Source organism: Paramisgurnus dabryanus, chromosome 15, assembly GCF_030506205.2.
Source record: "Paramisgurnus dabryanus chromosome 15, PD_genome_1.1, whole genome shotgun sequence".
Classification (NCBI taxonomy): Eukaryota; Metazoa; Chordata; class Actinopteri; order Cypriniformes; family Cobitidae; genus Paramisgurnus; species Paramisgurnus dabryanus.
In genome coordinates, this window is record NC_133351.1 from 20,690,188 (window position 1) to 20,744,376 (window position 54,189).

At 37.8% G+C, this 54,189-nt stretch overlaps 2 protein-coding genes across 2 annotated transcripts; both read right to left on the reverse strand.

The window, feature by feature from the left end:
* Positions 1-2,200: 2,200 nt before the first annotated feature.
* Positions 2,201-36,901, reverse strand: itgb5 (integrin, beta 5). The gene is made up of 15 exons (XM_065251466.2): positions 36,310-36,901; positions 35,957-36,042; positions 35,541-35,748; positions 35,079-35,328; positions 34,188-34,356; positions 33,293-33,454; positions 32,119-32,214; positions 31,897-31,986; positions 30,822-30,956; positions 25,142-25,571; positions 6,803-7,025; positions 5,986-6,086; positions 3,752-3,871; positions 3,437-3,603; positions 2,201-3,016 (listed from the first exon to the last, which is right to left on the reverse strand). Exons 1-15 carry the CDS (start codon positions 36,389-36,391, stop codon positions 2,921-2,923), a joined length of 2,415 nt encoding a protein of 804 aa, XP_065107538.1. The 5' UTR covers positions 36,392-36,901; the 3' UTR covers positions 2,201-2,920.
* A 4,247-nt stretch (positions 36,902-41,148) lies between these two features.
* rbm44 (RNA binding motif protein 44) lies at positions 41,149-51,137 on the reverse strand. The gene is made up of 18 exons (XM_065251428.2): positions 51,005-51,137; positions 50,741-50,828; positions 50,155-50,261; positions 49,902-49,976; positions 49,730-49,793; positions 48,853-48,971; positions 47,859-48,772; positions 47,724-47,785; positions 47,418-47,582; positions 47,119-47,287; positions 47,011-47,051; positions 46,841-46,922; positions 45,546-45,618; positions 45,328-45,462; positions 45,181-45,251; positions 45,017-45,087; positions 41,795-42,020; positions 41,149-41,690 (listed from the first exon to the last, which is right to left on the reverse strand). Exons 1-18 carry the CDS (start codon positions 51,123-51,125, stop codon positions 41,412-41,414), a joined length of 2,862 nt encoding a protein of 953 aa, XP_065107500.1. The 5' UTR covers positions 51,126-51,137; the 3' UTR covers positions 41,149-41,411.
* Between the last annotated feature and the right edge of the window lie 3,052 nt (positions 51,138-54,189).

Sequence of the window (54,189 nt, forward strand, 5' to 3'; positions counted from 1 at the left end):
CACAACAGACACAGCTGTTGACGTTTTAATTCAAACCTTACAGTGAACACCTAACACGCAACTCTACTTAGTCTGTGTTAAAAACATTGCCCTCTCCCTTGTGTACGTGACTTCAACCGTCTAAATAATCTGGCGGTTGAAACAGGCTCTTCAGGAAGAGTATTTTAGTTTATTAAACTCTGAGAACAAATTTGATTTATGAGCCAACCACAGTGCGGACATAAACAAGGTCTTTAGTTTTGGAAGTGTTGTGTGGGTAAAGAGAAGGGAAACATTGACGTTGTGATCTGAAGTATTCGTATATATAGTGTGTAAGCTTTATTTTTGTAGAAATAATGAGGAATTGATATGCATAGTGCAATTTCTTCAAGACCTGTTTTATATATTTTTTATTTGGATTCAAATTAAGACCAGCAAATCTGGCAAACAATTCTTAAGACACAGTTTACTGTGCTTTCACAGCAAAGCAGAAATGAAATTGGAGAAATGAAATACAGTTTATTTTCCTATTCCCCAAATTCCTTTTGTTTAAAAAAAAACTTTTTTGCGGCTTGTTAAACAGCAGTGCTGTAGTGCCTACGTAGTAAACACAGATGGTTGTAAGTTGAACCATACATCTGGGCACCTCAGGACATATACAGTCCCTACACAACACTTGATTTATGTTCCCAGCTGAGACTCCTTCCTTTCCTCTTTTTTCACTTCAGGTATATCTCATGTGCACAAAGAAACCTCTGTCGAATCACTTAAAAAGGTGCGCATTGCATATTTTAGCTTATGAATTAGTCACTGGAGATTATGATGAACAGTAAAGCACACATTAACCTGTTTAGACCCTCACAGCCTCTAGGGACACAGCTGTCACAGATGCTTCTGATGCTTGGCTTCAGTATGATGTCAGGTTTTCCCATTAGGGGTGGTTGTGGCAGTTCCTGGTTGTTTAGCTTCAAATGAATATTTACATGCTCTATGAACTTAAAACACTGCAAGTAATGTACCTTTTGTATTTCTAGGTTGGTGCAGGTATGGCTTCAGTTTTATTTTTAACTCAGTCCAAGTCATGATGCAATGCGTGCTAAACTTTCATTGAAACTCCACCAACACCCTCACAACCCAGACACGGCCCACAATGACTCCAGGCCAGGGGCCTTTTTTGTAAAGCGTACGTATGCACAAAACAGGACTAGAAACATGCATACGCCAGTTCCCACGCAAAGGTTGTGATCTATAAAAAACAAACCTGATGGGAGAATGGGCTTACAGGGTGGGATCTGAGGATGATTCATGATCTGTGATTTATAAAGGGAACATTGCTTTGTTTTAGAAGTCGTAATTTTTTTGGCGTATGCCATTTTTGGCTTTTGTGCGTACGTAGACCCAGTGCTTTAAGTGGCCCAAAAAAGTGTTTTTTTTTTTTTTTTGCTGACTCGACTCCTATATTGAAGGGGTTTTATATTCAGCAGTCAACAGACGACCTTGTAAAAAATAATAAATCCTTTTATAAATTAGTGGATTATCTGTGCAAAAGGTAGATATGGGAGTAAAATTTTCAGCATGGTTAAAGATAGAAAGAGCTTGAAAAAAACCTTAAAATGATACTAAGACCATGTCCATGGGTTCAAGAATAACAAAATACTGGCCATTTGAAACTAGAAAGTCATCACTTTATTTTGTCACGTTGTTTTCCATTTTGCAGGTGTTAAAACTCCCGTTGTCGTTCAAATTAATTGAAATTCGTTTCACACACAAACACACACATCTCCAGTCCAGACCACACTGACTGACAGTCAGCGGCAAAAGCGACGCATGCGCTTTTAACTTGTAAACGCAAGGGTGTCTTTGCTCTCGGTAGGACGATTTAGGAAGTGTACATTGTGAAGGGCGCTCTGAAAAGCCGCAGCGCAGCCAAAGGATTAAATTAAACCTCTGATTTTTAAACAGATGGGCAAATGAGCATTCCGGTACGCTAAAAGCGCGTTCTGGGCGCACGGAGAGGTGGTGGTACGCTCAAGAGCTGTATTTAGAAATGCCGGTACTGAGTACCGGCCGTTCCGGCCCACTTAAAGCACTGCGTAGACTTTTATAGATGAGACCCCAGATCTGCACCGGAGCTGTCGACTTCTACGCGGATCTGGTCCGGAGTTTTCTCCTGTCTGGGAAGGCCCTAAATGTATTTGTTTCAGAAAAAAAACACACTGAGCAACAGCAGGTAATTTTATTTCATCACCCTGTACGGTTAAAAGGCATCAAGAAAATGTGCAAACGTGTGGCAGGATCTGCATACCCAAATGACCAGTATTCTATAGTGGCATTTCTTTACATTATAAACCTCAACCTAATTCAAAATGTGCAAAACAAGTGTTAGGAAAATATTGCTTTGTTTAGGTCAGGTTAGTATCCATCATTTTGCACTTTTTTGTTTGTGTACACATTATGGCATCTGACTTCTGTATATGTAGCAAATACAATGAATGCATTTAAAATGTGATAGTTGGCACGCTGTTAAAAATGTACACTTGAAAAATATCTTCTTTGCCTATACAACACAATGCAAACAGAGTCCCTCATAATGTGTTGGTGGTGGTACTGTAAAAAATTAATTGAGTTAAATTCAAGCTCACAAAACATCCACTGCTTGTGCAAATGCCTCATTGATGCTTCTGGAAAAAGGGGGACAACCACTTCCTCTCCAACTATTTATATTTGTCCAGTGCCAACCTGTGCTTAAATTCGCCATGAACTGTACTGCTGCCCAGCAATAATCTTTCACTATCCACATAATCATCAGTAAAAATCCTCAGGAAACACCTACAAAAAAAAGAAAGGTTTGCATGGGAAAAAACAAAAAACAGATCTCTATAATACAGTAGTCCACATCTGACAAGGTCCTGCCATGTCCCCCAGTCCAACTGCAGGTGAATCAGTGGACTCCTCCGTTGTATGACTTGGTATGCATACGGAAAACATCCTCCATTGGGTAAGATGGGACGGACTGCTTATAAACAGGATTAGATGCCTGGGGGAGAGAAACATAGAGGAAAATAGGTCAGACAAGTTCATTGAAATTCATATGGTTACAAGGGCAGGCAAATTGAAATGATTATCATGACCGATCTGTATTCCCAACTGAATGATGCTTTCCAAAAAGCTTCATGGTTTCAGTCAAAGCTTAGGTTGTTTTTGTCCTATTAATTACTTCAAGTCAGATAGTTAGTATTGAAAGCGGCTATATCTTGATCTCAAAATCTGTATTTAATCTGTAAACAAATTAAAATAATTTTATAAGAAAAAAAACGAACAACAAACTGCGCTGAAGTGCATGAATAGATTTACAGCTTTGGTAAAAAAACTGACCATACTACAAACAGGTAGAGCTAAAATAATTGGATTTTATAAATACAAATTCACTGTGTAGTGTTAAGTTGGAAGTTCTCACCATCTCATATCGTGCCCGTGAACGTGCACTTTGAAAACGTGCAAACTCGCGCCGGTCGTGGACTGTGATGACCAGCTTCCAGAGGGCTAGCAGCACAATGCCCATCAATAGGATGCTGCCGACGCCCCCCAGGAGCACCGTCCTGGCATTTGGGGCAACACCACACTCTGTAAGCACACAAAATGCATTAAAGCTTCAACATAATGCAAAAACCTTTATTTACAGTTTACATCGGTACTAAAGTAATGTAGTGATTAAAGTAATAGTTATGCACAAGTCCATGCCAGAGGTGGTTGTAAAATGCTGAACACAAACCTGGATCTTTAAGAGCCGTTAGGACTGATTTGCCGTTGGCATGTTCAGAATATGTGAACTTCATGACACAGTCATTCTCAGTCTTATACATACACTGAACAGCGTTTGGATCATCGGTTTCTGAAAAGAGTGAAAGAATCGTCAAACAGTTGGACAATCGGCTCAGCAAATAAACAAAGAAAGAAATCGTGCGAAAGCACAATCCTGAACCCCAGGACTGAGATTATTATTGGAGCAGACATTGCATTCCTCAACAAGGACACAGATTATCTACAGTGTTTATATCAAGAATGTCGTCCCCTGTAAACTAAAAAGTCTCTCCCTTACTTCAAGTCCTTTTTTTCTCTAGAAAGATTTGAAGTTTCCGGTATGCACATGTGGAGTCCATTAAGATAGTCAGCTGACTGTAGCAGATGAAACATTTCTTTTCTCATACAGGGTGACACCGAAATGGCATAACAGAGTTCACAAGAATCCTGAATGCCACAATGGCATCTCATTTATTCAAATCAAGCATGATTAAACTTCACAGTACGATGTTATTCATGCAATCCTACACAGAAGTAAAAATGGCTCCTGCAATGAAACCTGTTGTAAAAACCCTGGAGATGTGAAAGTAACACTCATAAGTGAGATGTACAGTGAGCAGGTCTTTAATGCACTTTATAATATGGCTAGTTCTGATCCTTGATTCTGATTGGTTGAGCTGTGTTCAAAGCCGCTGTAAAACCATATACTGTACATCTTATAGCCATACATTTGTATTACTATGCCCCTGTGTGCGTGTGTAGGAGGGAGGGGGTGCATCTGCTAGATTTTACTGAGCTAAAAAACTTTTCAGAATGTGGAATATTAATATGAATTTTAAAATATAAACTTTTAATACATGACATGTGGTAAAAAATGCATGCAGAATAAAGCATACCTAAAACGCACCTTATCGCTTCTAAAATCACTGTAACACATTGCTTCTTGGGGCTTATTGCTTTAATAAACCTGGTCAGGGAGATCCTGACCATGACTACTTGTATACTACTACTAATACTACATGACTACTTAAATAAATAGTCATAAAATAGTGATTACAGAAATGATGAAATACAGAATATTTTACAATTAACGGAGAAATGCAGCAACTGACCAATCAGAATCAAGTATGTTTATTGTTTCATCTATTTTTTAAAGGAAAACACCACAGTTTTTTCAATATTTTACTATGTTCTTAGCTCAACTTAGACAAATTAATACATACCTATTTTTTTAATGCGTACACTTAATCTTTGTACAGCGCGTCGTGAATGTGTTAGCATTTAGCCTAGCCCCATTCATTCCTTAGGATCCAAACAGAGATGAATTTAGAAGCCACCAAACACTTCCATGTTTTCCCTATTTAAAGACTGTTACATGAGTAGTTACACAAGTAAGTATGGCGGCACAAAATAAAACATGGCGATTTTTCAACGGAGTGATGATGTTATTGCGCGCCAAGGTCAAAGTGCTGCAAAGGTGCTATTCTGCCATACAATATAGTTCTCATTTTTATCTGCTTAAAAAAAAATCGCCACATTTATTTTGTGCCACCATACTTACTCGTGTAACAGTCTTTAAATAGGGAAAACATAGAAGTGTTTGGTGGCTTCTAAATTCATTTCGGGTTTGGATCCTAAGGAATGAATGGGGCTAGGCTAAATGCTAACACATTCACGATGCGCTGTACCAAAGATTAAGTGTACGCATTAAAAAAAGATAGATATGTATTAATTCGTCTAAGTTGAGGTAAGAACATAGTAAAATATTAAAAAAACTGGTGTTTCCTTCAAATTCTTAATAAAGTTCCACAGAAAACAAAAATAATTTTCTTTTTTCCTCAAACATACATTTAAACTTACCAAAAAGTTTTTTTTGTGTGTGTATTATACACAGTAGTGTTAAAAATAGCAGTGGCGGTTAGGTTTCATAGTGCGAGACAGAACAGCGACGTCTGCCGAGACGTCCAGACTCACGTTCTCCACATAATAACATAAACAGAGCTGGGCATGATACACCACAAGCTGTGTTTCACGATGTTGCTAATAACACATTCGTGACCTGAAAGCACAAACTGTGGACCGTGACCAACAGCAGAGTCCTGAGGCAAAGGGAAAACACATGTAGCTCTAACCCAAGCATCTTAATGACTACTTCATAAATTATGTTGTCTGATAGAAAGCAAGCGTTTTTGGATGCGCACTTACTGAGGGTTTCCACCGTGACGATTTCATCCTTGCACATGCGCTGGCAGGTCTGGTTATCGGCGAGTCTTCCCGTATTAAAGAGACGGCACTCGATGCATTCCCTAAGGAGGGAGATTTATTAATGCAATAACTAAAAAAGCTTTAAAAAGGTTTAAACAGGTCAGTGCCAGACCAACAAACATTTTGTCCAAATAAAGTCTAAATAAAGACCATATGTGACCCTGGACCACCAGTTTTAACTTGGGTGTATCTGTAGCAAAAGCCAAAAATTCATTGTATGGGTCAAAATTATTGATTTTCTTTTATGACAAAAATCATTAGGCTATTATGTAAAGATTATGTTCTATTAAGATTTTTGTAAATTTCCTACCGTAAAAAAACTTTTTTTGTGAGTAGATACAGTTGCAAAGGACTTCATTCGAACAACTTTAAAGGGCGATTTTCTTAATATTTAGATTTTTTGCACCCTCAGATCTCCAAATATTAGGCCACATTTTGTTGCATCTTAACAAACCATGCATCAATTGAATGATTATTTAGCTCTCAGATGATATATAAATCCCAATTTCTCCCTTATGGACCCTTATGACTGCTTTTGTGGTCCAGATCATATATGTGGGCGTACTGTAGGTGCAATTTTGTTGGGTACAGAAATGAAACATTTCACCCCTAAATGCATTTACATATATTCGCTTTGCAGATGCTTTTATTCGACATAAAATAAGAGAGCATTTAACATTTGGTAAATAAAATAACAATAGTTTTTGGATAAATATTGTAATGTTTGGATTCGCTGTTAGTTTCAGCATTCACATACCTCTTTGTTCCACAAGCATCTGGACAGGTTGGACATTTCTCACACGTGTCCCCAAATGCCCCTGGCTCACTACACTGGCACCGCCCACACACGCAGCTGCCCCGTCCACTGCACATCTTGCCATCGTCGGACACGCAAGAGGCCGTTTCTGTCGAGCAATTGCAGTTGTCTCCAATATAACCAGCGTGGCATTTACACTCACCACAATGGCATTCTCCGTGACCTAAGAAAAAAAAAAGAAAAAGGTTTAGAAAAACTTGGCATTTTTAAGTCTCATTTTGTCCTGGTGTGTAGCAAAACAGAAAAGTTATAAAAATGTGGTTAACATATTGGTGTTAGCGAGAAATATAAACACATGACTTCTTTGAGAAAAACTGCAAATATATACACACACGCACACAAAGACTGCAGGGATAAACACACAGTGAAAAGAGAGAGAAAGCTTGCATACATCATTCATAACAATGAACTCATTGCATTATTCCAAACAAAGCGTTTCAGATTTTTATGATACCACAGCCACTGTCTATTTGACCCACATAAGTCAAACACACTCAGTTGACTGTTGTGAATATGCCAACAGACTGATTACACACAGATCTGCTCATTCCAACGTTCTTGGCTTGTGCCTTTAACAGTGAGCACAAGCAAAACGCTTCTCTGTGTGTTGTAGCAAATGTGTTAACTTGTGTTGCGTGAATGACCTAATTGAAAACCGACATATTTGGGTAGCATATGTGTAGCTCTAAGGAGTGTTACTCGGAAAAGATGACATGCAAAACAAAACAACTTTGATTGAAGACAGACGTGAACATTTGGTTTGCAACTGGATACTGGCACCAATGAGAGCAAGGAAATGTCGGAAAACATAATGACCCAAAGCTCCACTGCTGTCCAAAAAGCATTGCTAGATTAATCCAAAGCAGACCTGTTTACCTTACCTACAGTACGAAGGTAAAAATACCACACACAAGGCGGTTAAGCTCAGCTCCTGGAGGAGAGCACTGCAGCTGACCGGAGAACAGCTTGGTGGACAACAGCTAAATGTGGCACTGATGGAAACTTTGAACTACTGTGAGAGATGCTGTTTTATGAAACTTAATTATGTGAGAAAAATCTGGGGGATGTTATAAGCACCATAAATCACACTCATTGAGAGTTATGAGATTTGAAAGAGTAGTTTATCCCGAAATGAAATTTCTTTCATCATTTACTCACCCTCATGCCATCCCAGCTGTATACAACTTTCTTTAGCTGAACACAATCAGAGTTTAAAAAAAACATCCTGGCTCTTCTTGGCTTTGTGATGACATTGAATAGGTTCAATGCTTTGAAACTCCAAAAGCATGTACATCTATCTTAAAAGTAACCAGTGAGACTTCAGCAGGGGTTAACAAATTTGTATGATCGTTTGGGTTTAGATGATGAAAGAAAGTCATTTGAGAAATTCCTTGCAAATGCAAAAGTTACCATGAATAGTTTTTCAAAAATATCACAATTTTGTGGCTTTTAGAATTGTCACATGACATCCATAATGTTATTTCTTCCCCACAAATGCCTACATTAAAATTATAATAAAATAAGTGTTATTTGTTCTTCGAAGAGTCATCCCTTCTCCATTTGTTATTGCTTCTGGTTTGTGCATTTTAATTGTCAGAATTTGTTGTCTTCAAAAAACTTAAATCCATAACACATGTATATTTTCCTTATCCACGTAAACATGAGTAGAGCCCATTCCCTAAGAAATTATATTTTAATTTTTGACTGAAAATGTCACATCTATAAATGCTGGAATTGCTCATATACATCTGGGAAGGTATGAGTAAATGAGATTTTTTCATTTTGGGGTAAACTTCTCCAAAACGGAGAAGCATATATGTATAGAGAGAGATGATTTGTATGCAAGTAACACACACAAACCATAAGGCAACACAGTGCTTCCCACAGATTTACAGTTTATTTATTGCGGCACATCCAGCATGAGGATATGGGTGAAAAATGGGCAACTACCGTATTGTCCTGAATATAAGACTACCCTGATTATAAGACGATCCCTGTTTTTACAAAGTGTACTTTTTGGAAAGTGCTTTTTGAACTATTTTCTTTTATAAAAAAATACCTTTCAAATGGGACCAAGCAGAGGGTCTGTTTTTTAATTTGATATATTGTATGTTTATATATTTAAAGAAGAACATTTCTGGAAGGCATTAAACTTTTGTGAAAATCATGAAAAATGCTGGCGCTGGGTGGCAACTTTAAAAAACGCTTGCAGGGAAAGAGTTAATACTTTTTTATATGGCATTCCATATATAACCTGCAGTGCATCTGGATTTAATAACAAAAAGCCTTGGCTGTACATGTCTTTGTGAAAAAACAGCTAGCTTATTAATATTTCATTAAAAGTAGTTTATTAGGTTGCTTCAGTCCAGGTGAACTTGGCACCACCCACCACATTTTTGCGAGTGTACAGTTTGATTGGCATGTAATAGTCTAAAGCTCAAATATAAGATGACATTATTAATTGAGCGGCATCTCCTTAAATGAAAGGACGTCTTATAGACAGTTTCCACGGATGTATGTTTCCACACAAAAAAATGGAGTGGGCACCTCTACGCAAAATGGGCTCTTGCGTATTCAGCGGGCACGACCGCCCACTCTGCTGCCACGGCTGTGTGTACAGAACCAGTCATGTGAGAGAGTGGCAGTGAAAAACACTCTGTTTAAAAATCTATTTGTGGCAGTCATTTCTGATTTTGGCCGCTACAAATAAATAAATGTATGAGAAACATTGCAATGCAGGTCAGATCCCAGAAATTAAAGGGTGGACTGCGGTGCCAGAGAAGAACTAATACAACCCTTGGAGTTTAACCACTTTTTGCATATAATATTGCATATAAATGTTAATAAAGTGACTCCCTAATAATTAAAACGCCTTCCCAATAAAAGATTTTAATTTAATCTGCTAGGTTTATAAGGGCACTAACCACAACAGAAAATATTTCAGTAGGTAAATCTTTAGTCTGTACATGCAGAAATTAAATGCACCACACCTAAGGGTGTAAAGAAGACCACAGCATGGAATACAACACCTTGAACACCTGTGTATTGTGCTTGCCTGACTCATTTAATGAATAAATGGACCTCTGAACTCATGTGGTATGAACAAAGACATGCTGTGGCATGTGTTTTCTTCACTAATCCCTTTTAAATGTGTGTATTGATACTGAATACCACTGTTACTCTACAACAAGCATCTATGGACTATACCTATATTTGCTTTTGTCAAGTGATACTGTGAGCACATTTCAAAAGCCATTATCTAACACAACCTAACAAATGGTAGAGAATCAATGCAAACCCGCTCTCCCAGAATTCCACACGGCAGCCTTTTATTTAGGTCACTGGATAAATGCGATGTTGTTATGTCAGAAAGGCAGATCCTTGTTTGAATGCCTTTGGGAATGAGCCACGGCCCATTTTACCACATCAACAGTCAAACTCCAATACACACATGAACGAGTTCAAAGCCAAGACAGCACTGAAATATGTCAATTACTTCAGACCTTAAGTATCAGGTTTATTTCACGGTGTGAAGTTTCACAGTAAACACAGAGACTTTTTGTTTGTACAAAATGTTTAGTGTGGTAATGCCTGAGTGAAGACCACTAATTTCTAAGGTATGAAAATGCATTTTCTGTGAAGCCATTAAAATACCATATTCTAAAATGCTTAAAGGTGCAATGTGTAACTTTTAGAAGGATCTCTTGAAAGAAATGCACAATAATAAACATAAATATAGCTGCAAGCAGCAATAACATGAAGTAAATTTTAGTTTGGATAAGCAGTTTAATGAACCTAAGGAAACTTATGATGTCAGATGAAAGAATATAAAAGTTATCAGCAAAAAAGGTGATCTCATTCATTCACGCCATAACAAACTCGTGCATGCAACCTCAGGTCATGACTGTGTTACATCTAGCTAAATTCATGACTATACACTATAGTTTAGCGAAGAAACAGTTGTATGACCATAGGGCTTGCTTGATATCAATTATGAGGCCAACTAGTGGTGCAAGAATTTTTGAAAAAAATATTTGTTGCGGAGTTAAAACCATTTGTGTGTTAAAAAAACAAAATGTAAAGGTAATTTTTCATTTTTTTGCAATTTTCGGGCCATTTCTTATAGAAATTTTAACATAACGCCAATAAAGTTGTATGTTCAGAAGGTAATGCATTGTTCTTCCTATGGTGTTTTTGATTCAATCAGATTAACACTTGCGGAGATATTCGTGCATGTTTTTTAAGTGCTATTTTGCTGCGCAGGGCCAACTGTAAGACAAATTCTGGCATGTTTGGTATCGTTGCAACTACTCAGGACTCCAAGGAAACAAGTCCAGTGAGAATATGTCAATCACAGCCAAAGTTATAAGCGTGTAAAACATTTGTCTTACCACTAGGTGGTGCTGCAACGAAACTGGACATACCTCCTCAGTTCCTGACTGGCATCACAAGTCCCAAGTGTCGTGTCAATAGGGTTAAGTTTGGGGAAGATACAGCCTCAAATCCGTTTTTTAGTGATTTTTTTACGGAAACGGATTGACGAATCGACATGAATTCCATAACTTTTTGCCTTGAGGGTCGGTAGATGCTACATACCGATTTTCTTGACTATCGGGCAAAAGCTCTAGGACGAGTTCGCAAAAGTAGGTTTTACGAATAACTCAAAATGGCAGAAACATTTTCATGTCGGAAAATGACGTCATAGGGTCCAGTAGAATCGGCTTGTGCCAAGGAATCGGATAAATTTCGTGTTTAGGACTTACGGGTCAGAAGTAATAAGCAAAAACATAAGTGCAAATTTGGACTGTTGGTGGCGCTAGGGGGTTAAAGATACAGACTCAAAATTTGCTGTGGAGACTTTTTGGACAGTCCTTTATAAGCGTGCCAAATTTCATAATTTTCCTATGTACGCTGCTATGGGCTGCCATAGACCGCAATGGAGGAAGAAGAAGAAAAAGAATCGGAAGAATAATAATAAGAAAACTAATGGATACCCTATTGTATCCCTATTGTATCTATTGTGTCATTCTGGGCTTGACCCTAACTATATTATCAGTGGTGTATACATTTTCTTTTTATTACCTTAGAATGAGACGTTTTTATCTACATAGACACCGGGTCCCCTTACATGAAAGTCGCCGTCATGTTTTTACAGTAGCCCTAAACAAACAAACTGTTCTACAGAGCGCGTTTCGTCTGTACGTTGTCTCAGACTACATGTTTGTCCTGTTCCGGCTACCATGTTATGAAATTCAGAAGTAAGCTGTTGGTTGCAAATCTCAATCTGACCACTAAATGCCACTAAAATGTACACACATAACCTTTAAAAGGGCCCGTTCTTTCTGTGTGTTTGAAGCTTTGATTGTTTTTATAGTGCGCAATATAACGTGTTCATGTTTCATGTGTAAAAACGTGGTATCTTTCACACAATTTACCTATCTCTATAGAGCTGTTTACACTGTCCTATAAAACAGGCTGATGTCTTCCTTGTTCTATGAAGTCCCTCCTTCAAAAATGCACAACGAGTTCTGATTGTGTAGCTTGTTTAGTGTGTTGTGATGCAACAGCAGCTTAGCTTAGAGCCAAAGCTGGCGACTGACGTATTCCTGTGGGCGGAGTTTAGTCAAAAACGGTTTTATTGACGTCATTAAAGTGAAGTAGAGGGCTGTAGTTCAAACTGGCTGTTCGCTGCTTTGAAAGGCGAATTCTGTTAAAGAAATTATATAGCCTGGTAGTGAACCTTGAGCTTTATCATTTTGCACGTGTTATTTATGCTCTAACAGCAATATTACACACTAACTAAAGTTTGAAAAATGGGATCAGGAAGAACTTGACCTTTAATAGAGACCAAATTTAACATGCAGTTTTCCAACTTGAAAAAAAAACTTATGCAGCAGACCATATAGAAAAGGTACACAAATGCAGAATGCACCGAATGAATTCTCAATAAATAAATAAATAAGAAGTTTACATCCGGATCACTAGATTGCACTGTTCTTATCTCTGAACCTAAACTGTGACATGAAGTAGGATACTAACTCTCTCCCCACCACTGACGAGTTATCTCGTCAATCCACAATACCGCTCTTATCCACCATCCGCAACTTATAAAACCCGGAAGTCCACAAAAATGAAATTATCTCAGCTTTTTTGCTCAAAATTTGGTGTTTTTGAAGAAACCAACCCTATCAACCAAGATGATAAAAAGAGAATTAATGAAGGTAGGATGAAACGTTTTTTTTTTGTTTGAAAGCAGAGGGTCTGTTCTTTCATTTAATTTATTACACGGCTCTCTGGAATGCTTGATTCTGATTGGTCAGTTGAGACATTTGCAGGTTCGTTCTTTTCAAATAATAACCGCTCCAAAATAATAACGCATAGTCGGACTACTTGCACGAGTAAAATCGCTCCGCGCCAATAAAGATCAATAAAGATTACTGTCTGTTTGGCGCCATCTTGTGACAAACACTCAACAACCACGACAAGACAGAGAGAGCTTGCTGAGACTGAACTTGACAAAATAGAGCATGACAGCTACGAAGCCAACACACAAAAAATACAGAATGGGCATTAAAACTTCTCAAAGACTGGTTAAAGAGAAAAAAATGGAGACAGACAAGTATGAAGCAGAGGATCTTAATAAGGTATTACGGTCATTTTATGCATCTGTGCAAAGTTTCGCGGAAGGATAAAAATGTTAATTTAAAACAAATATGCCAATAAAATGTTTCAAATTCATATTCATGTCCAGTTTTTTTTCTTATGTGGCAAGTAGCCGTGTAATAAGCGGGATAATGTAGAGGCAGCCGGTAGTTATTGGGAAATAAGCCCCTTCAGTGTGATACAAGACCCTCCGCTTCGCGTCGGGTCCTGATCACACTGTCGGGGCTTATTTCCCAATAACTACCGGCTGCCTCTACATTATCCCTTACATATTGTATGTTTATATATTTAAAGAAGAGCATTTTCTGGGAGGCATTAAACTTTTGTGAAAATCATGAAAAATGCTGGCGGGGAACGAGCTAACATAGGGGTTCGCCACAAATGTTTTTGCCAAGGTTTGGATATATGGTGGCGTGTTCTCAATGACAGCTTTTCTAAAATGATATCCTATTATATTCCCAGAAGAGGAAATATTCCACTATATTGCCCAGCTTTACAGTATCGCAACACATTGCATTGTGAGATTCTTGCTGATACACAGCCCTACTTTTCAAATATTATTTCCAATACGTGTGCTCATTTCCAGCCTAAATATTTCCTTTCTGCATGATTAAACATATGTTCATTTCCAATCCCTCGTGGATGCCATATTATTAAATCAGATCAGAGCAAAATAAAAGAAAACAGATCAACACTTAGTGATGATATTACACAAGCAAAATGACTTTAGTATATATTATGATCACATTTATTCTGCATAATTTATTTATTTTAATTTCTTTTATTTGATCAAAGATATCAAGGTTGTATTTTGACAATCTTATTTACATTATGTAGGATTACTTTTGCTGGGTTTTCACATACTTGTTCACAACTGTTAATCACAGTTAGCCTCTGATATGATTGATGACTGATATGCTGACCTTGACCGCTCCTGCCTGTTACAAAGACTCTTTGCAGTCTCACAGGAAGTAGAAATCCTTCAGTTCATCCAACAGGATGAACATTCCTCTTCATAGTGTTTCATTTGTCTCCAGTGTACACAACTCCAACAAAATGAAATGCTGGATTTGCTTTAAGGCCTTTCAGTTTATATCAAAGAGTCACTGACCTTATTTAACCATAAAGCATCTGTCTGCCAAGACCAGATGCAGCTACAATTACAATTACAGAGAGGAGGCTATAAAAGCTCTTAGGGTCAGTATGAGACATTCCTGATCCTGAAGCGGACTTTGACCATGGACTCACTCAAATCGTTACCATGATAAGTCCAGACTTATTACATTTTTAAATACATATAGTTCAGACTCTAAATTCTGATTGGATGAAGTGTGCGTGACCTGAAAGTCTTTAAGAAAAATTGTGATTGGCATAAGGAGGGTATTGTGTACAGTTTAACTGTTGTGTCTGCGAGATGTGTAAACTATGGGATCTGAAGAAAGATTTAACAGTTGTCAAACTATATAAATCAATGTAACCACATAGTTTGATTTTACACTTTCATTCTGCAAACCCACATTAGGATAAGAGTTATAAAAAAGTCATGCTTTGTGGTTTCTCTGTCTCTCTTTTGGTGGTAACTTGAAATAGATCCTCCTTTAGATCTGAAAAAAACACACTAGAAAAAGCCCTGTAATCACTGGCGTCCCACTGAAAGCATGATGAATGCGATCTCTGCCACGTTTTGGTTCCACCCAATGAGGAACCACCAGCAGTATGGATATTCTCACTTCCTGATCCGACATCCTACAGACTCTTCAGTTTTCAAAAGTGCTGATGAAAACCTCAATATCTCAGCAGTCTGAATACATCAGTACAGTGGTCAGTTTTCCTTCGTTTAAAAGAAGAAACAAAACAAGCGCTGTTGTGTCACACTCACAATATAATGAAATTAATCTGTAAAACTAAAGGAACTGCAAATGCATCTATTTTGTAAGAAAATGTGTTTTTAATGAAACCAAAAGGCTAAATTCGAATCGTATTGACCCAAGTAATATCGATGACACAGTGCTTGAACTGTAAGGAACAGTGAACACCAATACATCCCCACTGATAGTTACACAACGGACCCAATGTCAAACACGATTATACTGGATATTGCTACCGGACAACACGTCAGAGAGTAGATGGGGGTCTATGGATAGTCATTTGGGTTTCTGTACATTTCTTAGCATATACTAGGGCTGTGTATCGCCAACAATTCCCCGATACGATACATATTCCGATACAAGGGTCCCGATACGATACACATCACGATACAAGACTATTTTGAATTAAATTTCTGTTCAGAATTTAGTAACATTATTATTATTATTATTATTTGTTTATTGTACATTGAATAAGCAGTGTTGTAACAGTTGTGTTTTTGCCATTCATTTATTAGCTATTAGAAATATTTAAAATCCCAGAGTTAGTGCTTAACTTATGATTTTTTAAAAGCAGTTTTACAAAGATGGTGCCTTACTCTTGTCTCTCATTATTCTACATCTATGAATATATCTATAAACATGCAGTCAGACTTAATACTATTTAATAGAAATCAGATTATTAATGTGACAGTTATAGTTTGAAGTAGCTCTGTATCTCTTCTCTAGACGTACACTTTTCACATGCAAATCTTTGTCGTGTTTCTTCTCAAATGCGTTAGTACTGTTTTATAAGAGCATGGCTAATAAAGCCCTTTGCAGTAGTATAGGCTAAGATATCTGCGCTTTCATACTGATCTCATTGACTTTAATGCGCGCGCGCGAGAGAGAGAGCGCGCGAGTACGCGGCTCACTATGCAGACACCTGCGCCAGCGAGACAGACCCACAAAGTGAAAGTATACCCCGCCACCTTTAACTCTACGTACTCCGCGGGACACATGTGTCCTTTCCATATGGATCACGGATCAACAGCAATTCATCACGTAGGTGCTGTATCGATGCGCGCATCATGAGGCGTCCATGACGATGTATCGTTGTATCGATATTTTGAACACAGCACTAGCATATACACTGATGAAAAATGGGAAAATCACAATCCAAAAGTTCATTAACACACATTACACAGATACAAAATGTCAAAATGAGTACAAACTGCAGTTAAACAGAGGTCAGGCTGTTCTCATTTCCCAAACTAAAGCGTGAGTTATACTTCTGCATAGTAGCCTTTACGCTGTAGGCCACGCATCAGTTTTCATTTATACTATATGTGCAATTCCACATGCAGATCGCTAGTAGGCAATTGTCTGACACCGAATAATAAATTGGACTTGAGAGGGAATGTGCAGGTTTGGACAAGACAAGCTGCTTCTGTTTTCTAAGTAAAAACAGAAGACCTATAGATGATCTATTGAGAATACACAGTTTAAAATGTCTTGTCACACAAGTACATTAGAAAACGAAAATTTCAAATACCTGTATGTAAAACAATTGAATAATATTTTATCTATGTCAACTTATTTTGAGAAAAGAAATTATATTCGAGAAAATCAGTGCAGTCTAAAGTTTTGTCTAATGTGACTAAGGGTAACATAACATCTCCCAGTCTAGAGATAACAACAATTACAGAGTAGGTGTACAAGATAAATATAGTTTTCATTTGATCCGTAGCCTTGTGACGCCTTTTAAAAACATGTCGGATGTGGACAGTAAGGATATTTTTGTACAAAACCACTGTAAATGCACAACATTTATTTTAAAACATTACAGATGTCTACAGTTTTGCCCCTGCGGTATAAGGTTTCTGTGTAGGTTTTATTGAGGTTTAACAGTGTAAGGGTTTGCACGAATTAATGGTTTAATGAAGTGCAGTGTCTAAACATCTGTTAACAGCCTTGCAGCCTCCACAAATGAGAAATGTACCACAGATCCGCAGCTTGTCGAAAAAAAATGACTCACTAATCCCAGCTATTTACCAACAATATTCAATAGACTCCTATGACAAATCTTGTGGATATGACTCATCACTGATCTTAGAGGCAGGACACACCAAAGCTTTTTTATGCGGCTAAAAACGCCTAGAGGATGCCAAATGCCAGCTTTCTTCAGCTGAGCGTTTTGGTAGCTGTGATACTTGAGCTGTGAGCCGATTGGTTGTTGTGATATTTGTCCCACCCCTTCTCCACTGTGATCGGATGGTTGTGTGAAAACTGACATTGACGAGCGGAGCTTTTCACCCAAAGCTGAATCTCTTTCAACTCTCGACGCTCAGCGCTGAGTGCAGAAAAACCGATGGGCGAGGAAAAAAAACACTAGCTGCTGGCTTATTTGAAAACGGCGGGCTTCCATTGGAAACAATTGAAAACATGCGCTGGCTGTGGGCTTAAAGCTTTGGTGTGCACGCCCCTTTTGCTCTTTTTCCATGACCATGCATGCATAATAGAAAAATTGCAGAGTAACCTAATGATAGCCAAAAATAAATGCTAACACAAAGTCAAATACTTGTCGTTAGAATGTCACTAAAATGCCTCGCTGTAGTGTTATGTATAAACAACAACAGACTAGTCAGACTCTTCCGAACAGGAACAGGCATGAAAACAAACATTACAATATGTTGACAATGAGCCAATCCTGAAATTACAGTAACACCAATGGAGCAATGTGATATGTTTGATAAGTCAAATTTTAAAATCAATTAAACAAGATGAACATGAACTGCTTTTCTATCACAGGCTTTGGTTTGTTTTTGCAGCCCTTGAGCAAAACACACAGACTGACAACAAGCTGACGTTTGCTTTTGTGATGTGATGACACTGCAGACTGAAACGTGTGGTCTGATCTATCTGGCAGACTAAATCTGCAGACGCAAAGAAACAGTCTACTTACATTGTCATGGAGGTATAATTTCTCAGACTAATGGTATTTTCTTCATTGCATTTGTAATTTTATTGCGATAAAATGACAAGCATGCTGTCAATAAAGCAAATAGGAAACTGTATAAGAAAGAAAATTGAGATTTTTGCCCAATTCAAAAAAGAATGAACAACAGGAACATTTCCTGTACACATTTAAACCAAGATGGTTTGAACCTCACTAGGCATTTGATTGTAAAATAAAAACTTGGTAAGAAACATCCTTAGGGATGGTTTAAAAAAAAATTCCCAAAGGAATCTTGGTGTCATTAAGATATGCTACAGTAATCCTGTACTGACATGCAGGAAACATCTTCATGAATCCATACATACTTCTGTTTGACATTTGTCTCCGCCTCTGATATGCCCTGACATCAAAACTGTATTTTTCCAATTCAACCTTACATCCTACTTTTTAACATGATTACAGAAAAAAAAACGACTTGAAATGCTATAAAGTATGAATGGATTTTGGATGTAAATCTCATTCATTCATATGGTATATTATTCCATCATTTAAAGGTCTGTTCTTTCAAGCATGAAAAATTTCTACCGACACTGCTACTCTCAACACATAAACAGCTTTTATGTTCTGATTTTGTAAAGAATGACAGACAGGTCTTTGCAGAAGTATGCAGAAGTCACTAGTTAGTTTTTAAGCATGCTAATCAAAGTCCCTAAAGTTTCACTTTGCATCCAGATTAGGTTTTTTCAACTAAACCTTTATTTTCAAACTTGCAAAATAGGATGTGCACATCTGAGGGATTGAAAACCCCAAAGTCCAAAAACTCCAGTTGTTATTTAAATTTTCGATTTCACAACTACATTTTGTTGGCAGTGTCCTATGGCCCATGTCTACGAAACAATGGACAGAGGTCGAACAAAGACCCCTACAGAGTCCTGTTTTGCTTACTGCTGACAGCTTTGTTGTAAATCCAATGCAGGAGTATTACTCACATCAGAGGGCTCAACAATGGTGACCCGGATCTGGTGTTAGACAATTTCGGGGTCGGTTTCCATAATGGACACTGGGCCAGTCGTGTTATCACTACATCTCACGTACATGTCAATTACATGTTTTAAATTTGCCTTTTTCACACACAGATACACGGAAAATGCATCTGGGATTTGTCTGGGGATCATTTGATTTTGGATCATTTACACTACCAAATGATTTTCCGGAATCCGTGCCGTAAAGATCCTGTAAAGACAAAACGTATTTAAAGTCCTGCACATTCGTTTTTTCTGCAGCATCTTCAGTTTGCTTATTATCTGTGATTTCTCTCTCAAGAAAACATGCACGCGAGTGCATTTTGTTTATGATAAGATCATAAAGGAGCATTTGCCATGCTGTTCTGTTATGCTGGTGAATGATCTCAGCTTCATCATGGATAGTGACAAGCTCTCTTATCTCTGCTCAGTACAGTTTGCAATGCAGACATTTCATGTCATGCTTATTAATCCGCATTTAAATCCCCCGTGTCAAAGAGCTGAATGATAACTTCTTGTTTTGGTGACACGTGTTAATCTTATTAAAGGCAGAAAATTGATTTATTCAAGAGCAGTAAGAGATTTTCTCTCATTGCTGTTTGATTAAAGGTGGGGTGCATGATCTCTGAAAGCCAATGTTGACATTTGAAATCACCTAAACAAACACGCCCCTACCTCAATAGAATCTGGACTTTCTTTTGATAGACCCGCCCCACACATACGCAACCCAGGCAACGATGTCGGTTAGTAGACACGCCCCTAACTGCTGATTGGCTACAAGTGTGTTTTGGTACTCGGCCTGACTCCCTTTTCCAAAGTGTTTTTCAAAAGATTAGGTAACTTCCCCTTTAAGACCTCTAAGACCAAAGTCACTCCGGACCCAATATACTGTTACACGTGCGTTACTGCATTTGCTTTTTCAATTGTTTACTTTCTCTAAAACCTAATTTGTCATGTTTAAAAGGATACTTTTAAAGCCAATAAAGCAGCAAAAATGCTCTTGTGAGCTGCAGTAGCGCAGGTTGCATGCCCCTCTCACACAGAAACAGCACACGCATTTAGCACTGTTGTTTGTGTTTTAATGGCTTAAAATCCCTTGTTTTAAAACTGCGTTGCTTAAATACGTGTACAAACGTTTGGTTTTCGTGAACACATGCACAGCAACGTGACATGAGCGCGTAACCTCGATAGAGACGATAGTCCAAATCTCTACCGGTTTATCATACCATCCGGTTTATCACCCACCCCTAGCTAGCAGAAAGGAAAGTACAAATTTTCAAGCTCTGATTATGTGTCAATACTGAACACTTTATGAAGTGTTTTTAATCAATAACCTCATGCCAACCAAAACAAAAACAAATTCAGACTGTGCAGCACTTAGGTTTTTTTAGTTTACTTTTTAGTTTACTTTAGAGGTTGCCAGGAACTGAGGTCATTTACTTCAGTAAGAAACAATACAGGGGTGTGGAAAAACACGCTAAAGGCACAAAGGTCAATGCACATCTCAGGGTGTTTGTTTATATTATAAAGATGAGTTGGTCGATAATGTATCTGTTGCCAAGAATTAAACAGAACCAGATTCTGACCCAATTTACAGTACATGTCTGGTATTAAACATACGTCATCTCATCTACTCCATGTGCTCAATACTAAGCCAAGAGAACATCTGAAAGTATCTGGAAAAGTTCACAAAATACCCATGTGTGACAAAATTGCAAATGTTATAAGCAGCTTTTTGCGTTGTTATTTTATGTTGATAAAAGATCTTTCTAAATAATGGCTTTTACTGCTTAATGTATAGAAGAGAGGGGACTTTTAATGCAGAGAAAAGACCTACAGAGAGAATTATCACAAGACTTGAACCTACTTAAGCACCAAAGCTTGATAGGTAAAAGAAAGGACTAACCAGCTTTAACCCTTGCCTGTGCTGTATTAGAAAATTAAGACTTAAAAACATGTTTGTGTGGCATACATTTTTCTTATTGTTCCACAGACCTCTGCAAATAAAATAGTCCAAATTCTGATTTACATTCTAGCACCACAAGCTATTATAAACAAAGCATGAATGCTTATGTTATTAAGTTGTCTAGCTCTGCGCAAACCTGAAGAACAATGTGGACGATTTACAAAAAAAAAAAAAGTGTCTGGAGTCACACTATTTCTGGATCTCACAATACGACGCGCCTGGAGAGCAAAAATCAGCAGCAGATGTGTTGAACTTCAAAACAGAGCTTTACTGGAGGCCTCAACAAAAAAAGTCAATGGATTTAACACACTTCCCTGCTCACGCATCTGCACACCAACAGTGCTGTTGTGCAAATGTACAACATAATACACAATAGGGTGAACTTCTGACTGACATAAATCAGAAGAATAAACCGCATGTGCTTCCAAAAGTACACAAATATCTCTTCGTGCAAAATGAATTCAAAACTTTGGATGACAGACTGACTGTCTAGCATTCACAGCTCTTATCAGTTTTCTCCTGAGATTCCAGGACTTTGACCTCCAGGCTACTATCAGCAAGGCGTTGCTAATATAATCTTATCCTAAATACACAGCTGAAAAGAAAATATCTTCATGAAAAACAGCTTTAACACTATAACATAGACAGGCTGAGTAAAAGTGCTGTTGTACTCAATATCAGTATGGGTGTGATCATCACTCCACAGACCTCTAATTGAACCCCTCCATGTTTGAGAAGAGAGCAGATGTTGCGCTCCACACCCATCAGAAGTCAGTTTTCTGTTTCTATTGTCTCATATTACAATATAGGACATCGAGACACTTTGATTGAGAATGACCTGTACATCTAGTCTTGGTTTGTGCGTGGTGTGCAGCATCTGACCTGTCTGCCCAAACAGAGATAAGCAAATAAGAGTGCAGCTGAAAAAGCATTTTTAAATGGCTCCTGCATCAAACAAAAACTTTATTTACTCCAGGTGTATGAAGAAAGGACAGACAGAGCAATAATAGGCAGGTAACGATAGTCTTTAAATAATGTTTACATTCTGCAGTATATTATGTCCACAATAGGATAAAAAAAAAGAAACACAAAAAGACCTTTAGCTCAGCCTGTCATTTTCATAAGTCAAGACACGCTCACAAATCCCAGTAATCCACTGATCAACAGCCACAGGATGAGGTTTAGAAGCTCCACTCCTTAAAGGGACCGTTTTATTTTGTCAGTGCTCCTTCTTTCTGATCTGTCAGCCGGGTCATGTTTACACACTTTTATCACAGCTATCAGCAGCATGCAACAAAGCAAACATGCCTACTTCCTCACAAACTCAAGATTTACACACAGCATTTAAGACCAGAGAATAGTTTGTTTTCTTACGAGTCCTCGGTGGTACACGAACAGTCGAACGCACAGCATTGCAAAGCATAGTTTATTTGACTCCTACGTGTATGCAGATGACAGACGCATGCGCATTGTGACAAAATGCAATGCATCTCCTGGGCTACATACTACATTCTCCTGTACGCACATGCGTACAAAGTGTGTGCGGTTCCAAAAACCCTGTGATGCACATACAGTGTGCGCATTCTATTTACTTCACACGCACTGTATGCACACCCTCACATATGCGTAAAAACTTTAGGTTTACATTAAGGTGGTGTGTACACCAAGGCGTTTTCGCCTGTGGCTGGCGTATGTTTTCATTTGTTTCCAATAGAAGCGTCGCGCAACTGGCGGGTTTTTGAACTTTGGGTGAAACTCTCAGCTAGTCAATGTCACTTGTCTTTTTTAGAAAAAATTACTACTACTGCTAAAGTTACGGTTGGCATACACACTGGGATCTTGTGGAAATTAAGTCCTGGGTGCCCACATTCACTACCTGATTTGGTGCTCTGGGTCAATGTGTATACTTTCCTGATTTGTCAAGTCCCTATAATATCAGTCCTTCCAGAAAACCGCTGAGTTTTTTGTGATTGTTGCGGGCAAAAATCCTTGATCTTGTGGCACGTTTAAAAAAATGCGATGGAATATGCAGGATATTTATGCAATGAAATTGCAGGAAAACTTTTCAGCTTTTCAATGACACATAATCACGTTACTTCATAATAGGGATGGGCATTTATCTCATTTTTTCATTTCGATTAATCCATAGGTCTGATGAACGAGTACTCGATTAACTGGGTGCAAAGCAATCAAAGGGGCGGGGCATACACGTCATGGTAAAAATTAAATTTTTTATTAAAAACACTTAATTTTGAAGAAACTATGACGGAACAATGAACACATACTAGATTACTAATTAATTAAATGTTTTTTACAGAAACCTCTTACAGGAAAAGCTGAGTGATAAAGTGAAACTAAAGGGTTAATAAACACAAACCGAAGCGCTTTCTATATGACGCACTCTGATTTACGAGCTAGTGAACTAATGAGACACACAGAGAGTGTTTAAAAACAGTGCGTCTTTGTGTGTCCGTGTGTGCGTGAAGTTTTTCCATTCAGAGATGAGCCTGTTTTAAAAACCTCTATTCACTAATACTAAAATGACCAGTAGGTGGCAGAATGATACAAACGGTGAAGCGGTTACGGTTACATTACCAGTACAATATCGCACACCTCTTAGCTGATCAGATTCGAGAACCAGAAAGAACTGTTGTATAATTGAAAGCGCGGCACTCGCATAAATATGCGGACTTTGGCTGATTATGCGTTGAATCATGCGATTGCATAGTCGCGTTTTTCTGTAGGTACTGATAATATGACCTTTACACAACCAAAAAAATGTCAATGAACAGGTTGACCAATATCTGATTTTTTCGCATACGTCTGAATGGAAGTAAGTAGAAAAGAGTTTACTATGACCGCAGCTTAAAGCAAGATGGGCACCATCACTAAACACAAGGTCACTGGGGTGGAATCATAGCAATTAGTCACCTTGTAAAATACATACGAATTGCCATGGCATTGTGTTGGTTAGGGGTGTACTGTTGGGAGATTCATAGAGCAACATGTACTTTCTGTACCACTAGCAATGCTTGAATAATAAATGTTTTCACTGAACACCCCACCTCATCTGAAATCTGCTGGGTTAAGATGTTTGCGGTCTCCTGATAAACTCCAGCTCACAAACTTCATGAGCTTTAGAATTTTTTTTACAATTAAAGCCGACCCCAAACCTTGTAACTTACAACCTGTAAAACAAGCCGCTCTCACCGGAGCATAGCCAAATCAAAATGCCACAAAGCATGTTTACAAGGCTTTAACAAGTGAATGAAACCTACAGAGAACTCGCTTATCAACGCTTGCCTTTTCCCACAGCCATTATTACAAGTTTACAACAATTTTCCCAGATAATTCAGCATGGCAAAGTGGTTTGAAAGAGTTTAATTGCTCAGATTCATTATGAACTCATTACTGAGGACAAGCAGTTTCCATTGCTGAGCTGAGATGAGCCCTATTCTCAGCTCTACCAATTGCAGTTCCTGCTGACTAAAGAAAAACACAAAGCTTTTTTGCTCATAGATCAGCCATTGTGTCCATAGACAAACAAAACGCAGTCGGTTACAAAGCTCTTACTGTTGTATGACAGAGATGAAGAGCCAGAAGCTCTTCAGCAAGAACTGATCCAAAATGTACCAGGCACAAATGTGGCAGCCAACAGTATAAAACCTAGGCAAGCCAGGTAAATCAGTCGTTTGCATTGACATCTCTGTACATGCTTCATAGCAAGTCCAAGGTTAAAACAATAAAAAAATTCACATTAGGCAAATATACTTGCTGCTTCTTTATCCATTTCTAATGTGTAAAATGATTGGATCCTTCTCTTACCTGAGCACAATATACCCTTGTGCCTGGCACAGGAGAAGTCATCACACTCGCAGAAGGCCCCATAGATTTTGCCAAACTCTGATTCGTAGCACAGGCACTGCTTACAGCTGCATTCTCCACGGCCGCTGCACACCTGCTTGCCCTCGGCCTCTCGGCAGGTACTGAGGTACTGGTCGCCGACCTCTCCTTCCTTGCACTCGCAGCGGGCTCCCAGATAGCCGGGCTCACACTGACACATCCCGCAGCTGTAGGTGCCCGCGGAGTTACACCGGCTGCTGTTGACCTTTGTGTAATATGTGCAGCTGCAATCACAGCGGTAATCCACAGAGACTTCCAGACGGTCTTTAAAGCCAACAGGCTTGATTGTGAAACTCTTCTTGGTGCCTTTGGGAGGACATCCTCGAGCATCTACAGTTACGTTGAATGAGACCTGGAATACAGGAGAACCATGAAATATGCATGTGATAAAAAGTCCCTCTGTATTTGATAATTTTATCACCTAAAAAAAATCATGATGGCATATGTAAAAGTTTTTTTGTGAAAGTAATTTCTTGAACAGCTCGAATTTAACTCAACACCCTTGCCTAATTTAGTATATGCAGATCTATGAATATGCAAATTAGTCCCCTCCTCTACTCAATTGCAAAGCTCGGACTATAGATATATAGAATTTGCAAATGAATCCCCGCCTCCACTATCTCGCACCACCTCAGACTATACATGAGTCTATGCGGCATCCATACAAAATATCTATGGCTCAAACTACTGACCCACTTGTTCAGCTGTGTTGATGTGATTGGTTACATGTTTGTGACGTAGGAAACCAAATATATTTCAAACCGCGAGAATAAGTCTTTGGAAAACTCCAAGTCTATGGGGAAATACTCAGCAATAGAGGAAAAACTCAGCAATAGTGTTGAATGATGAATTTGCAAATAGTTTGTCTTGAAGCATTTGAAAACACCACATAGACATATAAACAACAATAGAAACTTGATTTTAACCATAGGGGGACTTTAATTTTTAAGGTCAGTGGAGATGGGGGGGAAAACAAGTTAAATAAAGAACCATTTTTATAACATATGCATGTTTCAGATCATGTTGCAGATGGGGATTTTTGGGAAGCATAGACATTTGGTGCCAATATGGCAGAGCAATGACATGCTTCACCTACAAATTAAATCTCAAACGGAAAAAGCAAGAAGGAACAGGCAAGTAGACTAAAACACACAGACAGAAAGTTAAGGTATTAAAAAAACACCTAAAAGGTAACAACAAGGTCAAAGCGGAGTTATAAACCCGAAGTGACACTGAAGACCTGTATGACATTATCTTATAACTTATATAGATTAACCATAGGCCATTAGACCAGATAAAAAAGAAACTCTTTTCTTGATAAAGATTATAAATCTCTATAAAGATTGCCTAAAGGAAGGAAGGAAGGAAGTTAAAACATTAGAGGCTTCATCCAGCCCAGACTTGATCTACATCAATTCCTTCTAAAATCTAGTTGTCAACTCAGAGCATCAATACAATTGCAGAATTTATTATTTCAACACTAAATGTATGAAAAATACTTTCCGATGAACTAAAGATAGAAACACAACTCTAACTGTTTTCTTAAGAGACACAAATGAAGTTTGTTCTCTCCTCAGGGGCAAAGAACCCAAACCCTTCAAAAAATACATACAGGCTTCTTTTAATCCATTACAACCCAGGGGAGAAGACACGCCTGACACGTTGAGGCTGAACACTTTGAAGTAACGCTTCAGATCAGTGAGCCCTCCAGACCCACAGGCTTTACACAAACTCAAAGCTGAACACTGGGCCACAAAAGGTCATACTGATGTTGACAGTCTAGACTAGAGGCTCAGATGTCTGCCAGTGAGAGGATTTTTATAGAAAGAGAGTTCTTGTTACTTTGCAAGTGGATCTACAGTTGGGGACCAATTTCTATTTTTGCATTTTATAGGTATAACTAATGTTGTAAGTTTAGAATGTAATCATCCACACATTGCCATGTGCTTTGGTTTTCTTTAGGCCTTTCACATCAAAGGATCAAAAGGGACTTCATTTGGATCCATGGTTCTTTCTTCTAAGATGTAATAAGCTGCTTACAGTTCATAAATATTACAAAAGTATAAGATAAAAAAAATCATCGCCTGCGATTCTCATGCATTTCTCTTTAGTAAAGCCGGTTCGGTGATTAGTAGTAAATCGTCATCACCTGCTTTCGGATGGAGCAGCATTTACTACATAGAGCTGTATTTAACCAAGAATATATCAGAGGGATTTTCCATGATTATGAATGCAATTTTGAGATCTTGAAATTCAGCTTTGTGTAGTAAATGCCGCTCCATCTAAACGCAGGTGATGGTGATTTACTACTAATCACCTAAACGGCTTTACTGATGAGACACGCATGAGAATTTTTTGCCCATATAAGTACATTGTGTGTACCTATTATGTGTACTTTACATTTATGTTTCTTTGAAATATCTAAAGTCAATAAATTGTTTACTATTTGCTAAAAAAACAGATTTGATTAATCCAAAACTAGTTTGATGACCAACTCTAAACCATCAAACCAGTTTGAAAGGCACAGTTTTTTGGGCATGGTAAAATCAAAGATGTACAACAACACTGATTCCTAGCATCTGAGTCGTGATGAGATTTTGTTACAAATTTACCAGCCTGTACATCCTGTTTCTCTCAAGATTGTGCCAGAAAAAACATAACCACCAAAAGGAGGGACAGTGACGGGTCACAGGATGGTCAAAGTAGGAAGGGAGGAGTAAGGAATGGGTAAGTATACAAGTATTTCCATAATGAGGCAATGAACTGCAGAATTAGATTAAGGAGACATGTGAGTCACAAGAATGTGGCATTATTTAGATAATGGCCAGACGCATCTAGAAAGTCAAGATTTGAGATCACATAGTTCACTTTTATAGCACAGAATAAACCAAGCATCAATAATAAACCATTGTATGTTTATCATGCATTCGGGGATTGTGATTTGAGTCTTGACATTAAGCTAAGTAACTAGTTTTGAATAAAGATGAATAAGTAAAAGATACGAGGGTGGAGCTTATGTCTACAGTGTCTAAGCATGCAGTAAAAATTGTATAATATAGACCTATTGCATGTTTGTAAATGGAGATGACATATTTTATAGGCGGAGTCCAACTGATGGCAGAAATTGAAAGCTCTGCAGTAGAGACATGCCGCCCACAGCAAAAATACAACTTCATATACTGAATTTGCAGCATGCTAGTCATAAACAGTGTTTTGTAATGCCGAGAAATTGTAAAGCCACCATAAGCCAGACAAAATTAAACTTGTAGGAATCCTTATACAGCCCAATGAAAAATAACTTTGCCTCTGACTTTTTAGTATAACTCAATATTACCGAATGATAAACAGATATACGAGAAAGAGTAGTAAAGTGCACTTTCAATGTTTTAAATATCCGATTAAATGAAGGAGCAACGAATTCCAGATCATGGTAGTCTGCTGCATTCTCCACAACCTTATTTGCATAATTCCTTTAGTGAATCGAATGCTAAATGAACCCAAACAGTACGTGCAAATAATCAACACTATTAGTAGCCACGATTTGTTCTTAGTGAAGTCCTCTGTGAATAGTAAAGAAATTCAAATTACTTCGCCAACCACAATGCAAATTTGCATTACACATTGCATACTGTGGGCTAAACTGGGACTTTAGCCAACTTGATGTAGGATTAAACCAATCTGTTATGTATGGGATATTTAAATAGCCTCATAGGACCTGAATCCTGCTTCTGTGAAAGGAATCCGAGCTTAACTTTACAATACAGGCTAACTCTCTGTAGCTAAGGCCCATGTTTTTCCACAGCTCCTCACCCAGAAAGAACTCGGCACTATTGTGCGAAGCCATTGAAATTCAGCTCCCGACTCCTGCGAGAGCTAGCCGGAGAACTGAGTGACACATGGGATTCTGCTTGGGTTGTGCCCCCCTTTCTAAAGGCAAGATTGGCACTTGGGCACAGTTTGACAAACTTCCTCGTGGATGAACAAAAAGGCCCTCTGCATATTGGACTGGGTAGAGAAAAATTGTGTTTCTCTATTTATTGTGGTTATTCAGTTTTACCCCTCTTCTCTCTCCATGATCCATCGCTACATTTAATTAGACAGAAAGAAACTGAATAGCTCGAGATTAAACCTTGAGGGTCACTGTAGTGGGCAGCAGAGTTCACAGGTGCGGGATCCAATATAATTTGAGCTCAATACAGTTGTATAAAATGCTCATTTAAAATGTTTTAATAAAATTATTATTAAAGTAAAAAAAACGCTTACAATACCAATATGAGTTAAAGGAACAGTATGTAAGAAATGTATATCAATTAATCATAAAATGGCCCTGATATGTCACTAGACATTAAGAAATCATTTTCATTTCAAATACTTATATCACTGACAACAGTGGTCTGGCCAGGATATTGTCATTTAAAAAGTGGAGTTGCAGCCCTCAACTGATGTTTATGTTGTCATTTTGTGTATTGGCCACAGCTGTGTGATTGCAGTACCAGTTTTAGCCACATGTTTTGTGATTGCAATACCAGTTTTGGCCACAATCCTACATACTGTTCCTTTAAACATTTCTTGTGTAAAATAATTATTTCAATTTTGCTCACTTTAACTTAATGTGCTGGTCAGCATCATGGCAAAATCAAATAGAAAGACATATTGTAGAGGGTTGGGGGGCTCAGATTGTTATATATGTACTTAGGGGGCCCCCCCAAGGAAAAAGGTTGGGAATCACTGTATTACACTGTATTAGTATCTGAAGACCTTACGTTTCTTCTAAACAGGCAGTGCTAAACAATATAGCAGTGGTATTACCTGTAGTATTGTGGATCTGCTGAAAAATAGTGATTTTACTGATTCAACAATTGGACACATTCTCAACAGCCAGAATTTGTGCATTAAGGCTGTATGAATCTGTATTGCATTTGGTTGCATGTTTAAATTTCATCAGAGCAAAGATCCATTATGAGTCTTTCTGGCACAGATTCAGCAACTTCTGGTATTAATATGAGTTATGATTCCTCTTATGTATTCATCAGAAATGAACTTAAGTTGGAACGACAAACAAGTCATGCCCTAAAATAAAAATCAGACATTCTTTCCTTTCTATAGCTGCCTTTCCCCATTACTCGCTTTTACTTCCTTAAGAAAAGTGAAAGAAAATCTGGCAGTTTGGTTTCAAAGACAGAAAGGAAAATGATAAAAATAATGATCAGATTCCTTATGATATCACAAGGGATCCAAATTGCTTTGCTCATTTAGTATAAGAATAAAATTAACTACATTAATATAACCATAAATCTTTCAGAACTCAAAACTTCCTTCTTAATCTACGAGCGTGTGTAAAACCGACCTATTTCAACCTAAGTCAAAAAGAGGGTGGATTAAAAAAAATATGCTAATGAAAAACCAAATTAATCTAAAACATGACAATTATGATATTATGTCCCCTTTAAGACAGATCCTAGCTCATTGCTGCAGGCTTCAAACAGACTGGCTGAAATCATACAATACAGGCAGACAGACTGGATTAGGTGTGGTCTGGCACTTTTGTGTGTGTAAAAAGCACATGCATGATTCAAAAAATTAACTAAAGTTAAATACTAACAGTGTCACCGATCTTTAGGTCAGCACACTTGCGGAGGCCGGTCAGGGGCTGACCGTCTTGACAGGTGGCAGTGAAGGCCAGATTAAGATCTTCAGGATGATCCCACACGCTCAGTTCAACTTTTGACCTGATGTTCTACAATCAGAGAGGACAAAAACACCAAACATAAAAATTAGTGGAAGACATATTGGGTCTGTGTTATGCTGTGGCACAGTGGCACTAAAGGTAAAACCACAAAACATCTATTGTAATCCTGGATTGCATGTGAAAACAACTAATGAAAACAAAATGTGTTTGACGTAGGAATCATAATACCTAGTAGGGTGTACTATTTGCTGTAAATGAACAGTGACATAATTGAATCACAAAAAAAATCTGGTTTATATTTAATTTGTGGTTGCCTCCAGTTTTCATTTTTAATAAAGTCTCTACAGGAAAATTTCCAACTTATTTCCTACCGACAATGCAAAACCTTGTGGCCAATGTACAACAGATCTTTCTTGTTTTATCTTTGTTTTTAAATCTTGCTCTTTAAAAGACTAAAATGTCATGAAAATTCACGAATGAAAAAACACAAGGTCTTTGCTTCTCCCACACGTGTACGGCTGAAAAACAACTTCAGCCCCAAAACAACATTCCAGTACACTTCCTGGATGAAAGTCATCCAATGCAGCAATAAACAATCTTAGGTCTTAGCTACAAAAGCCAGACTACATCTTACTGTGTGTGTGTGTGTGTGTGTGTGTGTGTGTGTGTGTCCAATACAAAGGACACATCTTATCCTAGGTGTTTACGTAAGCATTTGATCATCAGTGTTGTCAAGGGCAGTAGAAAAGCAATGTGCACGCCATCAAAATCACATCTTATTCTCATTCCAATAAAGAAAAAGAAAGCTTGTATGGATATTTAGTGTACTGTTCAGTTTACTCAAACATGTGTGACAGTTGTATGACCCTTCAAATGAGTGTGATCGCACATTGTCGGGTCAAAAACACCAAAGAAGTGCTGCTGTTCATTAAAGAAAGTATGCAAAAATCATATATTTCATCTATTAAACGAAGATGTAACAACTTACATTGTATGCATTGACAATTAGCTGAATAATGTTTTTAGAGTCGGAGTCCAGGATTTCCACTGTAGTCCCAGGAATCAATGCAGTGAGGTTCTATGGGTAAAAAGTTGTAAAGGACAGTAAAAAAAGATAATTTTGTCAAAACAAAATGAAGTTATCCATTAGGCACAGCACAGTAGTAAACACAGCCCAATGTAGATCTGGTCTGTGATGAAGGTACGATACCTTGTAAAGAACATAGTGTCTTTTGGTCACCGCAAAGATGAGGAAAATGTTGTTTTCTGCCAGTTTTTCTCCAAGTAGAGCTAGTGAAGGGTAATCCTGTGAACAGTATCAATGTTTATGTCAGTAAGAAGAAGCTTGTGCATATTCACTGTAGCCATCTTTCTATAGAAAGTTTGTGAAAAGAAGTCATTGCTATTCCGATTCCCCTCCATCGTTTCCGTTGTCTTACCCACCCATTTCCTTTCTGTACAACTAAATCTATTCCGTGTTGCTAACCTGTCTGAAAATATCCATGGGGCACACTTTCTTTAAAGCTTTCAAATAAAAAGCTCAGTGATGTTCACATATAACTTGACCATTTTAAGCAATGGTAGCAATAATGAAAAAAAAAAACATGAAATAAAAACTACAGTATTTTCCCCAGGAAAAATACAGTAGAGTTATCTTGTATTATATGTAGTTTAGTTCAATCATATGCTCTGTAGATTTCTGTCTCTCCTCTTAACTCTATACTAAGTTCATGATGTAACTAAAGCCTACTGGCTATTTATATAAAAAGCAATGATCCATTTGAAATGACCAGGCCAACCTTCAGGCTTCAACAGGAAATACATCAACACAAGATAACAAATAGTGCTCGCAGAGTGATTTCATTGGATCCCAATTTGCACACTACCATCGTTTGTTTACTTTCTGGTTAAGCGGTCTTTCTCAAAACACCATTGCTTTGGATGGAGCTCTAACTGCACTAAATGTTGCACTTACATCTGCTCTTTACCTTACACAAAACCCTTCAGTCCAGTTTAAAGTCAAATAGAGTTATGAATATCAAAAAGATTGCATAGGTTTAACAGTGAAAAGCTAATTAATATGCAAAACCAATCCCAATAAAAGCAAATTATCTGCAAATGCACACACAGCCTGCTGGGCTTTAACTAACCTTTTCAGACAACCATTATGTTTAATTCAAGCATTTACAACTAATAGAAGTTTAGTGCATTGCATTTAGTACATTTCCAGTAAACACATTTGCAGCTCAACCTGTCAAAAGCTATAGAAAAACACAAATAACATGTAGAGTTACATTAGTTTGTAGAGTTACATTAGTTTGATTTAGTTTTTAGCCATTTACTTTATTCTGGAGTTTTGCAGTATAAAATATATATACACTTACCATCTGATTTGAAGCGCTGTACTCATTCTTGTCATTCAGGTGACACTCCCCATCATGAGGATGTACAAGTCCACCAAGCTTGCCATCCAAAGCCAAGTGTGGGACATCATCTGTGGCAAACACCAGGAGATGATAGGCCTCCTTCCTCCAGCCAATCTTCTCCTGCCACAAGACCAGACTCTTCATTTTACCAGTCTACACATTGTCTTATGGGTGTGCAATGTTATCATTATAAATATGAATCTATAGATTGCTGTAATAGTTATTCATTTTAATCTTTTTGGCTTTCATTTTGAGACAAAACAATGGCACTGATATATGTTAAGATATGTCAATGCAAGATGTTTTTAAATGAAGGCAGTTTAAACATGCATTTTAGTCTGGGATTAGGATAAGCCCTGTCTAGGAAACCGCCCCAGTATCATTTAAATAAAAAACTAAAAACACAAGCCAAATGTGGAATGCAAGCTCTTACTATTTCCACTAAGACAACTAGATTACAAACTAGCACAGAAACAGAAGCAATGAATACATATTGGATAAATGGACAATCTTTTATTGAGTTCTCGCTCAAACATTCTGTGATCCTGCTATTTATGTCCAAGCAAATATTTTTACAGTCCATGATGTCATACAACGTTTTTGAGTCACTTTTAGAACCCAGCCACCTCTATATCTTCTGAAAAAGGATTATGTAATATCCATTTGAATGTATCATATTTCATGGTACAATATTTCCTCTTTTTAAGGCCCAATCGCATTTCTATGTCTTCCCCCTTAGTTTTGCATGTTCACGTGAGTGTAAGGGCTATTCCAATTGGGCCTTACTCTCATGTGAATGTGCAAAACTAAGGGGTAGGGGTAAAAGATGCTCATTGATGAAGTGGCAGCTTACCTTACACACAGCAGCTTGCAGAATGGCATCAAAACCTCCCTCTGGAGCATCCCTGTTTCGTGACACCATCTGCTTCTGGACTTCTTCGTTGAAATTATCAACTTTGTTCGTAAGAGACAAGAGGTGACGGAAGCCAAATGTGGGGACACAGTTTGGGAAATACTTGTAGCTTTAATAATAGAAAAGAATTATGAGAGTAAGTCTACAGTAACAGGACATTACTTTGTCAGGACACCTGATCTACTATAGCAGAAAACCTTTCAATTTTTTTATCTAGGGTAATAACCTCTCTGGGCCAAATGTGCTATACTGGCTTCTCAACATCAATCTGTTATATCACCCTTTCAGAATACTACTATTTCACAGAATAAAAATATCCATCAGGGATATCACCTGGATTACAAAGCTTTCTGATTATAAAAACTAAATGTATCCAATCTAAATTAGGTTTTTACCTTTTAGTCTGAGCTAACACTGTTCCAGATTGACCACACCGAATAAAAGCTGCTCTTTCAAATCAATTCTTTCCATGATTGCACATAAAAGGGCATTAAAAGACAAAAGTGCATTTGTATTTAGCCATTAGAAATGCACGTCCCAAACATTTAGGGGCAGTTTCTCGGACCGGGTTTAGATGAATCCAGGAATAGGCCTTCGTTACATTTGGACATTTTACAAACATACCTTACAAAAACAATACTGGTGTGCATCTTGGGACAAAACAATGACACTGATATATGTTAAGATATGTCAATGCAAGATGTTTTAAATAAAGGCAGTTTAAACATGCATTTTAGTCTGGGACTAGAATAAGCCCTGTCTGGTAAACCCCCCGTAGAGCTCACCACAGATACATGAGAACCAACACTAAGGTGTTGATGTCTCTCTTACCCATTGCAAGGGTTGTCTTGGTACTTTGGAGCCGTGTAGGAGAAGGGTGAAATGTTCTTGTCCACAGAGGATCCAAACCCGAGACGGAAATTACTTGTTAGTTTGCTCATCTCCTCTGCCAGTTTGGTGCCCAGGTTGCGAATTGTGTCCAGATCATCCTTCATGGAGAGTGAGAGGTCCATCAGATAGTACAAATCAACAGGGTAGTCCTCCACAGGACGAACTTGTACCACAAATGAGGTCTGGTCACCTGAAGAAAGTATAGATCAAGCAGCCATTATTATATTAATTAATTTGTTTTTGCTTAAAATAACCTTTGCAACATTCCAAGTACCTTTCAACCTTTTTAAGCTTATTTGTAAAGTTATTGTAAGTCATCATGAGGCCTCTGTTGGGCCCCAGTTGATCTAGTGTTAACACAGGCATCCTTTACATTCAAAATCTTCTATAGTAAATGCATACCAGGTCTTAAGGTGAGAGAGATCTTCTGTGGATATATCTGGATGACATCATACTGGGTTGAACCAGACCCCTTGGAGCTCAGGGGTTTGCCCCTCAGGAGATGGTTGCTACTCCTCGGATTCTCTATAAAAGGGGCATCACACCCTCTTTTGAGTAAGTTCTGGCTAAAGTCGCATCGTGAGGTGACTGTTCTTGCCTGTCCAAAGTCCTGAATGAGGGCAAAAGACAAAAAAAGAGCAAAAGCTTTTAGCAATCTGTCAACAGTCTAGCACTGGACCCTTACTTAAAAAGAGGGTAAATGGGCTGCCTACAAACATATGATGTCCAAAATTGTGCTGGCCAATTTGATAGTTCTGTAGGTTTAACTAAAAACAAATATCGAGTGTCAGTCGCACTTCCTGCGCGTGCACACGTACCTCTTGCGCGCACCAGGCGCAGCTCGGGTGAATGAGAAGACACTCTTCACAAGATGTTGCACTACCGCTCATACAAACATTGAGACCTAAAACAAACAAAACATCCACGGCAGATTATTTTCGTTTATCACATATGTTAATCCAAAGTGATATACAAATAAGGTATGCAACAAAAACGCTTAATAATGAGAGAACAAAACAACGTACAAGAAATCAAAGCACCAAATTCAGCTAAAACGCGAAATCCGAAAATCTGTTCATTTGTTGCCATTTTAAACGAAATTAGAAAATGCAGTTTAACGTCAAATGATAAATACAGATGTCACTGCACGGGTAACGTGTGTTATACTTACCTTTGACGCTGTAAATTAATATTTCCAATACTAAGCAAGCTAGAACGGCTGGGTGACGTGAAAAGCGGCAAAGTTTCCACATATTTCCTTGCAAAAACCATAAACCCGCTCAACTTAAAGGAGGGTTGTTGTCCAAATATAAAAAGACAAAAACATATAGCATGCGTTATAAATAGGAGCCCTTGCTTTTTAGATCGCGAATTGCTGAAATCTTCTCTTTGTCCATCCTACCCACATCACAGCGGCACATGCAATACTGAAGTTAATTTGCACTGCATCGGCAAACATCTGAGGGAAATCGGAAACTTGAACTGCAACTCTGAACAAAAATCCACCAGCGAAGTTATTGTTACTGTAACGTAGTATTCAGCGTGTCTGTGGCAAAAGTTCAAACTGCATTTCATCCATGATGACTTTTAAATCATCAGCAGGGATTCAAAAACTTTGATATCCTTCTGTTCTGCGTCAAGAATCCATCCTCCTGTTGTTTTCAGCGTGGAAGTTTAGTACTCGAGTGCCTGCCGAGTTTGTCTCTCACTTTAAACTCCGCCCACAGACGAAGAAACGCTTCAGTTTTTTCCCAAATTCGCAGGACTTCGAAGGATGCAGCCTCTATTCCGCTTGCCATAAGCCTCTGATATATTCACGAAACCAACTAAAATGAGACGGTCCCATAGATATTCATCAGGACCCCCTCGAAGATGAGATGGTTCATCTCAATGGGTTATCCTTGAAAATAAAGAAATGAGGCCTGTATTATGAATAACTGTGGTCTAGCCTAGGGAATTGCGTAACCTGCTGCTCCCGCCCACCGCGCTTGTCAGCGGGACACAGCCATGGAAACAACAGGAGAGAGAGAAGTTTCAGACTTAAAAAAATAAATATAGAGACAAATATTTTTTCATTATATTTTAAAGAATATGGTGATTTAACTACTACATATTAAACTACCGAGTCAACAGTATATACAATTTAACCTTAGTATACAAAAGTAAAACGCCACAGCAACATTAACTCATATTATTAAAACATCGTTTATAATAGTAAAATATTGACAATGACCTTTAATTTGCTAAATATACGTTTATATTGAACTATACTTATGAATATTTATTTTGAAAAGCCGTCGTCGTTTATTTATTAATAAAAGACGTCACAAGCCCGCGTTGAATCTTGGGGCAGCCAGGCTGTCAGGGAAAACGAAGGACGCATTTGGAGGCCACATCTGAAAGCCTCCGAACTGGGACAGCCTTCGTCGCGGCGACGTCATTGGCCTTCGGAGGACGCAGCCTTCTTTCTTTCCCCACCAACATTCTGACAAGTCCCGCCCCTCGACAAGATTGCTGGTAGTGTACAGCTATCAGGACGTTTTCTATCTATTCGTTTATATCATAATCAAATAGTCAGGTGAAAGGGCGGAGCTCGTCTGTATATTTGATTTGATTTATATCAAACAGAGTTAAGCTAACAACACAGCTGAGCTAAAAACAAAAACATATTTACATCAGTCTGAAACAGGTGTAGGCTGATGCCCTTGTTTATAATGCCTACCCTTTTTAACATCTCATATTTTAACAACAACAAAAAAAAAAGTATTGCCTTACAATATAATGTTGTCAAACAAATATAAATAGATTATAAACATTAATTTTGCCTATGCAATACAGTTGCACAATCCAAAATACAACAAAAGCAGGTTGATTATTTATCATTCTTTAAATGGTTTCATATAGTTTCAATGCAGTTTTAAATAATTTCTTTAACTTACTAAGTGTCCCACATTTTTTTAATTCCTCATGACAGCTGCTCCATAGGTTTACACCTTTAACTGAAAGAGGTTGGTATTTTGTATTAGTCCTCACTTGGTTCTTTTTAAATTCACAAGTTCCCCTTAAGTCATGTTGACATTTTATTTGCTGTAAACAACCCTTGGACACTTTCTGTCAGTTGATGGTTTTTTGCTTTGTACATAATTTGTAATGTTTTTAATTCTACTAATTCTTTAAGCTTAAGAGCCTTTAGTTTAAATAAATAGGGAGTTGGTTGGCTCTCTATAGTTTGTTTTCTTTACCATTCATATGGCTTTATTTTGAAGCAGAAATATTGGATTGATGTTTGTTTTATGTATTTCCCCATACTTCCACACAATAACTAATGTATGGAAACACTAGGGAACAATACAAGGTATATAATGATTTTTCATTTAAAAAGTCTTTAACTTTACAGTATATAATATTGCAATTGATTTTGATATCTTGTTCTTAATATAAAATATATGGAGCTTCCAATTTAAGCAGTGCTGGGCAGTAGCTTCACTACAAGTAGCGAAGCTAGTAGTTTAACTACATTTTTCAGTAGCTTGGTGGTAGCTAAGCTGCTTTCTAAATCAAGTAGCTTTTCAGTAGCTAAGCTCTTTTAGTGAGGAAGCTTCCACACAAGCTACAATTTTCCAAACATTTCTGAAGCCGTCCTGAATTTGAGAATAAGCGCGTCATTTTGAATCGACACAGGACGTTGTTTGTCCCGTATGTTCGAGTTGTGCAGCCAAAACATTACCACTCGCATTCTGTGAAGACTCGCGTTCTACCTCTGACTGGGTTATGTCATCAAGCCAAGCTAATATAAAAACATGTAATAAATATTACAATTGAAACTATTAATATAGTGTGCTTTGGCGGGCACCTCACAGACTCTGTGCAGGCTACCTGCTGCCCGCGGGCACCACGTTGGAGACCCCTGTGTTAAGATATGTCAGGGCCATTTTTTTAATTAAGGCAGCTCAAACATGCATTTTATTCTGGGAGTAGGATAAGACCTGTCCAGCAAACCGCCCCATAACGTGAAGTACCTAGGCCTACATTATGCTTGTATAGCCTATAATTACCAAAATGCTAAATGGAAACTGAATAAATAATTACATAATAAAACTGGTTAAAAATAAAAAAGTAGCTTGGATGTAGCAAGCTACTATTGATGGAGCTTAGCTTGCTACATTTCCCAGGGGGGTAGCTTCAGTGTAGTGAAGCTTCATTTAATGTGAAGTAGCTTAGCTCACTAAATTTTCCAAGTAGCTTGCTCAGCACTGAATTTAGGTTATTGTCGGTAATCACCCCAAGAAATGTAATTGTTGACACCCTTTCTATTTCAACTTCATAAATCATTGATTTACTTATTGTGTTCAATAAAAGATTACCAAATACAATAAATTTTGTTTTGCTTATATTTAATGTTAATTTATTCGAATCAAACCATTTTTTTTAGCAATACCAATTCTTTTTCCATTGTATCCAAAATTTGTTTCAAATTATCACCAGAACAAAATAAGTTTGTATCATTAGCAAATAATATTAGTTTTAATACTTTGAAAATCTCACATATTTCATTAATGTATGTATAAAAGAAAAAACAATGGGCCCAGCACAGAGCCTTGTAGAACCCCATACGTCACCTGCAACATTTGTGACTTGCGATTATCTATTTGGACATTGATACCTTTTCTCTAAGTAACTACTTATCTAGGAGTAAGCTGCTCCTCTTACTCCATATTTTTTCAGCTTCTCTAGTAAGATGTCATGGTCGACAGTGTTCAATGCTTTTTAAGTGTATTGTTTATTTTCTATTGCATTATATATTTTATCCACAAATTCTATTAATGCATGTGAGATTGTTCTGTTACTTCTAAACCCATTTTGTTGATTGCTTAATATGTTGTATTTTATAACAAAATTATTTAATCTTGTTTTAATTTTTTTCCAATATTTTTTAAAACTGTGAAAGCAAAGATATAATTTAGCCTATAATTTGAAAAGGTATGTCCATCTCCAGTTTTATATATGGGTGTAACCTTTGTTTTTATTTTTTTTAGGAAATAAACATTTTTGTAGGACAAATTGCATAAATGATAATATGTTCAACCACAGACATATCCATATTGTTCCAGTCAATTGACTTCTTATTTTTAAATGATTTAACAATATCAATTATTTATTTTCCATTTGTTCTTCTTATAAACATTGATTGCTTATTCACTTTACTCGTCTCTCTTTATGTTCTACATAGAAGTCCGCTTTTTTTTGCACTGTGTCGTAAATCTGCTTGGATGTATAACGGAGTGGGAGAACAATAACGTTGGAAGAGGCAAAACCTACCTTTGTTTTGATTGTTGAGTTAGAAAACTTAGAATGGTGCTTAAACCTGCTAGCCATATACGTTTTATTTACATGTCGGTGCTAAATCGTCTACTGACAAAGTTAATCCAGCTGAGTCAGCAATCACGTGAACCTCACTAATTCCATCACCACCTGTTCTACAAAAAGTGCTGCCATAAGAAAATGATAAGGGTAGCTCTGGTTATACCTGAACAGACATGTTGGTTTTCAGAAGAAATATAGACCCATAAAACGACGAGAGATTCTGATCATGACATTACATGCTTTTTAGGGTACATATAGTCCCAGCACTGACTGCTTTGCCCTAGTCATAGACTAATGGCAACACCATATCAGGGAGGTCAAGAGCACACTGAGGAATTATGCAAAATTATTGTTAGTGGATGATAATTGTGGAGACATCCCTACATTTCAAAACACAAAATGTACATTGTCAGAGCACAGCTTTGCTTTTAACCATAAAACCTCAGTACCCCCATTCACTTGTGTTTATAAAGCAGTCTTGACTTCAAAATGGCAGACATATAAAAAATTAAGATGGTGAATGCAGCGTCTACATATGTCCATGCATTCAACGATGTGCAACTCTCCACTGCTTTTGAACTTCCACTTATTAAATGATTCTAGGAAACAGAAGAAAACTGTTTTATTCAAACAATACAACCAAACAGTGTTTAGGTTTTTAACATTACTATACAGAATCAAGAACAGTATCAGTATTAAAACAAAGTGTCAAAACATTTCCGATCTTCAAAACAAGATCGTAGTTCACTCGGGTAAATAAGTGCAATTAACAATGAATAACCATACAGCTGTGTATGACATTAAAAGAAAGTGACAAAAAGGCCTAAAATGGAACTGATAACTGTATACCAGTTAACTGGTCATAAAACTAAACACTAAGTCTTAACTGCCACTCAAAGCATCACAAACTTAAACACATTTGGAGGAAAAGCCCTGTGTGAGACGCTTAGAGGTCATATCCACTATAGCGCTCAAACTATAGCCACTAAGCATGCCCTGATTCATCTCCCGTAGTTCCAGCAGGGCATCTACGATCTTCTGACGGTCTATATCTGGGTGGCGCTCTGACAACCGGGTCATGATTGTATTAAAGCTGCCCTTGCCAACACAGCGCTGTGGCACAAAGGTGCCGGAAGCTGTAGGTGAGTCGCATACCTTAGTCAACCTGTCAACACTACAGCGTAGTCCCTGAGTGAAAACAAGTATGAAGAAACAAGTCAGCAGCCACACAGAGGGACGTGCCACACAAATTCTAGTTCACTACTTTTCCAAGAAGACCATTTCATACTTACCCTAGGTGATAAATTGTAACGTACGCCGTTTGTTTTAGGCCTACCCACTTCTGCTTTACTGATTTTTGCAGTGCTCTGAGGCTGATCACTTAGCTTAGGATGAGTTGAGGTGGGTCCAAAGAGTTGCTGCAGATAGATAGGTGACTGACCCTGAAAGGTGCACCCATTTAGATTTTTAACAGCTGCTTTGGCATCCTCTGGACTCTTGAAGTAAACAATAGCACCCCTAAATAAAATTAGACATTATTACGATTTAATATTAGAACAACAGCACTCTGAGATGCTACATAACAGCAGCAGTTATTGTCAATTTACATGTAAACAGAGTGAAAGCATACAAATTCTGCAAAAAATGTATCCTTATTTTGCACGGTGGTATTTTTAAAGTCCAAGTCCACCAGAAGTCGCAATCGACTTAACTTCTGTGTTATACCAAAATTTGTCACATCACACAAGGAAACAAGAGAGCATGGTTTTTCAATGTGAATTGTTTGAATATAGAAATATAGGGGTTTTGTTTAGAAATGGAACTCTCACCAGACTGACCCTGTGTGCGAAATCACATACTTGGACAGTAGGTACTGAATTAGACTCAGAGCGTTAAAATAGTAGGTACTATATCAGGGATGGGCAACTTCGGTCCTGGAGGGCCGGTGTCCTGTAGAGTTTAGCTTGAACTTGCCTTAGCACACCTGCCTAAAAGTTTCTAGTATGCCTAATAAGACCTTAATTGGCTGCTTCAGGTGTGTTAAATTATGGTTGGAGCTAAACTCTGCAGGACACCGGCCCTCCAGGACCGAAGTTGCCCATCCCTGTACTACAAGTACAAATGTGTATAGTATGAATGATGACACATACGCCATGTTGATACGTGATAAGTTACTGTGCATTCAGACCGCCACCGGTGAGAGCGTCAAGTGGCCGGAAGTCATTCGTTTTCAATGAGAGCTGGCGGCGAGCTCCGGCGAGCAGTGGCGCAGCGTGTCATGTACAGCGTGAGCGTCGAGGACAGTTGAAATCAGCTCAACTTTATGGTAATGAGATATGACGCGGTTCGGCGGCAACCAATCGAAAGGCGGAAACCGCCTGAGAGGAGTTCAGAGAATGCATTCGAGCGTCAGAGCGTCCACTACAACTTTTCTTTAGCGTCGTTGTCAGGGCAGCCAGAGCTTTTATTGACGCTCTCGCCGGTGGCGGTCTGAATGCACAGTCAGTCGTTAACTGGAATGATGTTAAACAAGCACAATTTAACCACAAGGGACAGCTGTTTGATATTTGTGGCATATTTGCATTTGAAAAGAGCTGCGTTACTGCTTTCAGACATTTTAAAAACAAATAAGATCTCTCCTTCTTCTTTGGATAACTCCTCTCCTAGAGATAGCTCAGGGGATAGTAAAGTGTCCTTCGAATGAACACTTCAGGGGCTGGTTGCACCAGCTTGGTGTACACCTGGTCTAATGGTGCATTCACACCAGCCGCGTTAGAGGCGGCAAAACGCGATATTTGCGCGTAGTTAGACACTTGCACAGTTGAGTTTACTCGCTTCATTCGCGCGTGAAAGCCCCACATGAAATTCTAGTCATTCGAGACATTCACGTGGAAATTGCTTAATGGTAGGGGCTTCTGCAACTCCCATGAGACACCACTCGCTTCCTGAAATCACGTCACTACTACAGTAAGGTCCTGATTGGTAAATGTGGCGCAGAAATCCGCCGAAGTTCAGATTTTTCATCTCGTGCGTACCGCGCCACAGAATGCCTAATCGTGTCTTTGTATTGACTTAACATGCAAATCACTCAGCTTGCCGGCTGTACCGCATCTAGTGTGAACCCTGCATAAGACTAGTCTAGGTGAAAAATGCGCTTTACTTCAAACGTAGAATTTACACTTTGCACCATCCACACGTAGCACACATCTGAGGCTAAATCTTAGTCTAGTTAAGTGTTGGTCCAAGTATAACGCTTTTTTTTGTTAAATTTTTTGGCCATTTTGACTTTATTTTGACAGTAATTGAGGAGAGGACAGGAAAGTACAGGGAGGAGAGAGGGGTACTGGTTCGGCAAATGACTACGAGCCAGGAATCGAACTCAGGTCAGCAAATTGCGAAAGCACTACATGTCGGAGCGCTGCCCACTACACCATCGGCTCCGACAAGTATAACGTTTGGACTTGTTTCTATGGAAAATAGAAAATTAAATTGATGAGACATTTAACCGACGCATCTGAGTCACACAGGATATTCATGCATGACAGAGTGAGAAACCGCACCAATAAATTAATTTGAAATTTAATCAGCCAATCATTACCTTTTGTGCAAACAGGAAAAGCTTCATTTAGTTAATGCAGGTTGTGTTTGATGGGTCTGCACGTGACGCACACATCCTGAGGGAAATGGCATCTCAACTATCAGTGCGGTTAAATGCATAAGCAGGGACTACTCTGAGCATAGCTGCGCCTGGTTGTAGTTTCAGATGGTGCAACAGGCGCAAGTATATTCTATAAATCCAGACATAGCTAAGCCCAACGTAGGGCTTACACTCAACCTTTTTATGGCCAGCTGGTGCAACCGGCCCCATTATCTTGCATGAAGTACTTTTTTTTTGAATTACTATGAATTCAGACACACTACTCGCCTCGTCTACTAAATAGTATGGAGGGGGCATTGTTAATGGATACTCCTGCCAAAGCCATCTAGCTGACGTCATAAAAGAAGGCTCACAACAAGTGGGCAGAAGTATAATTTTCAGATTTTAAATAAAGTTAATGAGGGCACATTAACCAAAAAAAAGACTTGCACAGATAAATTATGTTTATAATACGCACTGCAATATTCCATAAAAAAATAAGAATTGTTAAGTTTGATTTCATGAGGACTTTTACCTAATAAGATTGTAAATATTTTGAGTAGGAAGCAACATAGAAAATAACCAGGCATGAAAACAAGTCATTTGAGTTTCATTATATTGCATGTGACTTACATGGAACCTACCGTATTTGAAATATTAGTTCTTAAAAAAACCATTCAGACCACAGGAACAGAACAAGACTTCATGAAAGTGTTATTTGAAACTTAAATATATATAATAGACATTTTTAACTTATAATTTTGATACTGATACAAAAACACCACATTTCAATGTAGAGCAAGAAACAAAGTAGTCCACAAACATAACTAACAAACAATTAACACTGTTTAGTTTTGTGTTTGCATGGCACTTGTACCTCATTTTGTTGAAATTGGCAATGCGGACATCTGTTGCATTGTACTTCTCAAACCAAATCATTATCTCCTGCTACAAAAATATAAAATGTACTGGTGACTGTCGCCATCTAGAGGCTAGCATTAACTTACTCTCCTAAACGTCACATTTTAATCTGTACCCTACCTTACTGACATAATTTGGCAAGCATGTAACACACACACGGGAGCTTTGGTTGAAGGTATTCTCTTCAGTCTCTGTGAAATAGTAGAAAAGCCCAGTAAATAAATACATAAACAAGCTGTCCTTCTCACTTAATTTAAACTACCAAACCTTTTTGCTCCATTTTGTGGTTCATACTTTCTCTCTCCTCTTTCGGTTTTTCCATATTTCCATTCTGATTTGAAGACCCAAGTTCCTCCTCAGCATCAAACCATGCTTCGCTTCCATTAAGATCCTTAATGGCACCTACCATGGTATAAAAACATTGTTAAAAACTGACTATTGCTTTACCTCTATTAATCTGAAATTCATAGCATGGTTCATCTTACTAGACATCCCTGGCTGCTTGTTAAAAAGGCCTTCCATTCTGGCTCTGTTGCTGCCATTACCTATTGGTTCATCCTATTTTGTGGAAGACAAATGAAAACACTGTTAGTCTATAGCCTCTTTCAAACACTAATTTCGGTAAATTACCATGAATTTACCAGAATTAATTTACCAGTACATACAAAAATGTGCTGTTCACACATGCAGTGACGTTCGTCTTTTTACCAGTAAGATATCATTCACACATCAGTATCAAAATACCGGTAAACTCAGGGAGAAAGCAAAAGTTACCTGTAGTGCAGGCGAACTCAGTGTTGTATTTGTAAACAATGACAGGTTATGACTTCATATTCACGGTCTGTATTTTGTTATTTTCACATCTGTGGCAAACACTGACAGTTGCGAAGTTGCTTGTGACCAAACAACATTACATTAGGCGACGTTAAACGTAACCTGCTTCTTAAACAACAGTACTGTTTGCACATTAGGCTTCATAGAGGGTGTGCTAAGGACGTCAGCAATTCGGCAAATAGATGGTAAGCTGTTTTAAACTTTGGTGAAGAAATGTGGACGTTAACTTCAGGTGTGCTCGACTTTTAAGCAGTGTATGTGTGTGTGGAAACGTCCATAAACAGTGCAGGGGTAAACGTAATGTATTTAACGTTAAAGCAACACCAAAGAGTTTTTTTTACCTTAAAATAACGCTTCCAAAACAGTTTCAGTCGTTCATCCACTCTAAACAGGGTGAACAGCACTTTCACATTCGCTTTGCAGCCCTCTATCGACCAAAACCGCACTAAAGAAGTTTCCAAACGTCGGGTAGTGGTCCTGTAGTCCGAGTGAATACTACAAAAACTTGCTTTACGGCAGACCTACAATCCAATCAGAGCCAGCTATGCCTCAGTATTTATGACAGTGGTAATGAACAATTACGCTTCTAACCTGTAGGGGGAGCAAAGAGCCAGAGTTCTTTAGTGTTGCTTAATATTTGGGTTTTTAATGCACTTGATAATTTGATAATAGAGAATGAACGTTATAGCCTACAGAAAGTGAGGAAATAGGATATGCCATTTCTCTTAATACTTCGTCTCCTCCGTCCTCACCAAGACGCAAGGAAAGGAAGAAAGGAAAAGAAATGAGGATGCACAAATAAGAATTTAGAAGCCTTTATTAGACTTACTGTGCAGTAATATAAAAATAAGGATGCTAGCATCATGATGCATTAAGATATAAGATAAAATCTTTGACCTAATATTCGTAATCGAATTGTGAGACCAGTGACGATTCAGACCCCTACCAGAATGTCTTCAGTGTTTTGACACAGAGGCCCTCCCATCCCTTCAGTGTTTTCCTCCAATGTATGGGAATTTGTACTGGTACTGCAGAGAACAAGAATATTGCATTTCTAGAAAACATACACAAGGTTGAAAACAAATACATTTTGTGGGTGTTGGTTTATGTTTGTACCTTCCCAGGCAGTCAAATGAGCCTAAATGGGCATCAAGCACCTGCAATAAGAAATTATTAATTACAGCTTACATTCTCAAATCTTTCTGTGTTTAAGATCTGTCATACCGATGATGGGCTGAAGTATGTCCCCATAGTCAAAATCTTTTGGGAGTCTACAGACAGAGGCTTGAGGTCATCCAAAGGAGTGCCTGCCAGAATCTGTCTCTTCATCTCATGGTAATCTTTCTTTAGTGCATCCAGAGTTTCTGCTAGGCTGTCAGGCAGAGCCTCAGTCCTAAGCAAGACACAAAAATTACTGACCACACAAAAGACTGCTGTTGTGATGCAGAAATTATACATTTCACTTTTAACCATTTCCTTAAATATCCTAAAGATTCTTCCCCCTCCTTTATTTAGTCTTTTACCCCTGATAAGCACTTTCACCCAGTGGGGAGGTGAAGTAGCGTCTCCAGCAGTGCTGTTGACACATGACAAATTGAAGACCAAGAAGACGCAGCTCTGCCCGTCTCACCCGCTGGGCACAATCACACCCACCAACATCCCCGCAGCGATCACCACCAGGACTGGGCCTGTGAAGACAGAACCCTTTAGCAATGACTATTTTCACAATATAGCACAAACTTAAAGACCTTATTGCTAATAAAATAATAAAAATGTATTGTAAGATGGTCCCTAACATGCAAACAGAAATATTGTTTTAAGCACATCACCTTGACTTTCTATCTTTCAGCAGTTTCAGTTCCTTCTCCATGTGCTTCAGCTTTATGAATTCCTAAGAGACAGACCCTTATCACACAATGCTCTTTTTAAAATCCAATCATGTGACTTTTGAAAAGATTTGATACCTCTGTGATAACATTCAAGTCAGCCATGTAGACCTCAGTAATGGTACTCTTGTCTGATGTGGGCGTTTGCATGGTCTGTGTATTTTTCTTATTGCTGACAGGTAGTGAGTCTGTATCAGTGGCTACACTTCGACTGGCTTTTGTCTCCAAGGTCTGACAAACCTCTGTTGCACGCGTAGATGTGAAACAGGCTCGGAAATCACTGGAGGCATCTACTATTTGGTTCACAAAGATTGAGGCGCAAGTAGTGCCACATTGTACACTTGATGCGGATTTGAGTGAAGACCCTACTTGAAGTTTCTTCTCCATCTGCTGCACAAGTTCCCTTTCTCTTAGGTCCTCAAGATGGTTTTCTGAATCGTAAGCCAGTTCAAAGGAATTGCTGAGACATGAGGAACAATCACCGGAGTCCTCTGGACTGGTTATGGTGGTTTCTGAGGTTTCACCTAAAGATTCTGTACTGCCTTTTGTGGCCATGATGGAGTCATTGATGCTTGCCTCTGTATTTTGGTTGCCATCACTCCATTCAGTGTGGTTTAGGCTGGTGTTACTGAAACTGTAGTAGTCGGACTGGTTTTCCTGACTCATATCGCAGTAGTTTGACGCACCTTCTGACTCCTCATCATACGATTGAGCTTGGTCATTTTGAATACGGTTGATTCGGTGAGCCTGACTCTGCTTATCCAGCTCCATATCGAGAGACGAGTTTGCTTGGGCTGTTGGGTCCTTAAAGTGTTTGATGTTCTTCATTTGCTCTACCTCTTCCCACAGCTGAGACAAGCACTGGGCTTGTGCACTAAGATTTTCTTCACCAGGGCTTTCACAATTTTGGGGGGTGAACTCATTTTTAGAAGTTACCACATTCAGCTCTTCTCTCACATTTTGTGGTAGGAGCTCAAGCTCTTCATCATTTTCTAAACAAAGAAAACATCTGTGTAATAGTTGCTGGTGATGTTTTAAAAGTCTAAGGTAAATGTTGAACATCTTCTCTCACCTGATTTATAGACTTTGTCATCTGAAATCAGAACATGTATGCCACAGCGATGACACTTCTTAGTCCCAAACATAAAACTGTATCCACAGGTTTGACACTGGGATGGCTCAACGTGATACCTTGACATAAGATGCAGCCACATAGCAAACAAATGAAGCGACTTTAGCATTATAAGACTATTAAATATTTATTTAGTAAAGGAACACTCCACTTTTTGAAAACAGGCTTATTTTCCAGCTCCCCTAGAGTTAAACATCTGATTTTTACGGTTTTGGAATCCATTCAGCCGATCTCCGGGTCTGAAGGTACCACTTTTAGCATAGCTTAGCATAATTCATTGAATTTGATTAGACCATTAGCATTGCGCTCAAAAATGACAAAAGAGTTTTGATATTTTTCCTATTTAAAACTTGAATCTTCTGTAGTTACATCATGTACTATGACCGACGGAAAATTAAAAGTTGCGATTTTCTAGGCCGATATGGCTAGGAACTATTCTCTCATTCTGGCGTGATAATCAAGGAACTTTGTTGCCATATCATGGTTGCAGCAATTGAAAAAAGTAAAGTTTTAAATAGGAAAAATATCCAAACTCTTTGGTCATTTTTGAGCGCGATGCTAATGGTCTAATCAGATTCAATGAATTATGCTAAGCTGTGCTAAAAGTGGTACCGCCAGACCCGGAGATCAGCTGAATGGATTCCAAAACGGTAAAAATTAAATGTTTAACTCTAGGGGAGCTGGAAAATGAGCCTAAACTGAGCGTGGAGTGTCCCTTTAAATGTGTGCGAATACAAATCCTGATGCTATAACAGTAAGAGAAGCACATTACACCAAAGTAGTCAATTTTAATTGAAACAAAAATTTTTGATCCTACTTGGTTTTGTTGTGGTTTGATGACATGGAAGTTGGATAGGCAGTGTAGTTTCCTCTGAATTGTTCTGAATTGTACATATAAACACATATATAAATAAAAACAGAAAGAGAGGATATGTTTTACATGCAAAATTACAATAAAGTAGTAGTGACATTTAACCAAGTCAACTCACTTTTCAAATAAACAAACTTTCTGACTACTTCAAGTGCAGGGTGTCTTTGTATAAACTGCATAAATCCTCCCTCATCTGTAGATGAGAAAGCACAATGTACTTTAATACAAAGGATTTTTATATATTGCCACACATGTTCAATAACTAATGGTTATTTTATGTTTTTACACAGCGCTCTGGAATACTAATCACCATGTTTATTCTACATTAACAACCGGTTAACTGTACATTGTCCTGTTATCATTTTCCTTACGTTGTACTAATGTCCTGTCCTCCACTGGTAAGGAGAGGTACCATCCAAGCAACTTTGGATCAGTGATTTCCAGACAGTGATTGACCCGGATAAGATCAAACAATAACCTATGAGATGCACAAGTATTATGTAAGGATATGCAATATATAAAATATATAAGTATATAAAATATACCAAATAAATATTATATTATACAATATACAGTAAAAGAAAACTGCAAAAAGAGAAACTATACTTATTCGCTGTTATTCCTTACAAAATTAACCATGGTTTTATTGTGGTAAAAGTGTGGTAACCATGTTTTTTGGTGTACGATCAGCAAACGATCAGCAAAACCATGGTTTTACTACACTAACCATGGTTAAACTATAGTTTTTTAACCGTGGTTTCACTACATGTTTTTTTTTGTTTTAACTGTAGTAAAACCATAGTTAATTGTCGTAAGGGCATGCCCTAACGTTACTCCAATAACTATATTTATACCAATACCAAGTGCACATTTGTCATTAAATGTTTACATAAATAATCCGCCAACATTTAATTTAATAAGGTATGGGGCAGTCATTTTGTATATCAATTTATTTACCTCATCAACATAAATTTCCTTCCATCCTCAGCGTATGCCGGTGGGTCGTTATAAAAGCCTTGACAAGCGTGCAAGAAATTCACCGAAACTGAGTGAAAAACCACAAACGGTCATTCGTTATTGTCGTCTTAAACGAGAATACACGAAGATTACATAAAAGATAAAAATTGAGTTAAAATTCGGCACAACACTGGCAGAGGAGAGGGGGTTAATGTTTCGGTTTATGATTGAACACCCTGACTGTTTGGTCTTGACATAACTTACCAACTGTTTCGTTCACTGTACGTTTACCAGGAAACTTCGGATACACCGCTGTGGCTAAACGATTGTCGTATATGTTTAAATGAGGCTCAAAGGAATACGGCACCACAACAGGTAACCACATGTTTAAAAAAAAACAAAAGACACGACCACATAAACTGCTGCACCTCAAATTGGTCAACGTCTGGCCTAGTAAGTTAACTTAATTAAGCGGAACGGGCGTGGCTGCGTGTAATCCAATTATGAATGTGTCAAAAAATGAATATAATATAAATAACAATAAAATTACATTAATTGTATAAATAATTTTTACTAGTTATTGTCATTAGTTTGTTAATTTTTACGACATATTTTAATTTTTAAATGTAACTTTAAAAGTTTTTATTATTTTGTAACTATTTATAATAGCCCTTTAATGTGTATATAGTAGGATTTTTAGTCAATTATGTGTGTTTAACTTCACTGAACAAATTTATAAATTAGTTTTAGAACCGTTTGCGTAACGTCCTCAACTGACCGTTTTAATCCGTTCACTAAACCATTACTAAATAATTTTCCTTTACATTAGCCACTAGTTTTTGTGCGTTTATTACACATTTCTCTGTCAGCTCTGGGGTCTTTAAATAGCTGTTAAAAGACTTGAATAAAATGACTAAAGGGGATGAAATTCTGACTTGGCAGAGTTTTGTTAGTGTAGTTAATATAATGACCACTAGAGGGAAACATAGCACGATTTATAACTTCTTTTTTTGGACAATTTTAACAGAGAGATAAAGGCGAAGTGAAATAAAGCAAATTAAGGTTAACTTAAAATAAAAATACCTTTTTTCAAATTGAAAAATGAATAAACATTGAATAAGTTGAACTATAAGTGCTATTGTAGTCAAGTGCCTGGCTAAAGAAAGTTTAATTGATTAGCATTCATCTGTCTGTGGCTCAACAGCAGGAAAATAAACAGTAGAGAATGATGATTTAGGTAATGCCACATCCCATCTTTAGCTCTGTCTTGCTCCATTGTACTAAAAGATCAGTCTAAGCAAATGGTATGCATTAGCTGTCGGACTTGCTAAGTGAAATCAATACTTCACTAAAACACAGTCATTTGCAAACCACAGTACAAAATATATGTTGATGGAACTGCCCATTAACTTTTTTGCATGGAGCCATATAGTTCCTCCCTGTTACATTAGTCAGTTATATAGCATAAAATAAGGCTATAATCGTGTTGACGGCAGAGTTATTTACAGGGAAGCAGGTGAGATCAAAGGTTAAGTGCCTTCCTGGAGCAGATGGAGTAAAGATGAGTTGCCATGGTGATTTAACATCTGATCAGCTTTAGCTGGGTCATCTGTGAGATTCATTATATATAAAAAATATATAATAAATTATGTAAGCCTTATTGATATTATTGATATCAGTAGATGATTTCAGGATAACACAACAATGCTTCATTACAGTGGTGGGCAGTGACAAAATGCAAATAATAAAAGCATACGATACCTTTAACTGGGACGATACCTTTTAAAATTCCTTATATGTACCATTTTGGTCATTTATGGTTCCAGTATGTACCCACTGACCAACATGGATTGGTTGCATGACATGCTGAAAACAAAACAGAAACAAAACAAAGCGAAAGAAAACCCAAACTACATTATAAATGGTTTCAGATGCAGTGACAAGCATAATTTGTTTATTACATTTTTTTAAATTAACCAAAAAGTTTTTACAATGTTTTAAAGGCATCTAAATTAAAGTAATCAATTGTTTTATTTAGCCTGTCAGATTAACGATCAAATTATTGTATGCAGTCCAATGTCATAATAATACATTTGAACAATAGTTTATGAGCGTTTTGTTATCTTTACTATTGTGTTAACAACAAACATCTCTAGTACTGTGTTTGGTCAATACCCGAGTCCTGAAACAAAACAGATCTATATATTAAATTTATGTGCTTAAAAGTGTTGATGAGAATCCACTACAAATTTGCATTCGACTAGACATAGATTATTTAATTGAAATATTTAATCCAAATGTGAAAATGAACTTATATACTTTTATTATTAAATTATTAAATATTATTTAATAATATTATTATTATTAAATAAACTTTGTAAAATACTATGCGAGTAGTGCGCAAACAATACAGATAAATGTAAACCTTTTACCTTAGACTTTTAAATGTCATAAATGTGTTTGGATAGAAATAATAGGAGGCTGTGGATGTTTTGACATAAGTGCAAGACATGGTCTCAAACAGACAACACATCCATCTGTACAAAGCTATAGAGAAGTTATTAAATAATCATAGCTAGGAGGTCTACAGCATGAGAATATGAGCAGCAGACACACATTAGCTAACCAGTTAAAGTCCCAATGAAAGGCCAGTGTAGCCCTAGGGACAGCAAAAGGCCTTTAACTGAATAGAGGCTGATCAATACTGAATAGAGTTTCAGATTCAGCGCAAGAAAGCAAATTGCCAGCCCATTACCTACAAGCTTATCTAGGAAGGGCTTTATGTCTCACACATGAAAGTACAAAAATGATTGTTTAAAAAAAATGTACTCGTACAATAGGGGAGCAATGCTTTTTGGCTTTGCCTCTATCATTCAAAAAATATTTAAGTTAGATTAATAATTTTTTACACAATCAACACACACATCTCTGCAAGAAATGAACACTTAAAGTTTGTTTGTGGGACCTACTGTTATTTTACAATTACACCGAAAGTGACAGGAGTGCAAACGTTACAACTTACCCCATAGGTGGGGTTCATTGTAACAAACAATGGGTTTGGTTTAACACCTGCTAGAAAATTTTCTTTAAAAACAAATAATTCAATAAAATTCTGTCTATATACTAAAGGTGGATGTTGTTCATTAGATAGATATCCACACATTCCTCTATCCATGATCCGTCATCAAACCATCCTTGCATTATGCATCAATGCATATAAATCGATTTTAAATAGAGGCTACAATTTGCACGAGCTCACAAAAATTGGACAGTGAAGACTGGAAAATTTTTGCCTGGTCTGATGAGTCTCGACTTCTGTTGAGACATTCAGATGGTAGAGTCAGAATTTGGCATAAACAGAATAAGAACATGGATCCATCATGCCTTGTTACCACTGTGCAGGCTGGTGGTGGTGGTGTAATGGTGTGGGGGATGTTTTCTTGGCACAC

Excerpts from the sequence above, each read along its gene's own strand:
- itgb5 (XM_065251466.2), bottom strand. The coding sequence starts at position 36,391 with ATGTGGAAACTTTGCCGCTTTTCACGTCACCCAGCCGTTCTAGCTTGC. Across the intron at positions 30,957-31,896 it reads TAATTGTCAATGCATACAAT|AACATCAGGTCAAAAGTTGA; the intron begins GTAAGTTGTTAC and ends CTCTGATTGTAG. Across the intron at positions 25,572-30,821 it reads ACCTAAAGATCGGTGACACT|GTCTCATTCAACGTAACTGT; the intron begins GTTAGTATTTAA and ends CCTGTATTCCAG.
- rbm44 (XM_065251428.2), bottom strand. The coding sequence starts at position 51,125 with ATGTGGTTACCTGTTGTGGTGCCGTATTCCTTTGAGCCTCATTTAAAC. Across the intron at positions 45,463-45,545 it reads CAAGCAGCCAGGGATGTCTA|GTGCCATTAAGGATCTTAAT; the intron begins GTAAGATGAACC and ends ATACCATGGTAG. Across the intron at positions 41,691-41,794 it reads GTTACAATTTATCACCTAGG|GGACTACGCTGTAGTGTTGA; the intron begins GTAAGTATGAAA and ends GTTTTCACTCAG.